The sequence below is a fragment of the Juglans regia genome, chromosome 8 (genome assembly GCF_001411555.2).
Source record: "Juglans regia cultivar Chandler chromosome 8, Walnut 2.0, whole genome shotgun sequence".
NCBI lineage: Eukaryota > Viridiplantae > Streptophyta > Magnoliopsida > Fagales > Juglandaceae > Juglans > Juglans regia.
In genome coordinates, this window is record NC_049908.1 from 15,133,534 (window position 1) to 15,205,622 (window position 72,089).

Below are 72,089 nucleotides of genomic sequence, written 5' to 3' on the forward strand. Positions count from 1 at the left end.
ATATGTCTCATGCTTACTAAATTGTTGATAACTCACCCCTTATCTCCAATTATTTTTCAAATAATTTTGATGGTTCAGCTGGAGATCAAGAGTAGGAAGTTTTAGAAAGGTGTGACGTCCGTAGTAGAATAAGTGTCCAAGGGTACAAGTGCTTATTTGAGAGTCGTAGTTAGTAAACTGATTTATTTTTGGTTATTTTGATTTGATGAGTTAAGGATAATTTCGAGTTTTGGAGAGTTTTTAATTTATGTTATTGAGAATTTCTTTGTTGTCCTCATGAAAGAACATAGATATTTGGGTTGATTAAATGGATTCACACTGTATGGAGTTTTCTGAATTTTATAGTTATGTTATTGAAGTTGATATTAAGTATTAAGAGCTAACTCTCCGGAACTTCGGGATTGGAGCGTTACAATGTGATATTTGAAAAGAATGAATATAATAAAACAAAATAGTTAGTAGTTAAGATTGTAAATGGAAGTAAGAAAAAATAATAATAAAGAAAGAATAGATAAATATTATTTAATAGAATAGAGATAGGGATGGGGAATGGAATGTAAAAGGTTTTTGAAAGATGAGTAAAATTTAGGAAAAAATTTTAAGGAATGTACTTTTTAGTTAAATTATAGGGAATTTTATGGGGAATCGAATGAGGATGCTCTCATATCTTACTTATATGTTGCAAGGCATTATGGGAAAAGATATTAAAGCATAGGGGTATTCTTGGAGATACCCAACTATCATGGCAACACCCAAAAGAGTGCCCTGGGTAGCAGACTCACGCACGCTAAGGGGCTATGGATCTTAAACAAAAAAAAAAAAAAAAGAAAAAAAGAAAGGAAAAGAGAGGAGGAAGTTGCGGATGAGTGGGACGTGGGACGTGGGAGTGCACTTGCAGCCGTTGGCCTCAAGCTAGGCAGTAGACTCACGCATGCGGGAGTGGAAAGGCAGAGCAGATCGTGGTCTAAGGGAGCGCAGAAACCAGCCAACTAGAAAAGAGAAGAAAAAGCCGCATGGAGTATAAAAAGGAAGGGTGATTTTCGGTTTGGGGGCTGTTTTAATGTTTTTACATTTTTCAGACTTTTGTTTGGCCAAGTTTTATTCTTCAATGGTTGTTTGGGAAAACTCTGAGAGGTGGATAGAATATTTGGATTCAAAGAAGTTAGGCTAAATTTCTAAGCCTAGGTTTTGGGGAGTAACCTAGAAACAGATTGGTTTGATTTGCCCTTTTTTCCATTGATTTTCATTTCATAACTTATTGAGTTGCAATGTTATTATCTTTAGAGAACCTTGAAATTCTTTCTCATGAATCTTGATTTGTTGTAGACGCTAGGCATAACTGATACTTGAGCTGATGCAAGATTTTGGACTTCTTTCATTGTACATCTAGCTTTGCAACTCGGTACGTATGGAATTTGGCTAAGACATAACTTGCGCATGATTTATTTCATCTTCCAACCATGATCCTTGCGAATGGGTTGGTGGTTGAGTAAAGAGGGATTAGAGCATTTTTATTAACAATCTGCAAAATGGTGAAACCTACAGCTTAGGTGTTTGATACTTTGTTTGTTAGGTGAGGATTCTTATGCAATTTTGAATCTCTTTACATCCATTTTTCTAGCATTCATTTTTCTCATTTCTTTTAATTTACAATCAACCAGAAAATCATTTTTTTTTCTTAAAAAGAGAGAAAAGATCTTAACTATTCTTCATTAATACACTCCATATCAGTACATTAACATACTTTTCTTGTTTCCCTTATTAGTTGTGTAAATAGCCATTTCTCAAACAAGTTCCTCACAAAAAAATTCAACTCATTATATGTTTGCTCATCATGAACATTGTTGTCTTTGTGGAAATGGCCATGGAACTCGTCCATGTACTATTTTGACAACTTCTACACTTGGAAGATAGATTTAGAAGACCATAAATAAGTCCAGCCCATTGTTCATGCAAAGCGTATCAAAAAGCAAAGAAAGAAGAAAGACAGAGAATTAGCCTCAAGAAATATGATAAGACAAAAATGAGAAGGAAGCAGATGAGGTAAGTGATGAAGGTTGTGACATCACAATTCTATACTGCTTGGTGTAATAGACTGTTGAGTGAAAGAAAAACAAAGGGTTTGAACCATTGCATGTATAAAATAGAGAGAAGTTACACAAAAAGATTTTGTAAAAATAAACTTATAAATTAATGTGGATTCATGTGATACATTAAATTTACTTTATAATAAAAATAATTTTACAATCTAACGTATCACATCAAACCACGTCAATTTGTGTATTTACTTTTATAAAATTCATTTATGGCTGAAGCATTTCTTTAAAACAAATCACCTAGTAGATTGAAAGAAAAGTACAGGCCAAATTGAATAAAAAAACCTCAGGCAGAGACGTTCTATTATGCAAATGTCAAAATATATCATATGTTAATTTAAAGCCCCCAAAAATTTTAAAAATTAGTCTTATATATTAGATAATTATAATTTTAAGTGTAAATATTCTTAAAATATTTAAGATTACCCCCCAACACTCAAACACATAGTATATCACTCAAATATCTTTAAGTCCATTAACATAATAGTCTTAATTTGACATCTCTATCTTTCTTTATTTACCTTTGGTGTGCATTGTGTGGTTTGTTTAGTTTCATATCAATGATATCATATAAGTTTTTCTTGTCTTTCTGAGCTTACATACATAGTTACACGTTTTTTTTATTTTTTTATTTTTCATTTGGGCCATTCTCGACTTCATTAAATTTTTTACGTATCATCTGTGTAACACCCCGTTCCTGCAATGATTGAAGAGTTACTCCCTATAACTTAAAACTCACAATTCATCAATATATTTATAGACTCCAAAATATAACGTCATCAGAATACTACAAAATCTCTTAATAAAATCCGCCACTTCTCAGAAATCTTCTATGAGTAATCCACTATGCTTAAATAATCATCTCACCGATGCTCCATAATCCTAATCCTTAGCTGGACTATTCAAAAATCATCTGAAAAATAATTGGAGATAAGGGGTGAGTAATCAACAACTCAGTAAGCAGAGGATATATACTAGTATGTAAACATTAGCATTTTTACAAAGTTCAGAATGTAGAAAACAAACATTTCAGTATCAATATGCAAATCTCAACAGTACATATTATCAGAAAATCAGAGCAACTTTTTAAACTTTTCATATTCAGAAAACCAACTTTTCATATTCAAATACTCATTTGGCACAACATGATTGAACATTTTTGTCTTATCATATCATATCAGAGCATCATATAAGAACAGAGACCATGTTTAACCCCCGTGTTAGGGTTGTGCATCCTGCGGAAAGCCAAGCAGAACATAAATTACCATGTTACCAAATCAATTGCACTCAGAACAGAAAACCACTATTATATCCCGTGGCAGGCCAGAGGTCACTATTGTATCCCGTGATAGGGCCAGAGGTCACTATTGTATTCCGTGACAGGGCCAGAGGTCACTATTGTATCCCATGACCGGGCCACATATCAGAGTAAAACAGAATCAGAATCACCATATCAGAATCAGAATCAGAATTAGAGTTAGAACAGAATCAGAAAGTCATGCCAAAGGTTTTTTAGATGCCACATCATAACAGAGTACAAAACATCTTTAGAACAGAACAGAATCAGATCACAAAACATATTTTATGCACAAAATTTCATATTCGCTCTCTTTTTTAAAGTTCAGAAACAGAATGTCAAAAATAAGTTCATGTCTACACCAGTCATGACAGAAAATACTTTCTTCTTAAATAGAATCTCATGAATAATGTAGAACAAATAACTGAGGTTGTTTTCAGATTTCTTTTCATATCAAAACAAGCATATTTTCCAAAAAGGACCTCAGTTCATTTTATTTAATGCAAAGTCTAGCATAGAAACCCCGCTTTCCTGGACTTCTTAGCTTTTTCGAAATTTTCCTCAAAATGTCGAATAATAATTAATCGTCACCTATAAAATATTCACGTAATTCTCGTAGATTTCCAACTAATCACGTATTTCAATATTTAATCCTAAACTTCTAAAATAACCTATTTAATTCCTCAAAATCTAAAATTCTCAAAATTCCCAAAATACCATCATTTTCTAAGACCATCAATATCCACTTAATCGAATTCGTACTGAAGAAGAAAATTTATCGAATAAGTATTATGATAATTATTGAACTCAATAAAAAATTAATATTCAAAACATCTAAAATACCAACAATATTTTATAAATAAAAAGAATACATTGATTACTAAAATTTTCCTAAAATAAGTCATGAAAAACTCATCTCTTAAGAAAAATAGATTTACTTCCTTTAACTAACAATATTATCAAAATACAATATAATATTTATTGAAACTTAAAACAAAATCCTATTTAAATATAAACTCAACAAAAAAACTTCTCACCTGAAAACTAAAACCGGCAACTTTCCATATATATATATATATATATATATATATATATATATTAGGTTAAAACTCGTAAGTGCCCAAGTTAAAACTTTACTTATAAATATACATACATATATATATAAATACACCTTATACATAACACAAACGATAAACATACACAAGAATAATAGAAAAAAATGCAGCGGCGGCGGGGACTCACCTAGATGGTAAAGTGCGACGGCGCAGTGTGCGATGGGAGGTGGTGCACTCGGTGGCTATGCACTGGACGAGAAAGAGAGAGACAGATGCACGGTGAGAGAGATAACGGGGAGAGAGAGCTTACGGGATGAGCAAGCCGAAAGGGAGAGAGAAAACAGAGAGGGAGATTATCGTGCGGAGGAGGTGGCATGAGGCGAACCTGGGGTGACGAAAAACTTCGCCCGCGGTTTCTAGAGCCGCAACGTGAAGGAGCTCTCGGTGGTTAGTGGTTGTAATGGCTCAAGGTAGGAGGAAGAATAAAGGCTTGCGGGATGGCTATCGAAGGCTACACTGGTGGGTTCATGGCTGGGTCACGGTGGTTGTGTATGGAAGCATTGAGGAGGAGCATGTGGCGACTTGACCTCCTTGGGAGGTTGCGTTTTCCATGAGATGGTTGGGTAAAACTGTGAAGATGCAAGTTGGCTTTTGGCCGTGCGCGGGCGAGACTCTTGCCATGCGATTTGCATGCTCAGTGTCTCAAGTGGTGCTACCCGTGGTGATGATCCTCCTTTATTGGCCGTGGGTGGTGCACTGCAGAAGTGCACTGTGCGGGGTGGAGGTCGGTGTAGTTGATGACGGCAGTGTGGAGTGCAGCTATGCATGGGTTGCTACGGCCACTTCTTTAGAGAGAAAAACATGCATTTAGAGTTTATTAAAACCCTAGAAGATCACATACGTGCATGAGATAGTGCCGTGAGTGGGAAAATAAAATAAATAAAATAAAATAATAATTAAAGTCCAACAATAAAATTATTCATTAAAGCAAAGTGTAATTTAAATGAAAACACTAATTAATATTAACAAATCACCTCAAAGTAAATTTCACCACTAAAAAAAAATTATTAAATAAATCTAATGAGAAATCCGATAAATTTTAAAACAAGACAAACAATATTTAAATTAATTAAAATAATCCTTCACTAAAAAAAATACACTAAAAAAAATAAGGGGTATTACAACCTGTATATAATCTTCCTTTACAACCTTTGAGATGTTTTTAACCACATATTAATCAGTTAATGATATGAACCCGCAGGAACGAAATTCCCTTAAACCCACAATCAATTTGAAAACTCTCCAAGAAAGCCAAAATCAAGTCAAGGATGGAGAATCTAGACCCGATGAGAACTCGTTTTAAGAACCTAGATTATATTAAAATCTAGACCCGTTGAAGAACCCGTCTCAAGAACCCAGATTACAAAGGAGGAACGCCACAAAGGTTGTGATTTACGTTTGATAAGTTCAAAAGTTCAATTAAGAACAAGAGGAGATAAACTCAACTCATAATGAATAAATTCATCAAATTTCATAAACTTCATAAACTTCTGAAAATGAGGCTACAAAGAGTATTTAAACCAAAACCTAATTAAAACCCTAGATAAAATAAAACCCCATCTTCCAAAAATACCCCTGAGTGAACAGTGCCGCGGCTACAGTATGGCGCTACAGTAACTCGGCTACAGTAACCCTAACCCTAGTTCAATAAAATAATAATTTTCTCAACATGCCCTTACATAGGCATAAACCCAATTATTCTAAGCAAATAAAATAGGTCCTTGAAATTAATTAAATAAGTTGAAAGCCTTCAAGTGTCCAAAGCCTATAAGTCATGTTGTTGCCCTTCCCATAGCTTATGAAATGAATCAAGGCATAATCTTCATCGTTTAAGCCCTTGAACTTATATTTGGCCCATCTGGAACTTACAACATATATTTAAGACTAGGTCCACCTTGGTTCCCATCAGTTAACTAGCTAGAAGTTTCAACAGAGTTTATATAATAGTTAAAACAAATCTGGAAGATTCTTGCATATGAGAGGTAGCAAATTTATCTAGCTAGATGATTGATGAGACGTTACTAGAGAGATAGAGAGTATGTGATGAATTTATTTTCTTTTGTAAAGAATTTATTAGTTATTCACATGCTTTTTTTTGTTCACTTATTAATAGTAATACAATTATACAATAAAAAATCTAATGACTTTCATATTATTGGATACTTTTTTATGTTTATTCTTAATCTATAAATATTTCTTAAAGCTTAGAAAAATATGAGTAAATCGAGAAAAATTGTATAATTTTATGACATATAATTATTTTTTTATATAGTCACGTGCAAAGGTACATATTACTTATGCTGACACATACCGCACACTTTGCCGATCGCCCCCCAGACACCAAATCCTAGTTCCGCCCCTGGGCTTAGATATAGCAACAATAAAAGCTCGCCCTTTAATTATATATGTTGGGGTACTTTGGAATTATTTTTATCTCTCTGGGGAATTTTTTTTCTGAAGATTTTGTTGTGTGATTCGACTGTCAAGCATTTTATGAATGCTTGGGTTTTAATTAGTCTTCAAGCTTTGAAATATCGCGAATTTTTACCGGCAACAAAGAAAAAAGAAGTGAAGTAATCATGTTTAGATATTGAGGAATAGTTTCGGCTTAAGGGTCTTTGGAAATTACATTTTTCTGCCATTTTTGTTTTGTGGTTAGGCTGTCAAGCATTGTAGAAATATTTGAGCTTTGAATTATTGTCAGTTTCCATGGCCAAAAGATCACTGGAATAATTAAAGCAATATTTTGGTATTAGAATATAATTATATATGCTTTAGTTTTTTAGAAAGTTGGAAAATATGGAATTCTTGGAATCTCAGATTTTAGATCCATGCTTGTGACCCGAGAAAGAAGAAAAATTTTAGACTTGTGCTGTGTTTGTGCTACAAAATGCTGAAGGTCTAAAAATATGATTGCTTTAATTCCCCATGTATGCTTTTTTGTTCTGCTAATGTTAGATGTTTGCAAAGATGCTTTTTTTCTCTCAAGATTTTGACAGTATGGTATTAACATAATGTATATGGTTGGGTACGAGTAAACTTTTGACATGGGCGACTTTTACTAGTAGCTAGGCCTGTGTAGAAAAGTAGCTAACCTAGTCCATCCACGAGACCCAACCCGACCGTTTGAACAAACTTGCGGGTCAAACCCCAAAATGCCAATTTTGATCCAACTAACATGCTAAATGCCATCCCATTTCTCTCTCTCATCATCGGCCTCACACTAACATGCTAACATAAAATTTGTTTCCAACAGCTCTCTATCTCCTCTCTCTCTCAACGTTTTCATTCTCTCGAAAACCATTTCAAATTCAAAGGTTCTTGCACAGTCAACGAATTCTCTTTGTGGGCTTTGTTGTCTAGGTGTTGAAATTCAACATATATACTTATACCTTTGTGTGAAGTAGGAAGATCGGCCATTTTCTCTCATTGGAACATCGTTTGGTGTTACGGTGGCTATAAAGAGTGGTTATTCTCTCTCTCTCTCTCTCTCTCTCTCTCTCTCTCTCTCTCTCTCTCTCTCTCTCTCTCTCTCCTCATTTATGTTTGGTTATCAATCACTTTTAGTTTTGGGTAAGATACTTGCTGTCGTTTGGTTTTCGAGAAAATGTTGGGGAAAATCTCTCTCTTTTTTTTGGGCTCATTGTCGTTTGGTTTTCGAGAAAGCTCTCTCTCTCTCTTTTTTAGGCTCATTTTTGCTTGGTTGACGAAAAGAAAAAGGTGTTGTTGTTTAGTCGGTCGGGTCGGGTCGGGTCGGGTCGGGTCGGGTCGGGTCGATTTATGTTCCTTGGAAGTCTGGTAGGATCGGGTTGGACCCAAACACAGACTGGATTGGTCAGGTTGCAGGCCTACCAGTAGCTTATAGTATTGGGTTAAACCCAACTTTAACAGTGTGGTGGTTGGGCCTAGTTCATTACGAGTAAGCCTCTCTCTCTCAGCAAAGTCTTCAAAGTCCAAAATTGGTTTTTTCGACGGAGGAAGCCAGCTTCCTCCTCCTCCTCCTCCTCTTTCCCCATCAACCTATTTTGTCCATGAAGTTATCTCCCATTTATTTGTTCTTTTGTTTGCAAAAAGGATAGATATGCGATTTTCCAGCAACATCCGAGACATACGTTCCGGAAGAGAAGACTCCTAGGCCACCGATACTTTTGAGAGAAGTGGTGGTTTCCTGATAAAATCCGTTCGTGACTCTCACGCACCGCCTCTTCTGAAAGTTTTTCTTGCCACACGCACTGGACTTACAGATTTGCCACCATCAGATCCTCTAGATTTGACTGTTGTGGTTGCCTGGAAACAAGTGCGTGTTGTGAAAATACACACACCAATGATAGCAAACAAATTAAACTAATGATCAAAATCACGTGACATACAATTTACGTGGTTTGGCAACATGCTTAAGTCCACACAGCTGTAGAAGTTTTATTAATTCAGAGGAGATTACAATTATTCAATCTCAACTCACACTCTCTAGGGTTTTTTCTCTCTCACAATATACATTCACACTTTGCCTCTTTTGTTCTCACTCAAAGCTGCTGAAAATCGTACATTACAAAGTAAAAATATGACATATAAATACAAACAACGATGTAAACCCTAATCTAGCAAAAATTGGGTCATTTGCTCAAATGGCATCTCGAGCGAACAATCAATCAACATTGGCTCGAGAAACGTGTCGAGCACACAACTCTAGCGAATATTAGGATTTGTGTCTCGCTCGAGTCCACTATCGCACGAGACTCGAGTAAACTCACGGGTCGAGCAAAGTCTCTATTTCTCAATTTTCTGCTCACAGACCAGACTCCACATACAACCCAACAATCTTCCACTTGGAGATTGGTTCTCCACATGCCGTCCACTATTTCTAGCCAAGCCCAACCACCTCTGCAGCTCACAAATCCCATCTTCAAGCCAGAAGACACACTCAGTCTCCCACGTAGATAGCCCTTAGTCATCACATTCACTAGGTAACTCACAACTCCCACTGCACTAAGAGCATCCGATTTCGAACCGATCCTGGCAACATTTGCCAACTTCCCTAGGTTTACATAAGGAACGACAAAACTGACTCCATTTTGCTACCTCATCTGTTTCACGCTATCAAACTTGCCTTTTTGCACTCCTATATTTCCCTACACATCACTAGACCTTGATGTTAAATACAAAGAGTTAGATCTCTTACCATGCGCCAAGACCAACGCACCCTTAGCGATCTTCCATGCTCCTCCAAAGAACGCTACTGCATAACCACTGTCATCAAGCTATCCTATGCTCCTCCAAATTTGGAACGTGTGACGCGCACATCACCCACTCTCATTACATCCAGTGTCTCTCCATCAGATGGATACATCTTTCCAAAATCACCAGTAACATAGTTCTGCATTATCTCTCGATGTGAGGTGCTATGAAACGAAACCCCTAAATCCAACACCCAATCATTAATTGGATCGTGCACTGCAAAAATTAGGGCATCATGTATTTCTTCAACGATTGCATTCACAAAGTCATTCTCAATACTTTCCTAATTCTTACAATCTCTCTTGATGTGGCCTGGGTTGTCACAACTTCAGTATGTGATCTGCTGCCCAAATCTCATCTTGCTCTTGCCCTATTTTTGAAGCTTGACCTGTCATATCTTATGCCCCGATTGTCAATGTTTAGGGCTGATCCCAAATCCGAGAACTCACCAGAGTCTCTTCTATGTACCTTTTCAGCAAGGATCATGTCACGTACGTCATCGTAGTTCAGTTTCATTTTGCCAGTTTAACTACTCACCACCATCCTCATGGCCTTCCAACTATTTGGCGGCGATGCCAATAGAATTAACATTCTGATCTCATCATCAAATTTAATATCTACAAAAGAAAATTGATTTGTGATTATATTGAATTCATTTAAGCGTTGGGCCATAGACATACATTCTCACATCCTCAAATTGAACAATTTCTTCATCAAATGTACCTTGTTATTTGTCGACCGTTTTTCATACATACTTAACATTGTGTGCGTGACTCTCTCCTTAATAACAAAGTACATTTGATGAAGAAATTGTACCTTCTGAGGACATTGTGTGCGTTTTTCATACAGACCCTTTTTCTTCATCAAATGTACCTTGTTATTTGTCGCCATAAGATCTGTCGTGACTCTCTCCTTAATAACATTGTGCACCACTATTCTAGACAGGGTCAGCCAAACAACCCCCAAAACATGTCGATCTAACATATTCCACTCAGCATCATCCACGCTCTCCGGCTTCTTTCCCAATAATGAAAGATGAAGCCTCTTCTCATAGAGATAATCCTCGATCTACATCCTCCAATACCCAAAGTCAGTGTGGTTGAACTTCTTGATCCTGAGTGCTTTCAACTTGTCTCCAGCCATCATTCTCCTTCAGATCCAACATTGACTCTTAATACCAGTTGTTATAAAAAACACACACACCAACGATGACAAACAAATTAAAGCAACAATTAAAATCACACGACACATAATTTACGTGGTTTGACAACGTGCCTACATCCACAAACCTACAAAAGTTTTATTAATTCAAGCGATAGTCGAGCGAACTTTCTATTTCTGGATTTTCTGCTCACAAACTAGTCTCTACATACAATCCAACAGAGCATGGGTCCCACCATCACAAATTTTGGTGTCTACCAGAGTTGGTCCAAACTATAATCTATCCATTTTTACTTCTTTCTTACTATTTTTTCTAAATTTTGTTAAGATACTCTTAGATCTAAAGAGTTTAGTAAAAAATTCAAATCATCGGCGACTCTTTAAGACTTGCACGCCCATTATATCTGTGTTTGGGTTTGAAATAACCGACTATCACTTTCTATTCAACTGAAATGATTCATCTACGTACCCACTAAAGAATTATCGGTGAATATTGTTAGCATATACAATATGTACACCTACCCACTGGTGACGTTTATAATATAAATATATATATTATACATAAATAAAAGTCAAATGACAAGAATGCATAAAAATAAAATGTCAAGATTCACAAAAACACACAGCGGAGGATACATTTTTAAAGAATATGTGAAAAATGAGATTGGGTATTGATTTTGCCACTCGGAAAAGGTATTAAGTGAAAGCGAAAGTTGAACACATCTCAATTTTTTTATATTCTAATACATTCAATGGGATACATAAAATATTACTATTTATATATCAATTCAGATCATTTGAAATCATATCAACATACAAACACAGCTTAATGAACCATATTAGATAAGCTCATGAACTATAAATTCATTGAGGTTGACTAAAAATTCTTAATGGATCAATAAGCCCAAGAGCTTATTTTAAGGTTGGTTAGGGTTTAGTGAATAGTTTTTTACAGTATTAACAGACTAATATTTTTGGAAAGCGAAGCTGTGATTTATTAGAGAATTTTGAATCAGCCACGGGGTTAAAAATTTATTATGGTTCGTTAATGATTTTTATTTGACTCATAAACCTCATTTAATATTTTTATGAAACAAGTGAGCTCATGTTTAGCGAATAAATAAGCTCAAAAATTGTTTTAAAAGCCTATAGATATTTATTGGATTAGTTGGGTGTTTTTGGACTCAAGAACCGGCCCATTAGATTTTATTATTAATTGGCCCAACCCAGTTGCTAAGCCTGAAGTGACCCTTAAAAGCCCACAACTAGGCCCATGGTTAGACTAGATCCAAAAAAACCCTAGGACCCATGGGCCAAGCCAATAAAATGGACCCAGACCATGAAACCCATGGGCCCAACCCGTATACTTATAAATAACAAAGACCCACACGTATAAGCTCCTCCTCAATGCAAATATATTCATCACCCACCATAAACTAGGGTTGCCGGAAGTCCCTTCTTCCCCAACCAACCCAGCACGGCAGCCCCCTTCTCATGGCCAACAGCTCTCTCCCTCGTTCAACAACTTATAATAAAGCTAGAAGAGAAGCAACACAGCAATCCTCGTAACCAAAACCAGCTCTTCACGTTGCTGACCACAAAACCAGAGCACGGGCCGGTCACCTGACGAACGCAGGTCCGCAACAGAATCTTGCTTTTAACCCTCTCGGAATAGAGGCGGGCATGCAAAAAATGAGTCATTTTCGGTGATCACTTTGAATTTGTTTTCTTTAATGATATGTTCCACTAGGATATGTTCCATCACTTGTCTATTCCACTAGGATATGTTCCATCACCATGAGGCGTACGACGTGGCACGCACAAGATAATCATGATCATGAAAGTAATATTTCAGCCCCCGCATCTTTTGTCAAATCTCTTCTAGGGATATAATTAATTAATGAAGGAAATATAACAACGTAACCATCTGCATCTAATCCATTGACCATCTATCTTTCATGTAAAGATGTCAAGCATGCATGAATTGTGCAAGACTACAAACAAGCTAGCGCAGAAGCAGCACTTGGGTCTTCGCTTAAGTTAATAAGCTGGTTGGTACGTAATACTTTATAGAGTTTTAGAGTGATTTTGATAGGTTTTACAGTTTGAAAGTCTCACGGCTTGTGCATAAAATGAAAAGGATTGATGCAGATCAGTCGTACTTGGATAAGGTTGGAATAAAGGTTTATACTTTTTACTGATTGATGTAATTAGAAAATAATAATTAGTTTTTAGGTCTAAAGAAAACTTTAATCTGCTGTCACTGTTTCACTTTTTATTTCGGCCGCCGAGATTTTTGACATGTATATATTCGTTTTTCTCAGTTTTTCCATATATACTTATCTTCGTGTAATTTCATGCATGGCTGGCCGGCCAATCCGCATTACTGGTCATGTGTTTTGAGTGATTTTGAACTGATTTCTCATTTCGACTTACTTTTTGGCAATAAGTTTTCGTTGCAAGCTTATATACAATAAAGATATGCCTTTACAATATTCATGAGGATCAAGTTCGTAATAAGTTCCAAGCAAATAACAGAAACTTGTAAATTTTCCTTTCGGAAAGGTATTTTATTATTTAGAAATCAAGTAGATCCCTTGTAGTACTATAAATCTAAAGGAAAATATTACCATGCCCCCTATTTTATACCCATTCATTTTATTCTCTTGATGTTGTCCACATGACTTATTAAAACAATTTAAAATATTTTAAAAATTCTTTTTATCAGTCGTTATTTACTATCTCATACTTCATATTCTATAAAAAACACCTCACATATTATGAAAGAGAAAAAAAATTATAAATATAGAGTTTGAGAGTGAATATAGGCTAATATATAGCATTCCTCAAAATACAAATATAAAAGGTTTAAGAAATCTAAAATTTAATTTTCATCTTTTGTATTTTTGGAAGTTTTGTTAATAAAACAAATTGAATGATATAAATTAAACCAAATTGCAGCATTACCCAAAACCTAAAAAGAAACTAAAAGCAAACCAATTCATCACACTTATATAATATATATTATATATATATATAGCTGAGAAAAAAAAAAGTACAGGATTTTTACTGAATTCAACGACACATCTTGAGAAGAAAAAGGTTACTGTACAAGAAGCAGCCTCCCAAACCCTCTTCTTATTAATTATTACTTTTCATCCAAGCCTTTTGGCACTGTCACGACCAGTTTTCCACCGCTGCTACACCTAGCGCTCGCCATGTCTAGCCTCGTCGAAGCCGGGAGCCGGAATCGCCAAAGATCGAACTTTAGTTCATCCAATAACGGGCTACCCACTCCTCTGATCACGATCTTCGTCACGCCCGGGAAGATTTTGATCGTGTGCACCCTTACATCGCCGGCTATATTTGTGTGATCTGTGTTGGCTGGGGTGGCAGCGGTGAAGCGGAAAGAGTCAGAGGTTTCCTCCACCGAAACGTCGGCGCTCGAGTGGATCGGGAGCTCGAGGACTCTGGCAAACACGTGGGGGAGTCTCCTGAGCTTTTTCGAAGCGTCTTCGTATTGGGAGGCCATGTTTCGTTTGCTTGGGATCGGGGGGACCTTCATGGCAGACGTTGGGTTTCAATAAAATTTCCAAGTTTTCTTGGTGGGTGTGAAGCAATTAATGCCTGAATTTTTCAGGAAGAAGAACAGGGGATAGCGCCTAGCGGTTGGAGTTTCGTAAGAGAAAGCACGATGGGATATAGTGGATGGAGAGAGAGAGAGAGAGAGAGAGAGAGATTCTTAGCGTTGTGGTGGGGAAGGGGAGTACGAAGAATAAGAGGACAAGGAAGGCAGTGATTGCAGTGATTCGTTTTGATTGGGTTTTGGTCTCTTGGACAGTGGATCCAAGACCCAACAAAAATGATACTTGTAATTTTGAGTTAGTAAATATTACGTAATTATTTTTAAAAAAATAAATAAATATAAGATTTATATAAAAAAAAATTAATTTTTTAATAATAAATCTTATATTTTTTCAAAAGAATTGTACAGTACTTACTCATTTCATGACTGTATGTAACATTACTCATGAAGGAATCCTTGCGCGTAAGTGTTGTGTAATTATTTTTAAAAAAATAAATAAATACGAGACCTACATGAAAAAAAATTAATTTTTTAATAATAGATCCAACATTTTTTTAAAATGACTGCACGACACTTGCGCATTTTACGACTATATGTAGCATTACTCATGAATGAATCCTTGCAATGCTTAAATAGCAATACCATTTTTCTATCTTTGCTATAAAGTTTGTTTTTCCATTATGGTAATTCACATGATATAGCTCTTTTTGGATATTAAGAGTATTTCAGATCATCTGTAAATAGTAGTGAAATAATTTGTGAATAGTAATGATCTGTTTATGAATAGTAGGGGTGAAAAAAAATGATGAACTAGTGAACCAGACTAGACCGAACTAAACTGGTGGGTTTGGTTCGGTTTGGTACTGGTTTTATTTTTCTCAAAACTAGTCAAAATCGATCTGATTCTTATTTTCCTTTTCCTAACACCGGACCAGACTGGTTCATATATATATATATATATATTAATCTTTTATATTAAATAAAAATTTTTTATATTATATATAATTTTTTATAGATAATTATATATAAAATAATTTTGTATTATATGATACATTACTAATTAATATAATATTAAATTTTAAAATCCTACATAAATAACTATATATTATCACTATAGTCTATTGCATTAGTAGTTATACTAATATTATATCACTATATATTATAATATACTTTAATATATCACTATATTATATATTATAATATATCACTATAGTCTATAGTATAATTATAATATATATTATAATATACTACAATATATTATTACTATATTATTATATACTATAATATATATACTATCTAATATATAGAAAAAATTGGATCGAACCGGTAAACTGAAAGTACCAGTTTTAGGGATATAATCGGTGCGGTATCAGTTCTTCAAATCTCAAAATATGTATATACTGGATCGGTTCTAAAATTTATCCTAAACCAGACTAAACTGGACCCGTTACACCCCTAATAGCAATTACCTATTTGTAAATAGTAATGAACTAGCTAGTCTGAGAACAATTGTGTTTTCAAATAGAAAACTGCTGCTTAAACAGAAAATTATTTAACACAATATTGGGTATATCTAGAATGATATAATTAAAGATGAAAAATTATATTTCCCATGCTAAAAATACTCTATCCCTCATTTAATTTAATTTATGAAAAATTGTTAGATATTTTTAGAGTGCAAATATAAATTGTAATTATTCTGGATTACAAATAGATACTTTTCATTTAATTTTTTTAAAAAAAATAATAGACTCATTTTTTGTTAGTCATAAATGTTCAACCACACCAGAACATATCGTAGATTTTGTGACGGACGAAATCGTCATAAAAAAATAGCAAAAAGTCTTTTGTGTAATGGGAAAAAACCGCCAAACTACTGACACAACAACCATGTCACCAGTGGCAGAATCAGAAATTCTATTTGGGGGGCATATTGATCTATGCAATGACAACGATGTTTCATGCATGCCTATGTGTATGTATGTGTACATATTATATACTTTGTTGTTTATAATTATTAGAAAATATATTATTAAAATAATTTAATTTCATGTTCCTTCAATTTATAAAAATATTTTTTGGATTGTGGAGGGGAAAATATGAAGTGGGTTGAACCCATACCATAAAGGCCCATGAACCCATAATCACAGGCCTACCCAGTAAGAAACCAAGGTCATGATTGTCAAATTTAGAATATAGGTCTGGCCATAATTAATAATGATTTAATGATATAGCAGAAAGGAATAATCCGAACAACACTAAGTGCAATAATTGTCCGGAATACTCGCCCAAGATATCAATCTCGCCCGCCACAGTACCGGATTCAAAGTACTGACAACTTGCAGTCCAACCATGATTGGAGAAGATTGAGCTGTAAGGAAAGAATTAAACACTCAATCTATATAAATAGGGGTCAAAGCACACGTTAGAAGTTACAAGTAACTTCTGAATGATCTGAGAACTGAAATATCTAATATATTTTATTCTAACTTGGGCATCGGAGGTGTCTCATTCACACCAAGTCCCTTTTATTTCCTTTATGCAGGTTGCCGGAGGCCATTAGCAAGAATACAAAACACGTCCACAACAGTTGGCTCCATCTATGGGAACTTCAGAAAATTCAACATGTTTTCCGTATGCCTACAACAAAGCGCTCTCAAGCAACTTATGATCAAGAAGCCGCTTCGGCAAACATGGAGGGAAAAGTTTTAGAAATGGAAGAATGATTGAGGAATATGGCTTTGGAGAAAGAGAATCTCCAACACGAGAATGAAGTCCTAAATTGAACAAGTGTCGGTTCTAGAGGAGACACCACATCAAGCCATAACGAGCAAACTAAAGTAGAATCACAGAGCGCAGGCAGACCAACCTCTGAAGTTGAAGAAAAGAGCAAAATGCACCATGATTTACGCAACCTCATAGACAAATACGAGGAGATGGCTAGGAGAATAGGTGTATCCTCATCCAACAATCAGCTGCTCAACAACACAGATATGCCTTATAGTGAAAATAATGGCAATGCCACTCCCGCCAAAGTTCAAAGTTCTGCAAGTCAAAATGTACGATAGATCTAAGGATGTAGTCTAACATTTGGAAACTTTTAAGGCTCATATGACGCTTCATGATTTTCATGGGGAGATTGCTTGTCAAGCTTTCCCTTAATCCTCAGAGGAGCAGTGAGTGGTGGTTTGGAGCTCTGCAATAGGGTTCCATAGATACTTTCAAGGAATTTGATAGAAAATTTCTAACCCAATTCATGGCCAGCAGAAAGAGGAGGCAACCCATTACATACCTCCTCACAGTCAAACAAAGAGAAGATGAGAGCCTGAAAGCATAACTCTCCAAGTTCAATAAGGAGCGCATGGCAACAAATGATCAGGACAAAAAGATCATGCTAGCAACACTTATGGGAGGCGTCTGGCCATAAATCCTTTCATGGCAGAATTGGTGAGAAAAATCCTGACCACACTACGGGAATTCAACAACAATGCGAACGATTTCGTCAATGCTGAAGACACTCTTCAAGCTTTAACTGCCCTAAAAAAATCAGAATTGGAGCGAACAGAAAGTCAGTCAAAGGGAAGCACCAAAAAAAGCCATGAAAAAGAACAGAAGGCAAGGAAAGGCCAATACGACAAAATGAGGGATGGGAGCACGCCCTCTAGAAATCAAAGCACAAGAGCAACGTATTCAAGCATGAACGTGTACACAAGGAGCGAGGAATGAACGAACTCAAAATGATGGTAGTCATGGCCAAAAGAACCCATCGATATTGCACATTTCATAATATGGGAGGGATACTGAACGGAAGACTTTCACTTCCTAAAATGAAGAATTGAGGTCATGTGGCAAGACGGGGAACCGGAGCGTTAGTCACCCAACATCTTTCAACCCTTAGGTAGATAGAAGAAACAGGGCAAGAACGGGGACAGGGATCTCGTAAAAGCAAAAGTCCAAAGAAAAGGAGGACAATGCAAGGGAATCCAATGAGAATCCCTCGCCAAAGCCCAAACATGAACAACACACCCCTTGCCGAAATCTGAATGATCGCAGTGGATTCACTTGAGGCGGTTCGACATCTTTTCGTAGAAATGCTGTAACGAACACGATTTACCTATTTATTTTTTTAGTTAAAGATTTTAAATTATTTTATTTTTATGTTTATATTATTAATACCAGTATTATTACTAATTTTAGTCCTTAATTATTTCCTTAAAAACTTTCAGATTTTTTCAATCATTGTTTCCATTTCCATTCCTCGGATGATCTCTTCGATTTTTAGACGTTACATAGTAAATAACTGAATTCTTCAGTTTATATTCCATAATCTCCATCATTTCAGTAGTGCAGCAAATACCCTACCTTCTTTATTCTCCATTTCCGTCCTTCTACATCAAGCAAAAGTTTCTCTTGATCTCATCCATTGTTCTGCAGATTAAAAAAGAAAATATTCTGTCCATGCTCGGCTTTTTTGTTTTCCTCTGGTGTTTTTGTTCCACTGTGCCTGTTGGAAGAGGTAGATCTCTATCCAGCCGTTGTTTCATCGCCTACCTTCCTCTCACACGAAGTCGCTTTGTACACTATAAAGAACTACAAAGTGAGGTTGTGAAAGTATCGCTAAGAGGTAAGCAATTTGATCACAAATTAGGATTAACATATAGTTAGACTATTACTATTAAAGCCAGTTCTTTGATAGCTGTTCTTTTTATGTACCAAACATGTTACGATCTATATAAGCATGTCAGTCATCATAATATATGGTCATGTTAATTTTCTGCATCATGTTCAGGTTCAGCATTTTATATTATTTATATTAGTATGAATGTCATGCATGTCACGTTGCATAAGACACGTAAGTTATCTTAATTTCAAATGTAAGATAAGATCAGATCAAATCCGTTAATCGGATGGCCTTTTAGTTCAGTATTCAGGGTGGATGTGCAAGCCACAGACTTAGGCGTGGTCTACCGTAGTATGTGAAAATACTACTCAGCGGCTCACCTTGCTGCAGCGGGATGTGGAGCCGGTGCACAACCTTGCACATAGGGTTAAGTGTGTGGGCCAATCAGATTAGTCAGTTAATTTAGATCAGTCAGATTAGTCAGTTAATTCAGATCAGTCAGATTAGTCAGTTAATTCAAATCAATCAAATTAGTCAATTAATTCAGATCAGTCAAGACAGTCATGCATAGCATGAGAATGAGCATGAGCATGAGCATGATATGACATGAATTTATTCAGCATGATATGACAAGAATTTTATTCAGTATGAAAATTTTATTAAAACTTTTTAATTATTATGTTTACGTTGTGATGAGTTCTTACTGAGTCTTCGACTCATTTTAATTTTATCTCATTTTTTTACCACCAGGTGAGGAGATTGAGCACTACAGGCGGGCCAAGTTTAGAAGGAGCGGACTAAAGAACCTTAGACTATATTTATGATTTCTTTTAATTTAGTTGGTTTGAAAACTTGGATATGACTATGTTTTTTTTTTTAAATGGTTTAACTTAAATTTTCTTTTGGAATGAACAATGTTTTTTTTTTAAATTATACAAGTCTCTTACCAAGCTTTAGTTACGTATGTAAGTGACATTTCTAACCCTAGGGAAGGGAATGTTACAAATGCATACATTTGAAAAGCGAGGCATGAAGAAATCTTCAACGTCGGGAGACCAATGAAGCAAGCAAGAATCAGAAAACCGCCACCATCTCCCTCAATGATGACCACTAGGAATGGGTGGTCTACCTGCATGACGATGCGCTGATGGTAACAATGTTGATCACCAATTTCACCACTTGATGAATTTTGATAGACAATAGAAGTTAGACTGTCATCCTCTTTTGGGATGCATTTGTGAAGATGGGCATCAACCAAATACAGTTGCGCCAGTCACCACACAATGGAAGGGGTTCTTAGGAGAATGGGTATAGTTGGTGGGCTCTATCACAATTCTTGCATCCGCAAGAACAAGCCCATACACAACCACCACCATGAAAACTTCTTGGTAGTCAAGACCCAGTCCTCATACAACGTCATAATCGGGCAACCAACCTTGAATAGCTTAAAGGTCATCACCTCCACATACCATTTGAAGATGAAATTTCCAATGGAGACAAGTGTTAAGAAGTATGAGGCGAACATATGTTGGCACGGGAATATTACGTGCAAGAGCTTAAAAATGGGGAGAAAGACGTGTAGGTAGCAGAGTCTTCCAAGCTTGATGAATGGTCACCACCCCCACTTCCTTAGCTCGTTGAGCATGAGATTGAAACTCGGGATGAGTGAAACCTAAACTAGGGTGAAGTTGACGAGCCTATTGAACTTGTCGCCTTAACTCGCCCAGAAGCAATGGTGAGGGTTGGGATCAGGATGAAATATGAGATGAGACAACAGTTGAAGCAGCTACTTACTGAGCACAAAGATGTATTCGCATGGAGCCACGAGGATATGCCTAGAATCAATATGAAAGTGATTGAACATCATATATGCCTAGACCAGAAGCAAAGAAAGTCTAAAAATATGGAGGAGTTTTAGCACCAAAAAATACATAGTGATAGCAAAGGAAGTCGAACGCCTCTTGGCTACGAGGTTTGTCAAGGAAGCCCATTACCCGAAGTGACTCTCCAATGTGGTCCTAGTCAAGGTCAAATGACAAGTGAAGAATGTATGTCAATTTCAAAGACTTAAACAAAGCGTGCCCAAAAGATAGTTTTCCCTACCTCGTATCAATCTAGTTGTATATTACAGTAGGTCACTTGATGCTAAGCTTCATGTACACCTACTCCTGATATAACCAAATCTGGATGAGCCAAGGCGACCAAGAAAATACTGCCTTCATAACATATCGAGGGTTATATTGCTACCAATTATGCCCTTCAGACTAAAGAATGCCGGTGCAACATATCAAAGGTTAGTAAACCCAATGTTCAAAGTACAAATTGGCTGAAATATGGAAATCTACGTACATGACTTGCTTGTTAAGAGCAAGGAACTTTAGCAATGTATAGTAGATTTATGGGAAGCATTCGACATCCTGTAACAATATAAGATGAAGCTCAACCCAACAAAGTGTGCCTTTGGCACAGGATCAGGCAAACGCCTTGGTTTCATGGTCTCAAAAAGAGGGGTTGAAGCTAGTCTAGAGAAAATATAGGCAATCATTGACATGAAACCTCCCAAGAACTTAAACCAAGTACAAAAATTAACGGGGAGAGTGGCGGCACTCAATAGGTTTGTGTCAAAATCTATAGATAAGTGTTCTTCATTCTTCTGGGTGTTGCGAAAGATCCATGACTGGGAGATTGAATGTGAAAAGGCATTTGTTCAACTTAAGTAGTATCTATCAAATCCTCCTCTGTTGAGCCGAACCAAACAAGGAGAAACCATGTACTTATACTTGTCGGTCATACCAGAGGTTATGTCGTCTGCTCTACTATGAGAAGAGGAAAAAGTACAGAGGTCAGTCTACTATACAAGTTGAGCCTTGAGGGGAGCTGAAACCAGATATCCATGGATGGAGTTGTTAGCATTCGCACTGGTGGTTGCTGCTCGCCAACTAAGGCTGGGATACTAACGTGATCTCAGATGATTTGAGTTGATATGTGAATAGTAATATTTTGTGAGTTCCATTGAGATGTATTTGAATGTAAACAGGTTGAGATACGTGTTTGGATGTATGAAGTATATTGAGATGAGTTTAACTTTTTTATGAAAAGTTGAAAAGGTAGTGGTGGGTCCCATCAATGATTTGTTTGGGATGCATTGAACTCACTCCAACAACCAAATACAACTAAGACATTATTTCCAAGCACATCCAATAAAAGGTCTTAGCATAAGCATCCTTCAAGAAGATGCTGCAATGGCCGGATATGTCTGATTGCCTAGTAAATTAATCGATTGAGTTAAGTGAGTTTGATATTGATTACCTTCACCGGACCATTGTAAAGGGATAGATGTTGGCTGATTTTGTTGAAGAACTCGCTACCTTCCAAAAGAAATACAAACAACACCTGTCGGGAATCCTAGCTTGTCTACATCGATGACTTGTCCTACCACACTAGCGATGGGGTTGGTGTATATACAATATCAAACTCCGACGAAGAAATTTACTAATTAGTGAGACTCAAGTTCAAGAATACCAAAAATGAAGCTGAATATGAGGCTTTACTGACAGCACTCACCATGGTAGAAGCGTTGGGAGCAAAATAAGTTGATGTAAAGGTAGACTCCAATTAGTGTTCAACCAAATGCCTGGAGAATACCTTGCAAGGGGTGAAAAACTTAAGATGTATATGCAACGAGTATTGGAGAAGCGTGATAGCTTCCAATACTTTCGCATTAGACAAATACCTTGAGAAGACAATTGGAAGGCGGACAAGTTGGCACAAACTATGTCGAGCATGGATGAATCAGCTCTACCCTCGATAGTGACAACTAGAATGTTAGATACCCTGGTCATCGGGCTTGAAGTCTCCAAGCTAAGGTCAGGAACCTCGAAGTAGGTGCTCGATGTGACCAAGTTTTTATCTATCGAGAAACCTTTTGAAGAGAAGTGGGAGGCAAAAAAAGTGAAAAATAGAACAGATCGGTTCACCCTATTAAATGGGGTATTATATAGAAAAGGCTTCTCCACACCCCTCCTGAGATGCATCTCACTAGAAGAAGCTCAATATATAATGGCAAAAATACACGAATGGGTGTGCAGAAGAGCTTTGGTGGGAAAGGTCACAAGAGCAGGCTATTACTGGTCCCATGTCCTTGATTTTTCAAAAAGTGTGTAAAGTGTTAGCTACATGCACCAACGCCACATTACTCACCTAAAGAACTAATGTCAATTATGTCGCCATGACCCTTTGCGCAATGGGGGTTCGACATCGTTGGGCCTATGCCCTCTAAAAAAGGAGTAAAGTTTATCATCATCACCAAGGATTTTTTCACAAAATGGGTGAAAGTAGAGCCCTAGTGACAATCACGACCAATAGCATCAACAGATTCCTATGGAAAGTTTTTTTATGCCAATTCGATATACCACAAATCATCATCTCAGATAATGAGTGGCAATTAGATTTTAACCACAACCATGATTGGTATGCCGAACTAGGAATCAAATTCAATTACTCCTTCTTAGGGCACCCCCAATCCAATAGACCAGTCGAGGTGACCAACTAAATGTTACTAAGTATCCTAAAGAAGAAACTAAAGAAAAAAAGGGGAGCTTGGTCTGAGGAACTTCTAGGGGTGTTATGCGCGTATAGAACAACCACCAAAATCCCAATAGGAGAAACACCTCTCGCTCTTACTTAAGGAAGAGAAGTAGTGACACCAATAGAAATGAGAATGTCAAGCTATAGAATCCAACACTTCAATGAAAAGCCAAACAACCAAGGGTGAAAGAAAATCTCAACCTATTAGAAGAAATGAGAGAAGATACGGAAGTCAAAATGGTTGCTAACAAGAGAAAGACAGTGCATTACTTCAATAGAAGGGTAAAGACTAGGATATTGAAAGTAGGGGACTATCCTAAAGGAGACATGAACAACTATGCGGGGAGAAGGAAAACTCAGCCCTCAGTGGGAAGGATCATATGTAGTCATAGGCTGTCCCAAATCATGATCATACTAACTTAAGGAAGCAAAATGGAAGAAGCTACCTCATCCGTGGAATGCTAAACATCTTAGAAAGAATTTCATTTGAAATCATTCATGTAATCTCACCAGTACAATACAAATATCTCCTTCCCAAATATTGTCTCTCATACCACTAATTAAGGAAGAAACAACTTTCTTAAGTGTTTAATTCCTCACCAACAAGCGTGGTGCACACATCTCCTGCCTAGCACCAAAGACGAGCATCCTAACACTCGCATCCAGTGATTAAAGGAGTATGCCACTTCCTTAAGTGCTTCATTCCTCGCCAACTAGTGTGGTCGAGTCCATCTCCTGCCTAGCCTAAAATCCAACTGTCCTAACACTCACATATGACGATTAAAGGAGGATGCCACTTCTTTAAGTGCAGCAGTCATCACCAACTAGCTCGGTTGACCACATCTTTCGCCTAGCACTAAAGCCGAGTGTCCTAACAGTCGCATTTGACAATGCCAGTTCCTTAAGTGCATCACTCTTGACACTCGCAATCATTGGTCAAATGACAAATCCATCATCTAGGTATGCTGGTTCTTTTCTGATTAATAGCAACTAACGATACAAGCAAGATCCAACGAAAATAGACAAGGTCCAGTTTACATTCAAAAGTAATAGAGTTTTCCAAAGAACGATACAAGTACAAAAAAAAAAGAACAAAAACCAAGAGTTGAGACGAGCTGGTGGAGGAAAGGTGTTAGACATCACATCCCTGCCCAAGGAATCGAAGACTTGGTAAGTAGTGTGGCCTACCTTGATGGATTTAAATCCAAGGACCTTAGGTTTGTGGGAGGCTTCTCTAGCAAATGGTCTCTCAACTTCTGAAGACTAAGCTTGTAACCCAATCCCCACACTCTATCATGAACACCCCTAGTTGTCGCAAGCTGCGAAGAGATGTGAATAACCTCCTCTCTGGAAGCACCCTACTTAGCCTCTAACTTGACCAATTTATGCTCGAACTCGGCTAATTTCAGCATGTAAGTCTCAATGACGTGACTAAGCTATAAAGGTTTTGGGCCATGAGCTCTTTATTTACTTCCTCATACAAGCTTCTACATGGGCCTTCTCGTCACAAGCACCTGACGGGCATCCTCTGCTTGTAACCCAATCCCAGGCACTGAAGCCAAGCCCAAGCTGCATTCTTTGGATGGAGACTTCACCACTAAATCTGCCTGGAATATCTCTAGGCAACGTGGACAAGTTTGTGAATGGAAAAAGTGGCTTTGGCAAGCTGAAATACCCAAGAAAATGTCGTTTTTCATTTGAAGGGTGAAGCGTGGAGCTGTGCCGACTGATGATTCTATTCAATGCCTGGGCATCCCGTTGGCCTCTAAATGCCACTATTGTACCATGCCAACAATGAATCATATTTTATGTGAGGGGACAAATGCTCAAAAGGTATAGAAGTCTTTTGCAAACCTTTGTCAAATAAAATTGCCACTGATCCGAAATTTGGAGGGTATGATGTTTTTTTTGTGGCAGCGAGCGACGACACACTCTCAAGTTGGGTGGATCCGTGGATTTCTTCCCATTTTTATTTCTTGGGCTTTATGGAAGTCTAGGTGTGCAGCTAGAATGGAAAGTGAGGTGTTTAAGATAGAAGATGTTATTAGAAATGTGAACATTTTACTTACTGATGCTTCTTGCAATCTGGAAAAATTTCAGTATATGAGAAAGAATGAGAGGTCGGTGATGGAGAGTTTAAAGATCCCGATTGTTCCAATTCATAAGAAAAGAGCTACGGCTATTAAATGGAACTTGCCGCCGACAAGGAGGATGAAGCTTAATGTAGATGGTGGTGCGTGCAATAATCTGGGAGATGCAGGGGGTGGAGGGATCATCCAAGATTCGACTGGTAGAGTAATAGCAGGTTTTGTGCACTCCTACGGCGTTGCATCAAATACTGTTGCAGAATGTCAAGAATTACTTGATAGCCTTCGCTTATGCAAAATTTTAAGGCTGCGGGATGTCATAGTAGAATTGGATTCGATGGTGATCATGAATTGGCTCACATCTGGATTTTGTTGACTTTGGCTCTTGTGGGATTTTTGGGAGGAGATCAAGGAGCTTGCGCTAGAGCTCAATGCACGGTTTAGGCATATCTTCCGAGAAGCAAATATGGCAGTGGATTTTTTTAGGAAAGAAGGTTCGCATGGAGTCATCAAAAATGTTATTGGTGCATAAATATTACAACCTCATTTGCGAGGATTGTTGTGTATGGATCACTTGGGAATTCCTTTTATTAGAGAGAAATGAGCCTTGTAGTAAAAAAGATAGAGGTCGAAAGGGGTTAGCTGGGTCGATCGAGGCAGAATTTCCATCTAGAGTTTATCATTTGGAGTTAATGCTCAAGTTTGACGTTGGCATTGGCGTTGGCGTTGTGCATTTGCGTACGTTTGGCGTTGGTTTCACGTTGGTGCTGGAAATGGTTCACGGTGGTCTATCTTTCATGAGTCATTATACAGATTCTTTTGCTTTAGTTTGGGTATTGGTTATTTTTCTGTGTTTTTGAGTTTTTGACTCATGGGATGGGTTGCTTTTGAATATTTGTAAATCCTGTGAAGTCTAGATGTTGCCATGATATTCCTCCGCCATAAGTGAGGTTATGTTTTTCAAATAAATGTGAGCCGGGATCACTCTTGGACATGTGACCTCATCTCTTTAAAAAAAAACAAAAAAGTTGTATCACGTTCCTCCTCCAAGACTTTAGCCTTGAAGTAGCACCGTGAAACCTCCTCTCAAGACTTCTCCAAGACGCAACGAAGATTGACTGCGTCATCTCTAAGGACGTCGACGTCATTTTCCAATGTGTGGGAGTAAGACTCCAAGTGAGAAAGAGCCTTCTCCATCTCATCTCTCTCTGCCCTAGCCTCAAAAATAGCTCGATAGGCTTTGTCAACAAAGGTGCTCAGAGACTGAATCTTTTCCTCCAGATAAGCCTAGCGATCAACGATCCAACCAATGAATAGATCAACTCCCTAAGGCATAGAACCAATCAAGGTTATGTAATGGGAAGGAAGATAATATGGTGACTAATATAAAGGAGCTTACCGAGGATAGGAAACTTCTAAGTCTGCTCGCGGTATCGCAAATAGACTCATCGATATGACTGTCGGCTCGCGGGGTAAGCCCCAAGAAATGACCTCCCTCGGAGCCTAGCAATCCAAAAAGTTAAGCTTCCCCCAGTGAAAGAAGGTCTTGAGCTGCCTGCCTAAAAAAACAAGGCGACGAAGCCTCATGGAAGCACGACAGGGTAATGGTACCAGTCTACAAAACTGCCATCCCCAAATTATTCGACATTAACCGTAGGGCGAGCCTAGGTTGAAGTCTCATCTAGATGGAGGGACAAAGGAACTCCTGCTCTAGAAAGCCAAATACTAGAAGGAATAGAAACTCAACCTCTGTTAAGATCAATGCTCAAAGGATCATCACGAGATAATCCCCAAGGATGAAATGGGAGGTTAGGAGTCTCCCCGCCAAAAGTTGTGGAAGGCAAAGATGATGAAGGGGGTTCATGATTCAATTGAGGTAACACATCCTTGCTAGTCCCATGCACCTCGACGTGATCTCCTTGCACCAAGGGTATTTCCCCAATGTCTTCGAAAGGCACCTTGGGGCCCTTAGGGCCCTCAGAAGTAGACTCCAAGAATGATGAATTTAGTACCATGTCAATGTCTACCTCTTCTTCGTTGACGGTCTCATCTAGGTGACCACGAGTTGGCGATAGCTGATGAACCTATCCATGGTAAGCTGGCCTAGGGGACTCAACATCCATGACTAATGCCAGGTCAGCCTTCGCCTGGTTCATAATCTCCTCCAAGATATCAAGAGTGGCTGAGGTTGGTCAAGCTGATCCATTGCCTTCCATGGGTGGCAAAACCGGCTGCTATTATTCAGCACCGCCCAAAGGAATGGGAGCCTCACCATCTGAGCTAGACTCTCTGGTGCCTTCACCTTCACTGTGAACTAAGTCACCATCCTAGTGGGGCCTCTTCTCTTTCTTCTTTAGAGGAATGGAATGAGCTCTCTTCTGCCCACAAGGATTAGATGGCCTGTTCAAAAATTGGTGCCAACAATATGGGCATGATTTGGTGACACCAAAAACTGGCCAATGTTAGCTCGAGTAAGAAGAACATTAGACCAAGTGGCATCCTTATTTTGTTCAACCCAAGAATAAATTAGATGCAGGCGAGTTTGCTCTAGGTCAGAAAGTGTGATGGCGAGGTTGCGATCCTCAAGGATAACACCCCACAGAGGACGAATGGGAAACTTTGGATGGTTGGCTTCACTCATAGAGAAGTCCCAACCAGTTCCTAAATCAAAGAAAAATTTCTTGTACCACACCTTGGCACGAGAGTAAAGAGGTTCCAAACATGCCATCCTATAGTTAGTTTGAGACTGGAAGCTACATTGATTTCCGTCAAGATGTCGAACACCGTGAGTGACAAAAAACTCCATGGCAGTGAGGTAAGGGTACTCCTCGCAGGAAGGCACCGAAAGTTGATGGCACACCACAAAGCACAACAACAAAATCCTTTAGGTGTTAGGATGAAGTTGGGAAGGGGTTGAACTGAGAAACTCCAAGACATCACGGACATAGATACGAAAAGGGGGTGGAGTCCCATCAGAAACATGCTTGTATAGAGAGCAACCCATTCAGCAAACCCTTTCGAGTCAACAATTCCACCTAATCTGGGACCCCATAACGATTCCTCACTAAGTCCAGGTCGGCCTGAGAAGTAGTCACACACCAAGAATGGTCCTTGAAATTGTTCAAGCGGTGGGAGCTAGCGCCCCCAGGCTTATCAAGGGAACCATGTGGATGAGAGAAACAGGAACCATGGGTGTCAAAAAGAGAAGCATTGCGGGGAGGCATCAATGGTGAAAGGAGCAGAGGTTGAGATTAAGAACCAAATGGTAAAGACTTAGGGTTTCAAGGAAGGCACGACAACAAAAAGCAATTAGAGTTTGGAAGGGATTTAAATGGCAAGAAACCAAAATGCAAAAGAGGGAAGAAGTTTAAAAGGATACAACGATGATTGAATGACTTCTAACAAGGGAACGATAGGTGTCACTGGCAGGAGGGAAATACAAGCATATCTTGTGATCCGCACTACACAAAAGATGTGGAAGGTAAGAGGACAGATGCTACCCCAGATGTGGGAATATGTGTCGTCAAGAAAATGACTGCGAATGAAGCAAAGCAGACAAAAGGTGATTGAAACGATGCAGAATGGAGTGGAAATTCCCATCAAACCCCAGTTATAGGAATTCACAAGGTAACTGGAGGGGCAAATATGATCTCTAGTGGATTGGGTTGAACCCCATAAGACAAAGACCCATGAACCTAGAATCACAAACCTGCCCAACAAGAACCAAGGTCGAGGCTGCCAAACGTACATATATATAATTTGTGTCTAGCTATAATTAGTATCAATATAATGATATAATGGCAAGGGATAATTCGAACAGCCCCAAGCACGTCACCTGAACTACTCGCCGATGATACTAATCTCACCTTGCACTATAATAGATTGAAAGTGTTGACAACCCGTAGTTTAACCATGATTAGAGAGGATTGAGCCGTAAGGAAAATCGTGCCAATTAAATACTCAATCTATATAAATAGGGGTCAAAGCACATGCAAGAGGTAATTTCTAAACAATCTGATAACTGAAATATCCTATATACTTTATTCTGACATAGGCACCGAATGTGTCACATGCACACTGAGCCCCTCTTATTTCCTTGACCAAGGTTGCTAGAGGCCATTAACAGGAGTAAGAAACATGTCCTAACAGATTGTATATTTTTTAACTCATATTTTCAATTTTTTAAATTTTTGGTGGTATATTTTGGGTATGTGTATGTTTTTTTTTTTTTTTTTAATGTATGTGTACTCTTTCTTATATTTTGGATGCAAAAATTATCAACTTTAAGAAACTATTTTTTCATACGTTGAAGACTCAAGAATTTTAAATGGAATTAGAAGAACATTTTCATATTTTTAAAAGGTTTAAAGAAGTTTTTAAATTTTTTGGGATCAATATTATTTTTTTCAAATAATAAAGATTGGATTTTTTTGGGAGGCTTGACGTCAGGGCACCGTCCTCGCCACCCTACCCCACCCCACCCCGTCCAGCATCCCTGCCTATATATATAATATATACATTAAAAAAAACAATTTTCTTTAATAAAACGAAATGAGAAGTTCTCGTTCTATAAGTGGGGGTGACTTGGATAACTTATTTCAGAAGAATTTCCTCATCTGATTGGGACAAATATTTTAACTTCCAGTTAGTAATTCATCTTCATATTCTATCCAATATTCCTTTTAAAACCTTGATCCAAGACCTCCCCATTAAAGCTAGTATCACCAAGTATTTTTCGCATGACTTAAGTAGATCTCATCCGTACTTCAACTCAATTACTTTCCTTTTATAGTCTGTTTAATTATTTTATTTTTCATTAATCTTTTAATTTTTTGGCAAGCATGATATTTTAATGGCCATCTTATCACTTTTAATAAATAAATAATAAAAAAGATTTAGGTTGAGGAGGTGATAAACTTCAAACATATATAGCAAATTATTGGTTACAAAACTAAAAACTCTAGTATTAGGGGACGTTTGAACACAGAGACGAGATGCATAATTCTCAGAATTTTCAAAGTATTTCACAATTTCATTCCCTGACATTATTTAAATACAAAATACTTTTCAGTTTTAAATTTTTAATTTTTTCATCTAATCATTATCTAAGCATAAAAACCAATACAATTATTACAAACCTCAAACAAAATACAAAAATCAATAAAAATTTATTGGCTTCAATACAAAAAATATATTCAAACATTCTTTTAATATTATAATATTTTTACTCAAATTTTTATTTCTCATTTCGTAAAACTCAATCAATAAAAATCTACTAGCTTCAATACAAAAAATATATTCAAACATTCTTTTAATATTATAATATTTTTACCCAAATTTTTATTTCACATTTCGTAAAACTTAATAAAACATCTTAACTCAAACTATTTCACTACTATATAGAAAATTCTGAGATACTCCAAGTCTATAAATGAACCTTTAATGTCAAAATCTGAAAACAAAATCGGATGGAAGGAGAGGGCGAAAATGAAACAACTTGTTTTGTGTGAGGTTTTACCCAAAGAAAACAGAAAACAAATCCATAGTAAAGTAGTTTGATAAAACTTTAGGATAATATACCAATAACAATTTGTAAGAAATTAAAAACAAAAACAAAGAGGCTGGTCCTCTCCTTGCTTTTTAGGGTGAGGTTCTTCTTTTCTTTTGAAGAGTGGAGTATGGGGGATGAACTATCAAGACTATGGGAAGGCTTTAGCCTTATTGATCGGAATCAGTGGAATTCCAGTGAGAAACCAAGCAGAAAAGATGACAATGAAAGTCCTATTTTTCAGCTTGAATCAAAGGAAAAGTTAAAAAAAAAAAAAAAATTCCCTGTGTTCTAGGAGAACAAGAAGCTGTTGGGAGGGGCTGAAATTCCTATATATGATTCCAATTTAAAAAGGGATGGAGATAAGGAAGGGATAACAATGCAAGTCAATATGGAAGACTCATGTCACGAAACTAAAATGGATAAGAACAAAATTGTTCCCCTAAGGGATAATAACTAGCAGAACGCGAAAATTAAGGAGAACCTGAGTGATGAAGATTTGAAGAGAGCTAGATCCACAACTAGTAGTAACAACTCAGGTTTATTACTCGCTACCCAAGTAAGTTCCCTGGATCAATTCTTTACAGATCAGATACAAGTTCTTACTAATAATAAAAACAGGCTACTTGGAAAAGGAGGGCGAGGGATAAATATTTTCTTGATCATGCTATGAACAATTATCCTAATAAGATAGCAGACCAAATTGGAAACAAGAGAAGGAAAGAGAATCAAGATGAGATCAGTGATTGTGACGTCCTCAAACTCCGCTTGGTATATGATGAAGGTTTAAGCGTCAGGACATGCAACACAATGTTACATACCCCCATTCATGAAAGTTAAAGATGCAGTGCACCTAACATGTATCTAACAATATACAATATTCACAACGGATAATTTTTTTTCTTTGAGCACTACTATGTACCAGGAGTAATATATCCCAAAATATAAACATCATTCATCAAATTTATAATTGATACCCAAAAGGTTACAATACTTGTCCAATAGGTCTGTAACATAAAAAATACTAAAGATAGTGCTCCACAAATACAATTTGTAAGTGAAATCTACTATACTAAATCACTGAGCCACTCACACAGCTCAACTATGATATCCAAACTGATGTCCAGAAAGTGGAGAATAGACTCCATCAACTCGTTGTTTGTTCTCTACATTCCATTCGATCTCGTCCAATCTTCCATATGTGGGTTTTCCAGATATTGACACATCGTCTATCATTTTGGGAGGAATGGTAGTTGAAACTACCAAATGAGATTTATTTACAAATCTCAGCAAGTGAACTACCAAATTACTAATTGCATATGTATACATGCATGACAATAAAATGGCATGAATGTGCCGTGATATGAACATGAATGTGCTTGACATGACTTGACCGAACTGAACTTAACATGAACTAAAACTGATATGAACTGAACTTGACATGAACGTGACATGAACTGACTTGAAAGGTAACATAAATCATACTGAAGTAATATGAAAATGTATTCTTATCTTGTAGGGTTATCACGATGTCCTTGTCTCACAGAGTTGCCACAATGGCTTAGGGTGAGTTGGCTTTTTGTCTTCCATCAAAGGACCATTGGGGGCTGAAATGAGTGGTGGTGTCAGCCTTGTCTAGGCCTTTGGAGGGGGAAGAAAATTCCTCAAGAAGCCTTCCATGGTGGTTGCTTTCGGTGGGCCAAAATGGGCCTTACCGATGGGATGAAATTTTGGGGTTTCATGGGCATCACTTTGGGGTTTCGATTGGGTTCAAGCTCAAATCTAAATTTTCTTGGCCCAATGTGATTAGCAAGATGTAATAGAGTGGTTAAGGATACACGAGTGAAAATTTGAGTGATTAATAGCATGTGAAAGTAATTAATTTTAGTGATTAAACACTTGATAAAAACCGAGCCAAAGGGTTAAAATCATGGTAGGGTTTCGACCATCATGAGAGTTTTAGGGTTTCAATTGGAATCCAATATTTTGGGATTTCACTAGGGTTGAAACCCTCTTTTTGGTTGGCTACAAAATGTTTGGTTGGATGAAATAGTATTTGGTTTAGGTGGCATGATTACAATGTTTGATTTGTATCCAATTCATAACATTTAACTTACTAAGTGACAACTGTCCTAGTACTATTCCAATGAATTGCTATGAATGTGCCAAGTCTCCATCCAAGAAGCAACTCTAATAATTCTAAGTGGATCTGGACCTTCCACATAGAGATTTGAAAATCGCTTGAACTGGGTGCCATGTGGCACTATCCCGGGTGTTACTATTCACCCAAAAAATTGTAAAAATTATTATTACGTCATAAAATTCTAAATATTCATTCGAGTCTAGTAGTGCAACTAATTTTGCAAAATTTGACTCCTAAGTGCTTCGAATAAATCAAAAGGCATTTCCGAGCACTTTTCATTCAAAAAATGAAAACATATTATTGTACCGTAAAGTCCTAAATATTCATCTGGAACTAATGATGCAATTTGCTTCTATCGCATACTCCTAAGAGCATTATCATTGGCTTGGCCAAATTCATCTTCAAAATTTAGCCAATATCACACTTTTTTATATTTGCCTATTCTATTTAAATTCAATCTCTATATAATTAAATTAGTATTTATTACATTTATTAAATATTAAATTAACATTAAATATTAATAATAATGATTATATTCTAATTAAATTAATATTAATATTTATCAAATTTATTAAATATTAAATTAATATTAATATTAATAATTATTATATTATAATTAATTTATCATTATAATTAACTTAATAATTAATATTCTCATTAATATTAACTAATTAATTTATTTTTATCATATTTTATATTTAATAATAATAAATCGAACCAAATTTCTTAATTACAAAAAATACCTACATATTTTGTGAGAGAAGTGAGAATTGAATATTTTAATATTTGGCTAACCTACTGTTCTCCTACAAATTTGGAGAATCATTGTAGTAGAAGTCTAAAATTTTATAGAGATGCCCAATCCAATATAGTCATTTTTTGGCACATATTGGCTAAAGTTTAGCTATCATTAGAATTTGGCCAAGCCAATGAGGATGCTCTAAGTACATCAAAGAATTAAAACGACACTTACGTCACCATACCGGGTAGAAAACCGATTTTGCTGACAAACTAAAATCTAAGCGATCACTCAATTTGTGAAATCTTTATGGAATCCACGACACTTCTAAGGTCTATTGAATTTCTAGCGGGTTGTTACAGTGATACTATTGTAATGGTTGCTAAAAAACTAAAAAACTAGGCTCATACCTAGAAAGAGCTCAAACCAGGAGGAATTGGTGGAGGTTGATCTGTAGCCCCACCAACATCAATGAATTGTTAGGGCAGGTTTGGTAATCAAAACAAAATACAAAATTCTCATATCATCTCATCTCATTATACACATTTTTCAAATCTCTATACAAAATATAATAAACAATTCAACTTTTTCAAATCCCAATATACCTTTTTCAAATCTCAAAATAATAATAATATTAAAACATAATATTTTAAACTTCAAAACAAAATACAAAATTCTCATCTCACCCCCCAAACCTGCCTTAAGTTGGATTAGCTAAGGGTCTCGAAACCCTTGGACAATTCGAGAGATTCATCTGTTGGACAAGAATAATAGCCCTAGTTTCATATTTCTTATTGAAACTAAATGTAACAGAACCAAAGTTGAGAAGGTGAAGAAAGTGCTTGGGTATGATCATAGTTTTGTGGAGGATAATAGAGGATTTAGTGAAGGACTTGTTTTTTTGTGGAAAGATAATATGCAAGTCAATTTAAACTCATATACTCAGTACCACATCTCCTTAAAAGTTATTCACTATAACAATGGGAAGGAATTTTTGCTCACTGGTTTTATGGAAATCCTATGACATCGCAAAGGATGAATAACTGGAGACTTCTCTTAGCTTTAAAACCAATAACTGGAATGGTGTGGCTATTAGTAGATTTCAATGAATATTGCATCAACATGAAAAGTGGGGGACTGTTATGAGGCCATACAATCAAATGGAAGATTTTAGACAAGCTACTGAAGATTGTGATTTATGTGATTTGAGATATTTAGGTGATAAATACACATGGAGTAATAATTGAGAAAGGAGCCCTATTCACTAAAGAGACACTAGATAGAGGTTTAAGCAACTCAAAATGGCTTTGGCACCTTTGCATCTACTACTATTAGAACCATTGCAGTTCAAAATTTGGATCATAGTCCTATTTTTATCACAATAGAACCCAATATGAGGAATGGTAGTATGAGGGGAAGGATGTTTAGATATGAAGCCAAATGGACCATAAGAGAGGAATGGCACATGATAATAAAGGAAGAATGAGAAAAGCTAATAACAACTAATAAAATCATGACAACAACAAGGGGACTTCTGAGAGGAAAAGACAAAACATTATCATGGAGCAAAGACACCTATGCTAATAATAAGAGAACTATCAAGTCTAAACAGAGCCAGATTCTAATGCTCCAAAAGGCTAATAAAGGTGATTTGAATGGTAGAATTAAAACTTTATAAAAGGAAGTGAATTTTCTGCTTGAAGAGGATAATGTTAAATGGAAGCAAAGGGAAAAACATAAATGGTTGAAGAAGGGTGATAGAAATATCATATTTTATCATCTATGTGAAAGTCAAAGAAGGAAAATAAATGCCATTCAATTGGTGAAGATGACAGTGGAAAGGTGGCAGTAACTCTAGAGGAAATTAGCACAATGTTACAAAAGATTGTTTAAGCTGGGTTTACCTCATCTAAACCAAATGGAATAGTTGAGTGTTTAAGCTTCTGAAACTAAAATTACAAAAGAGATTTATAGCAATCTTATTAAGGAATTTACTACACTGGAGGTTGCATTTCAAATGGATCATTTCAGCTCCCCAGGACCTGATGGCTATCTAGTTATGTTTTATCAAAACCACTGGAATATTATTGGTGAAGAGGTTAGTGAGGCTGTATTGTTTGTGCTTAACTCAGGTGGCCATGATAATGACATCAATGAAACTCATATTGCTCTCATTCCCAAGATAAAAGTCCTCTACTAAAATTTCAAAATTTAGGCCAATAAGTTGGTATGATGTTCTTTATAAAATCATCTAAAAAATATTGGTTAATAGATTGAAAAAGATATTACTTGTGATTATCTCGCCTAATCAGTTAACTTTTATTCCTAGGAAGCTTATTTCAGACAATATAATTTTAGCCTATAAAGCTATGCATTCCATGAATAGCAGATTTTTTGGGAAGTATGGATATATGACATTAAAGCTAGACAAAAGTAAGGCATATGACCGAGTAGAATTGGTGTTTCTAAGAGATATAATGTTAAAGATGGGGTTGATCAAAGGTGGGTGAGTTAGTAATGAAATGTGTTGAATCTGTTACCTATTCTATACTTATCAATGGTGTCCCTTAGTGTGCATTCAAGCCGAAGAGAGAAATTAAGCAACGTGATCCTTTATCATCTTGTCTATTCATCATATGTGCTGAATCCTTGAGTCCCTCCTTAGAAGTGCTAAAGAAATAGGTTCTATTTCTAGTGTTCCTATTGCTAGAGGTAAACTTCAAATTAATCATCTCTTTTTTTTTTTTTTTTTTTTTTGCAGATGATAGTTTACTATTTTGCAAAGCCAATTCATCATAGTAGAATAATCAGATTTCTATACATATATATATGAAGGCTTCTAGTCAGAGAATGAACAAGGAAAGACTTCTATTAAATTTTAGTAAAAACACACCTCAAGAGCATCAAGAAATAATTTTGAGTATTTAAGGGCTAAGATCTACAAAATCTATGGAAAAGTACTTTGGTATGCCATCTCTCATTGGAAGATCTCGTGTCAGTTCCTTTAGAAGCATATTGGACAAAGTGAGGCAAATAATTAGTAACTTTAAAGTGAAGTTCCTCTCTCAAGCTTGTAAAGAAGGTTTGTTAAAAGCAGCAGTGCAAGCATTGCCTACCTGTAGTATGGGGGTCTTACTTCCATGTAACCTTCTTAGAGCGATTAATAGAGTAACACAACTTTTGGTGGGTATAGCAAGAAAATGATATAAAGATACATTAGATTTCTTGGAACACAATGGGCAAAGCCAAATCTGATGGTAGTTTGGGATTTAGAGATTTGGGAAGTTTTAATTTGGCAATGCTTGCCAAGCAAGAGTGGAGATTAATTCAGAATCCTAATTCCCAAGCCTCTCAAATCTGAAAGTTGAAATATTTCGCATGAAAATTCCTTTTTAGGCAAAACTTGGAAGTAGACCCTCTTTTATCTGGAGAAGCATACTTGCAGCTCGATCTTTGCTTGATGAAGGTGTTTTTTGGAGAATAGGAAATGGATAGCAGGTGCAAATTCGGAAAGATAAATGATTTCCAAAACCCAATTCCTTTAAAATACAAAGCGTTGTGAAGATTCTTGATGAAAATGCAAAGGTTCAAGAGCTGATTGATCCTAATACTAATTACTTACTGGAGGGAGTAATGAGTTGATTGATGAAATTTTTTCTCCAGATGAAACTGCAACAATTAAAAGGACTCCAATTAGCCAATGCAACAATCTAGATAAGAGAATTTTGAAAGGAACTTCATATGGCAAATTCACTGTGAGAAGTGCATACCATATACATAAAGAGTTACAGGTAAAAGCTCAAGGAAATGCTTCTTGTACCTGAAATCAGAAACACACTTGGTCTATAATTTGGAACCTAAAAATCCCCAGCTGAAAAGATTTCTTATGGAAAGCTTGTCTAGAAGCAATACCAACAAATGTAAATTTGTTCAAGAAAAAAGTCCTAGAAACCCAAAATGTCCAAAATGTCTTAATGAAGAAGAATCAATGATCCATGGCTTGTGGAAATGCACTATTGTATAGGATATTTGGGGCCAGTGCTTTAAAAGAATCCATAAAAGAAATTTCTGCTTGTATTATTTTTTGGATCTATTTGCAGCTATAAATACTATCTATGATAAGGAAGAGATGGAAGAAATTGCAGTTGTAGTAAGAAGGGTCTAGCAGAGAATGTTTGTTTTCCAGTCTGTTTTCATTCATCCAAATGCTATGGTGCAGCAGTCGAAAAACATATTGCAGGAACAAAGTAAGATAGGTATCAAGATCATTGCTGGAGATTGAGAAGCCAGAGTTTTAACAACCATGAGGAGGAATAGGCCATTGTTTCCATATGCTTTACTTGTAGAAGCTGTTGGTGCTTCTCAAGCTATCTTATTTGGCCTTGATTTGGGGTTGAGTCAGATCATTATTCTAGAGGGTGATTCATTACAAGTTATCCAACATATGACTAAAGCAAATGAATCCTAGACCAGCTTGTGAATGATAATTGGTGATATAAATGAGAAGATTCTTCTTCACTATAGTAACTAGACAGCTCAACATGTGAGAAGAGAGGTTAATGTAGTAGCTCATATTCTGGCAAAAAATGCCCTTTCTGTTCGTGACACTTTTGTCAACATATGAGTTGATCAATAATATTGGTTTCCTTTAAAAAACAAAAAAACTAAAACAGAGAGAAAGAGAGAGGGTTGTAATGGTAAATTTCTTTGTTTTATATTATATTCTCAAGCCGGCATATAGAACACATTCAGTAAAGTACTTACATGATATAATTTGACTTGAATGATAAATTTTAAAATTTAAATTATATAAATTAAATCTTACGTGCATATAATATATTCTACTTACCATCTTAAGAATAGAATAACTCCATATAAATTAGAAAACAACTCCAAAAATAATTAGGTAAAAATTTGGGATAATAGACCACAAAAATTTGTAAGAATTAGACAAATAATTTATAAAATGTAAACCACCACGACATCACCATCTAACATTTGATGTGGTAGGTCTAATGGCGTCAATCCTTACTAAAAAAGGACAAGAGTTCAAGTTATCCAACACCACCACATATGAATAATAAAATAAAATAAATTGACTTGCAAGCTTATATACAAACACACAGCCAGTGACGGATCTAAAAATTTATTTTCTTAGGGGCGAGAAAATAATATAATAAATGATTATATTTTTATATTTTTTTCATAATGTATATATATATATATATATATATTCTATATGATAACGAAATGTTATAAAAATAATTCAAGATACAAAAATATATTATCAATATACAATTTAGAGATATATTATTATGCATATGTTTTTAGTAGTAATTAAAAGATAAAAAATTAAAGACAAGACTTTTCCATCCTTAAGAAAATATCTTAATATGTTGAGTTAACAAGGAAATATGTTAAAGGTCACTCAAATAAAAATGGAGAAAGATTATACGTATAAATAATAAAAGGAAAGTAGAAGAGGAGCACAAATTAAGAAAATTAAGTTTGAATATGACTCAAAAAATAGAAAGAGAAGTTTGAATTTAATTAATAGAAAATAATAAAAATATATTAAAAATTGCATATATGTATGTATAAACTTTTTAGAAATATTTTAGGGTAAAATTTTTAGTTTTGTGAGAAAATCAATTTCTTATAAGATAATGGTGGGATAATAATGTCCTTATTAACATTAGTTAATGCAAAAATATATGCTATAAAAATTTAGTAAATGTAAGAAAATTATATATATATATATAATTATACATCGTCATTTTACTCTTATTTCATTACCATGAGATGATACTAACCATTTATTTATCTATATCTAAAAAAAATAAAATATAATCTTAGCAGAATGAAAAATGTCACATATATAAAGCAGGATCAAAGTAAGATAATAGTAGAGTATAGAGTAATTATTAAGTAATCCTTAAATATGAACAAACAATACTTCATCTTTATTTTTTCCTTAAAATTAAAAAAAAAAATACATCATCTTTTGTAGAATATCGTGTCAATTGAAATTAATGGTTATATAAAATAATTTTAATTATATAACATGTTGTGATAGGATAACATTTGATTCTAATTAATAGTTTCTTGTAGGGGTGTATAACTAGGGGTGTAAGTTGAAACCGGAAAACCGGTCCGGACTGGACCGGACCTGATCGGTTTTGAACCGGTTCGGTCTGAGACCGGTTCTTAGAATGTGAAAATCGGCCAGTTTCGGTTTTAGGATTTTTCAGACCGGACCGGACCAGACCGAACCGGTTGATAAAAAAAATATTTATATTATTGTATATATAAGTTTTATACAAAATATTATATATATATATATATGTTAATATATATAAGTTTTATATATTATGTATAATTATAATTTTTTATGTGAAAGTTTTATATATAATTATATATATTTATATATGAAATAATTTCTTATTATAATTTATAAATTATTACATAAAATGTTAATACTAAATAATTAAAAGTTTATAACTAATATTAATATTAAATATATAGTTTATAACTAATACTAATATATAACTTATAATAAAAGTATAAAACAATATTTTTTAAATTATTATTATTTTTTTTATAAACAAATTTATAATGACAAATTGTGAAACTTACATTTTAAAAAAATCAGAAAACCGGACCGGACCGGACCGGAAACTGATAAAACCAGAAGTACCGATTTAGGAGGATAACCGGTGCGTAATCGGTTTTGAAAAATACAAAACCGGTACATACCGGTTCGGTCCTAGATTTTGTCCAAAACCAGACCGGACCGGACCGGTTACACCCCTATGTATAACAACCGTCTAAACCGGTCGGGAACCGATCAGACCGGCCGTTGGAGTAAGGAATCGATCGGTGGACAGCAGGAATTGATGAAAATTGATATTGGCTAGTTTGGCGCCAGTTCAAACTTTTGAAAAACTGCTAAATCGGCCGACCCTTTATATATATAAATATATATATATATATTAAATATATGTATATAAAACGGCGTCGTTTCACTTAAATAAGTGAAACGACGCCGTTTTATATACATATATTTAATATATATATAAGTGAAACGACGTTGTTTTTATCTTGAAACTTAAAAAAAGAACATATAGAACGGTAATGCCGTTTCAAAATGGATTTAATAATTTACTGACCCCTCTTCTTCTTCTTCCTCGCATCTTCTTTCTTCTTCCATTTCACATGTAACTTTCTTCTGTTCTCTCATGGTAAAGGTCGACGCATTCCTCCTCGATCATAGAGATGCCAACGGCAGACTGAGAAATCAAACCATACCGCATCGAGACCTATAATATCAATTTTCTCTCTCCCAATCGATCGGTTTTGGCTGGTACTTTCCTCTCATTGGTTTGGCATCGAAACCATGCCGAACCCATCGATTTTCAACCCTAATTTCTTGATTCTTTTAGAAATAATTTTCTGTTAGAGTAAATATAATTGCTCGCAAATTTATACTTATTAAGGTGAAATCAACATCACTAAAAAAAAAAAAATTAATAATAAGGAGGAAATCAACATCATGCCATTCTTTTACAAACAAAGAGAAATAAATCAATCGTGCAATTGTGAATGTGAATACAGTAAGATGTAAGAGCATTTGGCTTAGGTAAAATTTATGTTTTTATAAAATTTGAAGGGAATGGTTGAATATAATCTATTTAATGGATTATATATTTTATAATTAATATTCAATTTGTTACAGTACTACCTTTATATATATAAAATATTATTTATATTTTTATAAATATTTAATTTATTTCTCTCTCGATTTTTTATTTTTTATTTATTTATTTATTTATTTTTTTACTTTATTTGAAATAAATAAAATATATTAGAAAATATAATATTTAAATTATATAAAGAAATAACAGATAAGTTGATGTATGATATATAATAAAAATTAATATGTAAAATAAAAAAAATGAGTTTTACTGATATATTTTAAAGAATAAGGTTACGTTTGGATGTTGAACTGAGTTGAATTGAGATGATAAAATATTGTTAGAATATTATTTTTTAATATTATTATTATTTTGAAATATGAAAAAGTTGAATTATTTATTATATTTTTTTGTTGAAATTTATAAAAATTATAGTAATTAATTGAGATGAATTTTTTATTAAGATGAATAATATTTGGAGTGCTCTGATAGGTTTAGATAGTGAGATAAAAAATTTTTTATTTTATATAAAAAATTTTTTATTTTAGATAAAAATTTAAAATATTATATTTTAATTTTATTATAATTTTAAAAATTAAAAAAGTTGTAATGATAAAAAGAATCATGTGTCTTATCCAATGCCAAAGTTGTAAGCGATCACACTGGAATACTCCGCCGGATTAAATTTGACAGTGAAATTGGTTTCAGATCCGTGGATTCTGGTTTTGTCTAACCATTTCCATTTCCCATGGCATTCTCATCCTGAAAGCCCTGACAGTAACAGGAGCATTTTCTCCACTAGCTTACTCTCGTTGATCCTACAATCGTGCGGACATGGAGTCTTAGATCCCACCGCCTTCGCTACACGGACGAACTCTCTCGCACTTTCTGGTAATTCTCCACTCGAGTTTTACATAGAAAATCATTATGATAATGGAAATCGAAGGTTTCAGCTTTTTTACTTCCTTTTGCCTCATGGAGATTTTATTCAATGTCTGATGCTATGTTCTTTCTCTGTTTTTATTCTTATGCGTTTTTAAACAGTGATTGTAATTGTTTTCTGGGGAGATCTGGCTGGTTTACGAACCGATTGTGGTTTTGGAGCGACTGAACAGTTTGATAAAGTTGAATTTGTGGCGTTAGATGCTCAATTTCCGTCGACTTAATGTAGAAGATCTAGAACTGACAGTGGTTTCCGTACAGCTCGAATCCCTAAAGTTGTGATTTTTAGCGCTGATTAGAGACCTTTGGCTTCCTCGCGGCTCTGGATTACTTAATCACTGAGTTCCGCTATGGAGACAATTCTTGTGGTGGCTCAGCATAGGAACCAATACTACAGCAGAAGCAAACCCGATGGGCCGGTCCGATTGGGTTCATCCCCGGCCAGAGACTTCAGAGGGATCAATTGCCGGAGTTTTCAATCCGGTGAAGGTATACTCCCGACCCCATTGAGGACTTGCTCTTCTCCTGTAGCCGCACGGGCATGTTCTTCTTCTTTTTCTTTATCTTTAGCGGAAACCCCATCTGGCCCACAAAACGATATCAGCGTGCAGTTCAAAACAACTGCGACAAGCTCCCCAATTAATATCGATGCGAAGGTTTGTAAGAAGAATAGGGCTTTTAGCGAGGAAGTCGCTAATGAGAGCTTCTCATTTTCTGAGCGTTGGGCTGGCCCCACGTACTCGAACTCGCCGCCGCCAAGTTCTTTACCAATACCCAAATTTTCGATCCTGCCAAAGAGGAGCGTGTCGCTTGATTTGGCCCGTTCCGCTCCTGAGATCGAAATGCATTACCCGATGGCCAAGTCTGCGCCCCCATCTCCTTCCAGGTATTATACCAATTCTACGAGGGATATCACGAGGGATATCTTTCGTAGTGCTGACTCTGCGACTAAGACTTTACGTCGCATTCTCAATCTCGATCTTGATGATGAGTGAAGTGGTAGGTGTGTTGGGCTTCTGTAAATATGTCTACTTTGAAAACCTGGGTTAGTGTTAGATTGTATATAGAGTGAATAAAATCGGTTGGTAGTGTGATTCTGTACGAGTTTGTTTAGCTCAGTAGCTGTTGGTACAAGCGATGGTTAGGGCTCTGGCCTGTCAACGATCTCCGGATTTCACATTAAGGATTGATTTATGGACTTTTATTTTGGTCTTGGACGGCATGTCATGATCGGAGGGAGTTACCTGTACTGTGTGGCTTTTGCGGCACAGTTGGAAGCTACATTGGGACGTTTTGGAGGGAGAAGAGAAGCAGTGCATCAGAATTTGCTAGTTTAGTTGCTGGAGCTATATCTTTATTTACTGATGTTTAATCTATCAGGCCTGAAGGAAATCATATTTCTAGGTGAAAAAGTTATGATATTAAGTTCTTGGTAGAAGTTCTTAACAGAATTCTTAATTTTCACTATTCTGTTCTTAGGTTTAGGTCTCTGGCTTCAGAAGCTGTTATACTGTAGAATCTTGAACTGACTCCTTACACCAACTCCTATGCTTCTGTTTCATTCCCCTTTTTGTCAGCGTCTTTTCTTGTTCTTAAACTTCAGCATCCTTTCTAACTTTCTTTCTCAGTCTATCATTGATTACTGTCTTAAATGAATAGATGCAAGGTTGCCTAAATTGGCTGGCTCAGATGAGCAGCCTTCCTCGAACCCTTTACCCCCCTCTCAGCTTCTCCACCCTCTTCTTACTCACTGTTTCTATCCTTTTACTAGGATCTGACTCCTCTCTGTACAATCTGGGAGGTATGGTTCCCTTTGCCATTTTCCTGGTTTTTAAGAGCGAAAAGTGGGAAGGGAGCTTCTGCTTCTTCATTTTGTTGGCTTATTCCATGTTGCGTTGTCCTCTTGTAAGCTCCTTCTAGTTTCTTGTTCTTGTGAGTTGTGAGTGCATATTGTCCCATTCATCTTGATCTCGGCAAGGGTTATTATCTTCCTTGGAGGTTATTGATAGTACCAAGTGATGCTCAAGGTAAAAAGTAATACCTTTTTGGATTTTTGTTTGCATGCTTTAATACATATTTTATATACCGCTAACTTCTATTTCTTCTTTTTTTCAACTTGTGAAGCGGGAGCCTGTCAGAGAAGAATGTGGCAGGTGGCTTGACTAGGGAATGTAATTCATGCTGGATCTAGTTTTGAGAATGCATGCTGTTATTGATCTCTGCATGCTCCTATAACAGGGAGCCCATCAGAGGAGCTGCTTGCTGTTCTTGGTCTTATCGGTTGTATTGAAAAAAGCATACTATCCATATTTGCTTGGTTGATCTTTTGTTGCATGAGTACCCTAATGTAGTGGAGTCTCTATGTAGTGTTAGATTTTCTGCCTTCTTGGCCCTTTTCACGTTGTATCAGATTCCGATGTTAGTATCTTGTTTTGCATTTATGTCAATGTTTATGCCATCATCCTGGGTTGTGATTGATATCGTTGTGTTGTTTCTCGAATTATTGACATTAGTTGCTTATGAATGGTTATGATGGCCATTTGCATTGAAGATATTGAATTTCTATCAGCTATCTTGATCGACAAATGGTTGCTATAGCCGTTGTGCTGATTTAAGGATTTGAGTCGATAGTTGGTATGATACTTTGCAATTAGTGGTTTGGCCACTTCCAAGCAACCATTTGTGTTTTAAATCATTATTCCAATTTGATTCGGAGTTTTAGGGAGATAACAGAACTCAGTTGCTCGGTGCCTCTTCCCCTTGTTGCTTCTTTGTCCACTTGCTGGCTATATCTGTATATGTAGGGGCCTTTTTGCTCTTAGCAGATGTGGATGAAAATATAGAACGGAGCAGTGGGCAGTGGTATGTATATGAAAAGGTACATGACCATCGACTTAGGTGTAATGTGACACTTTCGAATTTGGAAGGTGTGGACCATAAATATCACAAGTTCTAAATATTCTTCCATATATTGGTGTAGTCACAATCTTCCAAATTGTTAGCATCTCATACTCTCAAGACTTTCTTTCGTCTTTAGCAAGTGGGCTTTGCATGGTTACATATCTTTGTTTTCGGATCTGTTTTTGGTTAAAAGGAAAAGCATAACCGGAAAGAGAAATGATATTTATAGATATAGAATGTGTAAATGTTGTGTAATTTTTTTTAAAAAAGTGAGTAAATACATGATTTATGTGAAAAAAATTAATTATTTAATAATGAATTTTATTTTTTTTCAAAATGATTATACGGTGTTTATATACTTCATGATTGTATGTAGCATTATTCGAGATTTTATAATCTATGATGCTCCTTTTTGCTCTAAGAAAATATGTAAATGAGTTTGATGATCGAGAGAATGCGAACTTTCCAACATGAATCGTGGAACAAATAGGGGGTTTGGAGGGTGAAGAAAATTTGTTTGAACGACCAACTTTTTCTCTTTTGTTCGAATTTATTTCAGGGTGTTACGTTTTTCGAACATGTCAATTTAAATGTTTGGCAGTGTGCTTGTATTGTCTAAGATCCTAGTTTGTTTTTGCAGATAAGATAAGATGAGTTAAAATTAAAATTAAAAAGTTGAATAAAATATTGTTAGAATATATTTTTTAATATTATTTTTATTTTAAAATTTGAAAAAATTGAATTATTTATTTTATATTATATTAAAAGTTGAAAAAATTGTATTAATTAAATGAAATATTTTTTTAAAAACAAATGAGGACTAGTTACCACTTTTTAGCTCGCCAAGCTGTTCCTCACCTCCCTACCTTTGCTTGCTCACTACACATCTTTGCTCTACTTGTCCATTGCCCGCCCAAGGCTTTGCTCGTACGCTATTCGCCTGCCTTATATTTGCCTGTCCAGGTTTAGCTCACGTGATATTTGCCTGCTCAATGTTATGCGCCTCACTCTTTGTCTGCTATTCACTTGCTCGCTCACGTCTTGCTAACCTTGCCTGTCTGTATTTATTGCTTGCCTTGCTTAGAGCATTCACATTTGATTCTCTAAATTTTTTTCTAAATTTTAGTTAAAAAGGACATTCCTTATAATTTTATTCTAAATTTTACTCATTTTCAAAAAATATTCTACATCTCATTCCCTATCCTTTCTCTATTCTATTAAAATAATATTCTTCTATTATTTCTTTATTATTTTTTTCTCTCACTTCTATTTTCAAAGTTAACTACTTAATATTTTTTCTTATGTTTTGAACTATTATTATAGTGAATATTTTAAACAAAAATTTAAATTATTTTTTTAACGTTTTAATAATATTTTTAAAATTATTATTTTTATATTTTAGTAATTATTTAAATTATTTTTAAAATTATTATTTAAAAGTATAATAAATATGAGTATAAGAGAAAATGTAGTTGATTGAAAAAATAATTTATTTTATTTATTTGAATAAAATATTAATAAAAAATTATTTAGAGGATGAATAGTGGTTCCCTATATTTAGGAAACTACTGTTCATTTCCTAAATCAAAATCCTAAAATAGGGAATGGGATGAGAGGAGATTTTTGAGCTTTTCCCTAAATTTTTTCCTATAATTTAGAGATAATAGTGATATGGGGAATGAGATGGAGATGCTCTTACCCAACCCGTAAATCCTACTTTTATTCTTAGATTTCTCTTATGTAAAAGCTGGTTAAGGCCGTGGCTCTCACATCTTGTAGGAAAATAAATAAATAAATAGGAATGTCACATTATCAATATACTTATAAGTTACACCTTATCCATTTATATAATAATAAACACGTACATTAAATATGAGTTCAACAAATTATCAACGTCAACTGTATACATTTTATTTTAACTTAAGAATATCGATAAAATCAAACATCCAATCATATATAATAGTACGAAAACTTGGGATTCATATTCAGTATGTAAATGCATTTAACAATAAAAACTCAATAAATGCATACTCATATTTATAATTAAGATCAATCCATCTGTCTAAATATTCAAATAAATAAAAAAAATGGACCAGATTAAATTTGAGACGTGTCCCCAAAAATATTTTTATTATCATTCTCTAGAGGATTTTACTCAAAAGTAATTTCTCAAAAAATATTTTCGTGACTCGGATTCAATAAAAATTACATGTATAGACTCCGTAGGCCAACCATAGATCACATTTGCCACGCGTGCTAAAAAATGGCCACCAAAAGTCACTGTACATGCCTCCATGCACGGCCTCCGCATGTGGGCATTGTTCTGGATCAAGAGGTTTTGTTGCCTCTCTTTCCAGAACAGTACTGCGTTATCAACACTGCATCCTTGCGCAGTCTTTCTAGCTTACCGTTTTGTTGTTTTTCAGTCTATAATTTTTTTTTTAAGTCCATACCATGGTTAAAAAATGACTAACATTGTAGGGTGAATTACACTTGCTGAGGCCAAGAGTGGAACTGGTCAAAAGTCACTATTCATCTTCTTTTTCTTGAGCCCATTTTTTTCTGGTTTTTTCTGATTTAGATTACTCATTTTCAAATGCCCATAACTTACTCATTCTAAGTTCCAATCAAGCATATGATATCTCAACTTAAAGCTTATGAACCAGTTTTCTAACCATATAAAATTTGTCTTAAAAAGAACACATTGTCAATTAAAAGTAGGTTCAAAATGTTAGTCCTAATATAAACGTTAAAATTAGGATTTCGAATTTCTCTCTCTATATGCAACAAAACTTCAACAAATCTAGGTATATGCTTATGACATTATAAAGTTAATGACTTCATGTAGAATAATTGGTTCTAAACATGTAATAGCATAGCCTCTAATGAAAAATATGAAACTCAAACAATTATGACAGATTATCAATTTTGTTTTTAAACTCATTCCAAAGTATCAAACAACATGTAATCACATTCATAAGAGCAAAAAGAAGCAATATATGATCTGATACCAATGTTATATGAGACTAATTTCAATTACTCCAAGCGGGGTGAAATTTCCACAAGTCTAGATATTTGTTCGTCTTATGGCCCACATTAAATTGTTGTGGTTGCACATCTATGTCGCTTAAAAAGCTACTAGAATCTTCCAAATATATAATTCCACACTTAAAGATCAAGAGTCTAAAGAGTGATTTAGATTCAGAAATAAATTGAGATAGTTTGTGAGTAGTAGAATAAAAGTTAAATTGTTTATTATATTTTGTGTGAGAATTTGAGAAAGTTGTAATGATGAGATGAGATGAGTTAATGTAAGTTTTGAATTCAATCAAGGCCTGATGGTTGCTCTAAGAAATTGTAGAGATAATAGAAGTTTTTTTTTTGTATGTTCACTGCCATTTTTTTAATCAACGTATGTAACTATTTTAAGACTCACTTGGTTAATTAGCTTCCCTATAAGTTAATTAACTACTTATGGTGGGGAGTTAATTAACTGGTACAGTTAAATAAGCAGTGGAGAGTTATTTACTACTTATTTAACTGATGGTAATGTCCGCACCCATGAGGACATTACATGGATCATGGGATTACCCATTTACTAATATTTCTGATAAAGAACATTCCAATGTAAAATTTGACACACATGGATGGATCACCAGCATTTTTCTATTCGGATCCAAATCTTCAGTTGTCACAAGCCCAAGTCTTTGTTTATCTTACAACCCATATTAAGTGTCAAAATATTTATTCTTTCATTCATAATCAATTACAAATGGTTGTTACAAATATATACGACCAAAATAAATCTTCTATTTTTGGCTATACAAATCATGTTCCTATAATCATGCTCTCGTGTGATGGAAAGAATTTCTTTCCATCCCTCTTTCTATAATTCCTCCCATTTACCCATATATTACAATTCACGCCAACACTCCCCCTTAAGTGGATGCATACAGATCCCTTATGCACAACTTGACTAGTGAGTTGTAGAATTCTTTGCTGGACACGGCTTTGGTAAGTATATCTGCTAGCTAGTCTTCAGATTTGACAAATGGGAATCAAATTGTCTGTCTCGAGATTATGTTTGATGAAGTACCAATCCACCTCCATATGTTTAGTTCTATCGTGCTGAACCGGATTATGAGAAATATCTATTGCAGCTTATTATCACAAAAAAGACTCATTTCTAATGTGGGAGCAAAGCCAACCTCGGTTAGCAACCTTCTCAGCCAAAGAAGTTCACACAAACCCTTGGCCATCCCTCGGAACTCTGCTTCTGCACTAGAGAGTGCCACTACTTTTTGTTTCTTACTTCTCCATGTCAAAAGGTTCCCACCAACAAATGTGAAATACCCTGAGGTTAACTTCCTATTTGAGATGTTCTCGGCCCAATCTGCGTCTGTATAACCCTCGACTTCCAAGTGATTATTCTTAGAAAACATTAGCCCTTTCCCTGGAGACGACTTCAAGTATTTTCGTACTTGAGTTACAGCCTCCATATGTTCCTCACTTGGAAAATGCATAAATTGACTCACCACACTCACGGCATATGCAATATCTGGACGAGTATGAGATAAATAAATTAGTTTGCCAACTACTAATTTGATATCTCCCTTTATTAGCTTGTTTCTGGTCCGGATAATTCCCAAACTTGTGATTATGGACAATCGGGATATCTACCGGTTTGCATTCCAACAATCCAACCTCAGATAATAAATCTAGGATATATTTTCTTTGGGATAGAAAGATGCCATGGTTTGACCTAGGAACTTCGATCCCCAGAAAATACTTGAGCCCACCTAGACTTTGCATTTCGAATTCACTAGCCAATTGCCCTTGGAGCCGTGATATTTCTTCTCTATCATCTCCTGTTATAATCATATCATCGACATAGACAATTAAAGCAGTTACCTTGCCCTGTTGTCTTTTGAGAAACAAAGTATGATCAGAGTTGCTTTGTTTGAAACCATATTTCTTCATTGCCAAGCTAAATCTCCCAAACCACACCTGAGGCAATTGCTTTAATCCATACAAAGTTCGCTGCAATTTGCACACCTCATTGGTTCCCGTGGTCACTGAGTAGCCTGGAGAAATGTTCATATACACCTCTTCTTCAAGATCACCATGAAGAAAGGCATTCTTAACATCAAACTGATGTAGTGGCCAACCTAAGTTCGCTGCAAGAAATAACAACACTCTAACATTATTTAGTTTAGCTATTGGTGAGAAAGTTTCTTGATAGTCTACACCATATGTTTGTGCATACCCTTTTGCCTTGAGTCTCACCTTGTACCTCTCTATAGAACCACCAGCTTTGTGTTTGATAGAGAACACCCACTTGCACCCAACTGTTTTCTTTCTTCTCGGTAATGGTACTAGGTTCCATGTCTTATTTTTCATTAAGGTTTCCATTTCTTCTTTGATGGCTTGAGTCCACTTCGGGTCTTCCATGGCTTCCTCAACCCTTGTCGGAACATGATGGGTAGAAATGTCATGCATGAAGGTCTTGAGGGGTTCAGTCAGCCCCTTTGTGGACACATAGTTAGCAATGGGATATAGTGATCTTCTTTCTTCAATATCTGGTGAGTAGCAGCTTGGTGGTTTGCCACGATTGTGCCTGTGAGGTAATACATAACCAGCAGGAGGTTCTATAATACTGTCGTTGAAAGAGCTTACCTCAGGGTCATTCTCAGGAGTTGGGTCTTCGGGTACTACAGAGGAGGAAGAAACTGCAGCTTCGTGATTGACAACTTGATGTTCAGGAGCTTGAGAAACACCTACTGATTGCATCGGCTCCATATGTGCTTCGGACAAGCCCGGCCAGTCTAGTTCCACCCATTTTTGTTCTTCCTTGCCAGTCTCCCCCTGAAGAGGAGAAGTGGGTGGGAAGATAGTTTCGATTTCCATGAAGGTGACATCCATGGACATATAGGTGCGATGAGAGGTGGGGTCATAGCATCTATAGCCTTTTTGGTGAAATGCATACCCCAAAAATAAGCACCGACGAGCACACGGGTCTAGCTTTGTTCGTTGGTTTTTATGGAGATGGACGTAAGCAACGCACCCAAACACATGGGGTGGAAGCATCAAGACTGTGGGCAGGGGAGTATGTGACACAAGAGCTTGTAATGGTGTTTGGAACCCCAACACTTTAGAGGGCATTCAGTTCAGAAGATGCATGGAAGTAGTAATGGCATCCGCCCAATACCGAGAAGGAGCATGGGCACCTAAGAGATCTCTTGCAGTCTCAAGAACGTGCTGATTTTTTCGCTCGGCAATACCGTTTTGTTGAGGGATTTAGGGGCATGAAGTTTCATGAAGAATGCCATGATGTTCAAAATAATCCCGAAATTGGTGATTAAAATATTCACCACCATTGTCCGATCGAAACACTTGAACCTTAGCAGAAAATTGTGTGTTTATCATAACATGAAATGACTTAAACACACGGAAAACTTCATCTTTGTGTTTTAGCAAATAAAGCCAAGTCATGAGGGTACAATTATCAACAAACAACACAAACCATCTGAACCCAGACACAGTAGTAATTGGGGAAGGACCCCACACATAAGAATGTATCAAGGCCAAAGGGGTATCTTTTTTATTCAGACGTAAAGGATAAGAAACTCCATGACTTTTTGCTAAAATGCAAGTTTCACATTGAAAATCAAAATGCTTCAATTTAGAAAACAAATCCGGAAACAAGTGTTTCATGTAGGTGAAGGACGGGTGTCCTAAACGATGATGCCAAAGCCAAATCTCCTTCTCTTCGACACCAACAGAATGCTGCATGTGATGAGCTCTACCCACACTAAAGTCTTCCATATAATAGAGCCCCCCTCTCTTAGTACCACGCCCAATGATCTCCTTGGTGAGAATGTCCTGGAGAAGACAAAAAGCAAGGTACATAAGCACAATACAATTAAGATCAGACGTCACTTGGCTTACATAGAAAAGCTTATGAGATAGCGATGGAACAAGTAATGTATTAAAACAAACACAGCCAAGATTACCTGAGTCAGGAGAAGAAGGAATGAGATAGTGATGGAACGTTTCTCTCAGAAGAATGGCCAACGAATTTTCTATTTACAGAAGTCTATCTCTACTCTTTCTCAAGGTCAGGTTTCTGTGAGTGCCTATTTCACTCACCTGAAAGCACTTTGGGATGAGTTGATTAATTACAAGGCAGTTCCAACTTATTCTTGTGGAGCTGTCCATACTTTAATTTCCAACGAGATCATATTCTTCAATTCCTTATGGGATTGAATGAGTCTTTTTCCTCTACAATGGCTCAGATCTTGTTAGTGGAGCATTTACCTGCTCTTAACAAAAGTTTTTCACTTGTACTACAAGAAGAGCAACAGAGAGAAATCTCAGTTGGCTCTCTTTCTTCCATTAAAGCACATGCTTTTGCTACCAAGTCTGATAATCCACCTTCCATCAAGCCTCTGTCTAAGAAGGAACAACTAGTTTGTAAGCATTGTGGAATCATTGTAAGATCACAATTTTCCACCCTAAGCCCAAACTATGACAACAATCCATGACTAATCAAGTTGTTCTAAGTGACAACTCTTGTAACGCCCCGGTCCCGCACGAGTCGGAGAGTTACTTCCTAGCATTTAAACTCACATTCCAATAATATAAAAATAGACTCCAAATTCCCAATATCATTTAGAAAATTCGATTCAATCTAATTTCCTCAATATAACCAATTTTTCAAAATGCCAAGTCATTACAACACAATAAAATTTCTTAATAAAATACGACAATATTCATAAAAAAAACTTCCTATGCTTGAACCACTACACTTAAAACATCTCACACAATGCCTCATAATGTTGATCCTCAGCTGACCCATCATAATATCTGAAAAATATTGTGGAGATAAAGGGGTGAGTTATAAACAACTCAGTAAGCAAAGAGCATATACTGGCATGTAAACATGAGCATTTATAAAGTTCGGTATGCAGAACAAGACATTTACTTTCAGAATGCAGAAACAACAAATTTTCTTTCAGAATGTATAAACAAAACTTGTTACAAAATATCAGAGCGAAATTTTCAGAAAAACAAACTTGTTCCCAAAAAGAAAATCCTTTGGCATATCCAAACTGAAACATTATATTCATATCGTCTCATAGCATCACATCGGGATAAATACCATGTTTAACCCCCGTGATAGGGTTATAAACCACCATTATACCCGTGGCTGGGCCGTATTCCATGTTTCACCCCCGTGGTAGGGTTATAAACCACCATTATACCCGTGGCTGGGCTATATACCATGTTTCACCCTCGTGGTAGGGTTATAAATCTCCATTATACCCGTGGCTGGGCCGTATTCCATGTTTCACCCCCGTGGTAGGGTTATAAACCACCATTATACTCGTGGTTGGGCCGTATACCACGTCTCACCACATCATCCTTAAATTTGGTATGGATCAAATCCCAAAACTTGTCACTAAAACCTCGAACTAATAACAATTATTATCCAAACTGGACCAATACCTTCAATCCTCAAAGAAATAATCCCCTTGAAAATTCTTATATCAATAACTCAACTTCGATCAACCCCATAATAATGGTCACATACTAACCAGTCTCCAAAATAAATCAAGCTAACACACCAAGCCTGTGAAATTAAAAACTTAAATCTTATTACAAATCATTCCTTCAAATTTGTAATTCTAAAACCTTAAATCATATAAGAATCATTTTCTGAAATCCGTAAGATCGATGAACTTATATCCAATAATAAAACAATGGACTCCCGAAGCTTTCAAAATCTAAAATATTAAATGATAACAAATCATTTCCTAAAGCCTGCAAAACCTTAAACTTTTGGTGAAATTCCCGTAAATCTATCCTTAAAATTTGTTGAACTTACAACCTCCTATTCTAAAGCCTTGTGTCATACATCCACGAAATCGAAAATCTCAAATATCTTACTCTTCAAATAGATCAACCAGACCATGCCGTTCCTTTCAAGCCTCGATATTGTAAAAGCACACCAAGTTGATAAAAGTTCAAGCCTACTCTGCTAAATATTTATACCTAACAATAGCATTCTCAGTCGTACCATCTTCCGGCCATAACTTAATCCTTAACCCACTTTTCAGCTTCGAATGAAACGAACAAAATAAAGTAAACTTAATAAATAAAATAACATAATTCCAATTCAAATAAAATAAAATCAAACAAAACCAAATAAATTCAATTTAAATAAAAATAATAATTTCCAATTAAAGCTTTAAACTTTTCTGGTACTACACACATGGTTTTACCCATTCTTAGCCATATCTTTAACCAGCACATATAGTCATTCCTACCATCTATAATTGTAAACCTGACATCGCTCTAAACTCTCTTCGGTCTTTAGAAATCTAACCTCAAAAATCTAAACCTTAAATTAATCTTATAAAGATTATCTCCTATAGTCTACCAAGTAAGCTTGTCGGATCTAAAATCCCTAAACCTCAAAATCTCAAAACTCAATCATAAAGTCTGTAAAATCTAAACCTTAAATATCCACATAATCATCTCTTATTATTTAAAATTCTACACCTCAAATCTGAAGTTTCCTCTTAAACCCACATATATCTAAACCTCCAAAGTTTATAGTCTGCAAAATCTTTAACCTGGCTCTGATACCAACTGTAACATCCTGGTCCCGCACGGGTTGGAGAGTTACTTCCTAGTACTTAAACTCACATTCCAACAATATAAAAATAGACTCCAAATTCCCAATATCATTTACGAAATTCGATTCAATCTAATTTTCTCAATATAACCAATTTTTCAAAATTGCAAGTCATTACAACACAATAAAATTTCTTAATAAAATACGACAATACTCATAAAAAAACTTCCTATGCTTGAACCACTACACTTAAAACATCTCACCCAACGCCTCATAATGTTGATCCTCAACTGAACTATCATAATATCTGAAAAATATTGTGGAGATAAGGGGGTGAGTTATCAACAACTCAGAAGTAGAGAGCATATACTAACATGTAAACATGAGCATTTATAAAGTTCGGTATGCAGAACAAGACATTTACTTTCAGAATGCAGAAACAACAAATTTTCATTCAGAATGCATAAACAAAACTTGTTACAAAATATCAGAGCAAAATTTTCAGAAAAACAAACTTGTTCCCAAAAAGAAAATCCTTTGGCATATCCAAACTGAAACATTATATTCATATCGTCTCATAGCATCACATCGGGATAAATACCATGTTTAACCCCCGTGATAGGGTTATAAACCACTATTATACCCGTGGCTGAGCCGTATTCCATGTTTCACCCCCGTGGTAGGGTTATAAACCACCATTATACCCGTGGCTGGGCCGTATACCATGTTTCACCCCCGTGGTAGGTTATAAACCACCATTATACCCGTGGCTGGGTCTTACAGAAACAGAACGGGACATCATCGAAATCAGATCACATTCATATACAAAATCAGAACTTCATGCCAAGGTTTTCAGATGACACATCACATCAAACAAAATACTAAATAGCTTCAGATCATTTCACATGTTCGAAATAACCAGAATCCAAAACATCTTCATTTATTCATGGCAAAACTTTTAGATTTTCATATTCGCTCTTTTTATATAGTTCAGAAACATAATGCATAAAATTAGCTCATGTCTACACCAGTCATGACAGAAAAATAGTTTCTCTTATATAGAATTTATGCATATGCAGAACAAACATCTGAGGTCGTTTTCTGATTTCTTTTCAAAAATAAACATGCATATTTTCAAAGTCAACCTCATTTCATTTTTTTTTATGCAAAACTAGTATATAAACCCCGCTTACCTGGACAACTTAGCTTTTCAAAATTTTCCTTAAAAATGTTGAGTCGAATATAAATCGTCATCTATAAAAAATAATCACATAATTTCCGTAAGTTTTCAATCAATCACGGATTTCGATACTTAAGCCTAAACTTCTAAAATAACCTATTTTAATATCTCAAAACTTAAAACCCTCATAATCCCAAAATATATCATCACTTCCTAAAAATCACCAATATACACCATGACCAACGTCAAACTCAAAACACCAATATCTAAACTCGAAACAGCCAACAAATTTCAAAGCATAAACCAATCTCACACAAACAATTCCATCATCCAATCCAACCGACCCCCTTACTCCTCAGACTCAGTCCAGCGCAACTAACAAATTCACAGTAAAAATGAATTAGCGCAAAAATACATTTAAATCTCAAAAGTTCTTTGGGAAAAATACCTACAATGCTATAATATAATTTTTGAAATATCACGGAGGTGCTAGAATTGGCAACGCAGCAACAAAACAGTGCGAAATACACTGTGGCCGTGGGTCTCAAAAATCCACTTTTGAACGGGTGTAAACGAAGACCCGAGATTGATAGGGTAGGGCCTAGAGATGTTGGTGAAACTAGTGGTGGTGGTGGTTGGCCGTGGGTGGCGGCGCAAAGGGTGGTTGAAGTGCAAAATATCCAAAACGGAAATATTGATGGTGGGGCTTCACCAGTGACAGATCGGAGGTGGGGTTGGGTCCATTGGGTTGCTAGGAGGTCGAGAATGATGTGGTGAGAAGATGGTGGCCGGAGGTGGCGCGACGACGGTGCAGCGGCTCAAGGAGTGCCGCGGCTTGGTGATGCGCGTGGGAGCTAACGACGGCGCGATTGGGGCTGAGATTACAGGGGGGTGGTCGCCGGTGGCTGGGGAGGACAGTGGGCGGGGCAGTGTCGCGCACAGCGGTGCGAGGCGGTGGGGCTGGGTGGATGAAGGAATGGATGGAGAGAGGGAGGGGGAGAGTCGTGTGAGCGCGAGAAGAGGCCAGGGAAGAAAAGAAAAAAAAAAGAAAGAAAGGAAAAGAAGAAAAAGAAATGAGGAAAGAGAAAGTGTAGGGAAAGAAATGAGGTCCAATCCTCACATCTTGGGTCACAAAAATGATCCAACAGAAACAATTTTAAAATAGTAAGTGAAATAAAATAATTCAAACGTAGTGATTAAAAATAAAATAAATAATTAAATCCAACAAGAAGTTAATTTAATATGAAAAGAAAATTAAATACATAACAATAATTAATATTAAGGAAACATGTCAAACTTAATTTTCACAAATTAAAAATCATAAAAAATAAACCCACCAAAATCTGAAAATTTAAAACAAGATAATCAAATTTTAAATTAATAACAAATAATCCTTCAATTAAAAAAAAATACACTAAAAAAAATACGGGATGTTACAACTCTTCCTCATTTGCATCTCCATTTTCTTTAATTGAGACTCAATATTAAAAACTTTTGGCTATGCTTCATCTACACATACTTCTGATCAATCCACACATGTTGTTAATGCTGTAGTGTCCACCTCTTCTTTACTCTCTCTAGTATATTTCTTTTTCTCATTATTAGTCAATCATGCTCATTTTGTTTTCTCTTCTATTAAACATGAATTTTCTAATCCTGATTTTTCTTCCTAGATCCTTGATACGGAAGCAACAAATCATATGGTTCCTTCCATTAATTTTTATTCTTCTATCACTTCTATTGTTAGTACCACTGTCAAACTTCCCTATGGTCATTCTGAATCTTTAACACGTGTTGGTACTGTTCAAATTTCTGAACATCTTATTCTTTGTGATGTTATTTGTCTCCTTATCTTACCTTCAAGTTTATTACTATCAGCAGTCTAACCAAATCATTCACTTCTTTTTTTTCCTCAAACATGTGTTTTATCTAGGACCTAATCCATTGAAAATTGATTGGAGTAGGTAGACAAAGAGAAGGTCTCTACATACTACAAAAATCAAGCTCTTCTCCTTCCCATTCTTTAAAACCTTTTTGCATTTCTTCTACTACATGTTCTAGTTCTTATAATACTTTGCATTCACATGTTTTTGCATCTTCCAAGTGCTCATTGTTTGAGCTTTGGCGCAATAAGTTTGGTCATCCTTCTATTTCAAGGATGCATTTTTTGAATAAATCTGTCCTTGATTTATATACAACTTTTCCCTTGGTCAAACAGAGAAAACTGTCATTTTCTAGGAATTCTCATTTTTATAAATCTCTCTTTGATCTTGCTCAGTAATGTGATGTTTGGGGACCTTTCTCCATCCCCATTATTGAAGGTTATAGATTTTTCTTAACTGTTGTTGATGATTGTACACGTGTAACTTGAATTTACCTCTTTAAGTGTAGATAAGAAGTTTCAACTCTCAAACAAATTATTTTTCAGAATGATTAAGAGACATTCGTAAATTTCCATATCAAAATAAAGAAGAATCCTAAATAACCAAATAAAATTTCCATACCAAAATAAAGAAGATTCGTACTAATCATTGTATTGAATTTTCTCTCTCCACATTTCTAAATTCTAAAGGAGTCATTCATCAATATAGCTATGTTGAGACTCCTCAACAAAATCCTGTGGTGGAGAGAAAACTTCAACATATTCTCAATATAGCCGGAGTACTAATGTTTCAGTCTCACATGCCTCTTAAATTTTGAGGTGATGCTATTTTAATGGCTACTCACATTATTAATAGGCTACCAACTCCAATCTTGAAATACAAATCTCCTATTGAGTTGTTGTTTCAATCTTTCCCCATCTTATGCCCATTTAAGAACTTTTGGTTGCTCATGCTTTGCCTCACCATTACATAGATCTCGGACCAAGTTTGATCCTAGAGCTCATAAATGTATATTCCTTGGATATCCTTTTGGTATCAAAGACTACAAGCTCCTAGATATTGCTACTAATCACTTCTTTATCTCTTGACATGTTGTGTTTCATGAACATTTTTTCCCTTTTAAATCTTACTTACCTCCAAAGTCTGTGTTGTCTTCTCCAACATCAAACATTTCTCTACCATTACCTATTGACTCTTCAACAGTAGATTCTTTTATTGTGCCTTCAACATCATTCTGATAAATTGATGTTTCTCTTAGAGACTGTTCCCTCAACAATGATAGTTCTCCACCACATTCTTCTCATACTAGTGATCCTTAAAACACTATTTCTTTATTAATACATCCTCGGAGATCAACTAGAAATAGAAGGGCTCCTGGTTACTTGCAGAATTTTTATTGCAACTCTTCTATTACACACTCTACATCAAATTTTAAAGCAGATCTTTCTTTAGGCACTCAGTATGATATTTCTAACATTCTCTCTTATGCTCGTCTGTGTTCTAGTGATAGATAAATCATTTGCATTAGCCATTACTGCTTACATGGAACCTGAGTTTTATCATCAAGCAGTCCCGCATTCTCATTGGAGAGATGCTATATCTGCTGAGATTGCAGCCTTGGAAAAAGCAAATAGCACCTAGACTAGTACTACTTTACCCCTGGTTAAATATGGTGTTGATGGTTTCATAGAGAGATAAAACAAGCTTTGTTGCCTAGGGTTATACCCAAAAGTAAGGTTTAGACTATTATGAAACGTTTTCACCAGTGGCTAAAATGATCACTGTTAGAACCTTACTTGCTATCCTTGTTGTCCATAATTGGCATTTAACTCAATTTGATGTGAATAATATTTTTTTGCATGCAGATTTATTGGGAGATGTATATATGAAGTTACCTCCAATTTTTACACTAAGGGGGAGTGTAAAGCATGCAAATTGAAAAAGTCTCTTTATGGTTTGAAGCAGGCTTCACACCAATGATTTTCACAATTTTCCAATACTTTTATTGACATGGGTTTTGTACAACCCAAAGCTGATTAGTCACTTTTGACTAAGTCACAAGGCCTTCTTTCATTGCTCTTCTTGTTTATGTTGATGACATCTTGATAGCTACCAATGATTTACAATCTGTGGAACATTTGAAATCTTTACTTGATGATAACTTCATACTCAGTGACCTAGGACAACTTAAATACTTGATTGGTTTGGAAGTGGCTAGATCCCCCCAAAGCATCTCCTTGTGTCAAAGGAAATATGCTCTTGAAATCCTCCAAGATGCTGGTTTCCTTGATGCTAAACCAATTTCCTTTCCTATGAAACAAAATTTGAAACTTACCAAAGATGATGGAGAACTACTAGAAGATCCAACAGTTTTTCGTTAGCTCATTGGTAGGCTCTTGTATCTCACCATAACAAGAACTAACCATTCTTACTTAGTTCATCGAGTTAGCCAATACGTGGATAAGCCTTGACATTCTCACTTGACAGCAGCTTACCCCACCTCCCACCTCATGGCCTTTTGTTTCTAGCTAATAATTACTTAACTATTAAATTTTTGCACATTTAGATTGAGCTTCCTGCCTTGATAGTCATTGGTCTACAAGCAGCTACTTTGTTTTTCTTGCTGACTCTTTAGTTTTTTGGAAATCCAAGAAGCGGCCAATTGTTTCTCGTTCTGTAACTGAAGTTGAATATCGTTCAATGACATCTACTACTTGTGAAATTATTTGGCTCCTTACTCTTATATATCTCATGCTCAAAGTGCTCAATTGTTTTATGATAGTTAAGCTGCATTGCAAATCGTTGTTAATCCAATTTTTCATGAATGTACAAAACACATTCATTTCAGACAATACAAGATCCAAGTGGAACTAAATCAAGACATTTCATCTTGCCTATCAACATCAACTTGTTGACGTTCTCACCGAAGCTCTTGGACATCAACAATTTCAACACGTAATCGTCAAGATGAGGGTTCCATTTACTGTCTATCTTGAGGAGGTTATCGAATGAATTCATATACGTACGCCGTATCACCTGTACACATTACCGTGTGTTCATTTAAAACCAAAGACTTGGTCTGTTATTAAGTTATGTGCTGGACTTCAAAGAAATATCATGTACATTTTACATTTCTTGATAATAAGAGAACTTTCTAGTTTTTCCAATCTATTACTTTAAAATTGAACAAAAATCATAAGTAGTACTAATAATTCTGCGTAGAATTATTGCAATAATGAGGTGTACCAATTAATCAATACTGAGTTATAACAATATATAATAATATACTAATTTTCATAAAAAAACCGGCTGTTCATGAATCTATTCTCCAAAAAAATATAATGATAATCGATGTCGAGCCACCTAGTCCAAAGTGATTCAGATCGAGCCACCACGAGGTAGCCTAGGCTCTCCCCCTACCCTCCCTATATGGGTCGGGTTTAAAAAGATACATAGGTGTTGACTACTTCTAACAGTTTGCTAAAGGATTATTGAAGATAAGAGACTTATATGATCTTTATTAAAACCATAAAGACTACAACTTCAATAAAAAGACTCGTGGCAATTTGATTTCGGAACAAAACACAGACTATTTTTGTATTTAACCCATTTTTTTCGATCGGGTACAGGTATATCATTTGACAGAGGATTGCACGCATCCACTCAGCTACGTTTACATATCGGCAAACGATCGAAGTCCATGAATTAGCCAAGGCAAGCTACTTTGATGACAATATCTTGACCAATATTCTCACGCATTTGTCTAAAGAAAGCTTGTGTGAGAAAACTGTCAGCTTGCTAAAGGTACGTGGTCTGATTGACATAAATTTTCAACTTCTAAAATGGATGTCGAAGTCTTAGATTCGACATTTCCCTCCTCCCAAAAAAAAAAAAAAAAGTCAGCTTATGATCATATAAAATACCTCCAAATCTTCGATCCTCTTCCGTCTAGAATCTTATAGGTGTTGAAGAGGGGGAGGTTGATGTGGGTAAGCTGGTAAAGGTCAGCAGGTTGATATACTGTTGAAGAAAAAAACGAAAACTTTCTAGGATGTGATACTTTTGACTCTCTGCAATATGTATCAAAGTTCTTAACTACTACGCAGTTGCTTAATTATATTGAAATGATGGAGCCATGAAGTAATGGTATAGAGAAAAGACAAACAAGTTTCGGACCTATTCCCTTGAAAAAGCCGGTTTTAGATCAGAAACAACATAATAATACTTGGGACTTTGAACAAAACAAATGGGTACGATGGAGCAGAGAGGATAAGTCAGTACTCAATGGGAGAGAATCTTCATGGGCCATGGCTGAAAGAATTGGTCCCCATGTATAATAATGTCGTGATGAATGGGAATAATAATAATACATAGCCCCAAGTTTTCAATGAGATATCATTGTCTACTGCAAGCCAAAAAACCGTGGGAAAAGCCTACAATATCCCATCCTCGGCTCTCTTTATCTCTATATGCACGGGAGAGGGTAAAAAATAAAGAGAAGTGTTATAATCATAAATAGGTTTAATAAAAATAAATTTATTAATTGATATAGTTTTATATAATACGTTAGATTTATTTATTATAAAAGTAATTTTATAATTACACTATATCAAGAAATATCAATTTTTAAATTTATTTTTATTAAATCTCTTTATAATTGAAACATTTATTAAAAGCAAATAACAGTCCAAAAACTAAAGGCCCAAAGAAAGAAAAAGAAATAAAAAAGGAAGGAAAACAAAAACCACCCTGATTTAACAGTTTTTGTCCCTGCAATAAATCATCTTTTAATTGATAATAAGAATATATATAGATACAAGTTATTATTGAGAGCATTCATTTTATATATATGATGTGACATTATGTAGACCACACATCTCTCCAAATGAGTATTAAAAATAATAAATTAGAAGTAATTACGCAGTGAGTATAAATATATACTGCTATAATGACTTCTCTTTAACATTACCGTGATAATAAATAACATTTGGAAAATTGACGATATCCTGCTGAAAACGCAGCCTTTTTGAGCTGTGGAGGAGGAAAGAGTGCTACTTATCAAGAGAATTCTTCATGGGGATGATCAAAGTCACGATTCTCCACTCCGTCTAACAGCATTTCTTGGTGGCGGCATTTATGACTGCAAAAGGCTTTCTCACCCCTGCATATGTCGGAGGCAAAAATACAGGCTTTAAGTCATAGGATATATATAGAAGAACCCATTTCAGCGCAGTATACTGTTGGTGAATTCAAGGAAATCAAAAGGGAGTTCTTTTGTAAAAAATCTATCTCGTCAATTTTCTCGATTAATTATCCTGTCACCAAATTTGGAGTTCAAGCAAAGCCCTCCACACAAATTACCGTAGCATAGCAGAAATGAGGCCATTAACCAAATCCTTGCAAGCAAGGGAGAACCATACCTTGCTGTAAATTTAAAAGAAGGAAATGGATCACACCTGTAGATGTAAATGTCTTCAGTCTGTTCAAGAGTCTTCTTGCAAGTGAAACAGAAACTCAGGAAGTTCTCCAAGGAAGAGCTTGGCTCACCCGGTAAAGAATAGTAGGTCTCCACGATGCAGTCATCAAATATATGAGTGGTTCTTGGAAAAGGCCCACGACATATGACACATGTATAATCCTCAGAAAGCTCCATCTCACTCACAGAGAGACTAACCGTGACAACTCGTGGAGAATCCTTTGTCTGGATGCCAGAACTTGGAGACCCAAATTCTGATAATTTGAAATTCCGGGTTTTGACTCCGAAATCAGCCGGAGATTTTGGAGACTCGGTTGGAGATAGTGTAGAAGGTGGCAGGGGAGGGATTTGAACTCTAAGCTTTGTACCAAATATCACCTTTCCATTGCTGGGTTTAAAAGAATTCTCTTCAATACTTCCATCATGTAGAGTATCTATTAGAGCAAGGCCAATGCCTTTCGAGTCCTTTTTCCCCCATGAGTGTTTACTTTCTGAGGAAGATTTTGCGGATATGGGTTGGCTTCTGTCATATGTGAATGGGTTTCCAAGAGAACAGAATGGTATGGTGTCAAGAATTGAGGTTGGACTCACCGCAGTTTGAGTCTCGGAGGGATCCTTTGCTCTGAAAGCTCTAAATCTGGGACAACCAAAGAAAAATGCTACGGGTTTGGTGCCTTTTTGGGTGGGAGATGGTTGAGAGCTGTGATCTGCAGCCATTAAAGATTGCTTGCTAGCTGGTCATTGTTCTGGATCTATTTCTCAGCATAACTCCCTCTTCTCAGATAGTCCTCAAGAAAATAATGTTGATTTGCAGTGTCTAACAGGAATAAAAATTTATTAGTTTCAGGCGATAGACAATGAATTTACAAAGATATCAAAGACCTGATATACAATTGCCAGCATACCTGAAATTATTAGAGTAAATATTATCCAGAATCAACCATGAGTTGCTACTGGTGACAATCTCAAACCCAACCTTGGAGCTTCGAAGGTGGAAGAACAAGCTCTGTTTTTTCCTAGAAAAACACTACTGAGATGCCCTTAGCTCCATCAATAAAACCCAGAAACAAAATGAAACAAAACAGAAAAAGAAGTTTCTGATAAATTGAAAAGCCTCCTAGATTTCTGTAGCTTCCATTTATGGGCACTAGAAGAAAATGATTAGAAATCAAAACAAGGGTTCCCTATTTTCCGTCCAGAACATACTGCATGGACAAGATTACTGCCATTTATAAACAAAAGAACTGTGTTTTAATTTTTTATCATCTGGTCTTTCTGAAAGGAATGGCATAATTGGTTTTACTACTCCCAACCGAAAAAAAAACACCCATCGATATCAACATGTACCAAACGAAAGATTAGAATATTTTTCTCTCTCAAACTTAGCTTTCCGTTAGTGGGTTTTTCACTCCTGCCATCAATTTCACTCTGTCACATCCTCTTTCTTCAGTCTGATCACTTCTTGCAACACCACAACGGACTTGCAAACAGAGAAAGTGAAAGTGAAAATGGAAAGCCTTCAACTCGAAGGGAATGCTTTGTGTTGTGGTGAGCCCCTTTTAAAGAGAGATCATGAGGAAGTGGAGGCCTGTGCATGACAATCGGAGCACATAATCGGGGATTATGATCATGGGAAATGATAGGAACCGATTAGATATTTTTTTTTTTATATAAAATTTTGCGTTTGTTTAAATTTTAATATTATATTTTTATTTTTCTTATTTAAAAAAATTACACTATCGTACAATTCCTAATTTACTAGGTGACCCTATCATTTTACACATGATAATACACCCCTAACTTGAAAAATAGGCACCCTTGCATAATGATCTTGTCATTTCGCAATGAGTTTCTTTCTTTCTTTCTTACGTAGGTATGTTATTTGTCCCTAGTAAAATCACTGTTCACGTAAGGGTCGTAGACACAGATCCCGTGTGCGGCGTCGCCTAGCAGGGCTAAAGAATGTAGTATGATACTTTGTTCATACTTTTGGTCATTCTGAAAGCATTTATAGGGAATGCTTGTGGGTTTAGGAAGAGTTTTCTTTTCTTTACCTTTCATTTTTTCTTATGCTTTGTTACGAGCATAAAGGAAATAAAAAGTGAAGAAGGGTCGTTATTCTATCAGTATAATATTAGTCTGTTAGTTGATATGTGGGTGAAACGCTGTCGTTAAGAGTAGTGTGGGTTAGTGAGGAAATGAATAAAGCAATACGGTGTGGTCTGAGTTAGTAAGTGATTTACTGAAACATTGTTGTTATAAGCTAGGAATGTTAGTATTCAAAGACAATACACTGTGTTTAATACATTGCTATAAGAAGGAAAATATGAGCTAGGTAGAACCAACTCTGAAATTTAGTTACATTTCCTTCCAATTCACTCCCTTTCTCTTCTCGAATTCTCATCTCTTTCCCTTAACTAGGTCTTCATTCTTGGAGGTTAACTACCTTGAAATATTCAGATTACAAGGACTCATTACAATTGGTATCAGTTGTCAGTGTGCCATGGCAGAAGGTACGCGATCCTATGCTCAAGTGGTGGATGTCGTTACACATTTGAGGAAAAAATAGGAAAGGCAGCAGAAGCAGTTAGAAGATACAATCGCAATCTTGATTCAGCAATAGGAAGCAGCTCGGAATGACAAGCAAACTCAGGACAAAAGGTTTTCTGAATTATTGCAACAGATCTCAAGACTTTATGCTAGTAGTTCTGATGGCCATGTTCAATTACCTCGAAACTTTCAGGAGGAGTGTCCTAATGGTGAGGTTAATGAAGTCGTGACTGAAGTGCAGCATCGAGAGTTTGGTGATCAAGGTTTTCATAAAGGCATTAAATTGGATTTTCCAAGGTTTGGAGGAAAAAATCCTTCTGCATGGATTTATAGGGCAAATCATTATTTTCTTTATCATCAAGTCCTTTCTGGTTAGAGAATTTTCTTCGCCTCTTTTCACATGGACGAGGAGGCTTTGATCTTGTTTCAGGATGCGAGTGATGCTGAAGTTTTCCATTCGTTGGAAGAGTTTGCTAGAGCAGCGCAGATACGATTTGGATCATCTGTTTATGATGATCCAATGGAGGCTTTAACATGATTAAGTCAGGTCAGTTCTATACCAGCTTATAAATCAGAGTTTGAATTGTTGTCAATAGAATTAAAGGTGTGTCAGAGAGAAACAAATTAAGTTGTTTTTTGAGTGGTTTGCAGGATGACATTAGATTGCCAGTGAGGATGCTGAATCCTCCTTCTCTCAATGATGCTTTTGGTTTGTCAAAAATCCAAGAGCAATATATTTGTTGTACAAAAAAGTCCTGGAAATGTGGTTTTCTCGATTCACACTAGAGTTCTGTTGAGGGATCTAGTTCTAGAAATGGTCCTATGGGATCCATTTTGGGCACACCCAAGTCCTTACCGACATCAAAACTTCCCTATCAAAAACTTTATGAGGTTCAGATGCAGGAAATGAGGAAGAAATGACTTTTTTTTTTATTTTTGTGATGATAAGTGGCAACCAGGTCATAAATGTGCCAAACCTAGGCTCTACTTAATGGAAGGCATGGAGCTTTTTAGTAGCCTAGAATGAAGAAGTGGAGGGTGAGGTTATTTTTTATGATGCTATGGAGGAGATGGTGGCTGATATTGCCTCTATTTCTTTACAAGTCATGATTGGTGCACCAAATCCTAAGACCATGTGAGTAGTGGGGCATATTAATATGAGAAAAGTGGTCATTTTGATTGACACTGGCAGTACCCACAATTTTGTGGATACTGCACTTGTATCTCATTGCAATTTGTCTATAGTAATAGAAAAACCTATTCATGTGAGGGTGGCCAATGGTGAATTGTTGACTAGTACAGGCACAATTTCAAGGGTTGGGGTTACAATACAAGGCACTATATTTTCAGTTGATTTTTTTGCCTTAGAATTGGGAGTATGTGATGTAGTATTGGGCATTCAATGGCTACTGTCCTTGGGCCCTGTGCTTTGGGATTTTGTGTCCTTAAAAATGAGTTTTTCTTATGGTGGAAGGCATATGTGTCTTCATGGTCTTATGTGTTCCATTGATTTGGTGGATAACAAGGAGCTTTCATCCATTCCTAAAGTGGGCAATAAAGGAGTGTGGTTGCAATTGTTATCTTTTGAAAATAGTTTACCTCAGCCTATTCTGGCAGAGGAAGTTTTTGAACTTTTAAAGAAATATAACAAAGTTTTTGAGGAACCTAAAGGGTTGCCTCCACAGGATCTAAGGATCATCAAATTCTGGTTAAAGAAGAGTCAATGCCAGTCAGTGTTCGACCTTATAGGTAAACATACTTTCAAAAGAAAGAAATTGAAAGGATAGTTGCTGAGTTGCTACAGTTTGGAGTGATTAGACAAAGTTAGTCCCCATTTTTATCTCCAGTTTTGTTGGTTAGAAAGTCAGATGTGTCATGGAGAATGTGCATTGATTACAGGATTCTGAATTAGATCACCATAAAGATAAGTACCCTATTCCAGTTGTGGATGAACTTTTAGATGAGCTATTTGGTTCTACTGTATTTTCCAAATTAGACCTCAGATCAGGCTACCATCAAATTAGAATGAAAGTTGTAGATGTTCATAAAACAACTTTTAGAAGACATGAAGGACATTATGAGTTCCTTGTTATGCCATTTAGACTCACTAATGCTCCATCCACATTTCAGTTACTCACGAATGATCAGTTCAGGCATTTTTTAGACACTTCGTTATTGTTTTCTTTGATGATATTCTGGTGTATAGTAAGGACTAGCAGTCTCGTTTGTCTCTTTTAGCAACTATGTTGGAAACTTTGGAGAAGAACCACTTGTTTGCAAAGTAGTCAAAATGTCATTTTGCTTGCACTGAAATTGAATACTTGGGCCAATTGATTTCTAAGGATGGTGTTAGGTGTAACGCCCCGTTCCCGGAGGTCCGGAGAGTTAGCTCCTAATACTTAAAATTAACTTAAATAACACAACTATAAAATCTAGAAAATCCCATCAAATATCAATCCACTTAATCAAACAAAAGATCTAAGTTCCTCCATGGTGACAATAAAGAAATCCCCAATAACATAAATTAGAAATTCTCCAAAAACTCGAAAATATCCTCAACTCATCAAATCAAATACCCGAAAAATAAATCAGTTTACTAACTACGACTCTCAAATAAACATTTGTACCCTAAGACACTTATTCCACTACGATCATCACACCTTGCTAAACTTTCTACTCTTGTTCTTCAGCTGAACCATCAAAATTATCTGAAAATATATATGGAGATAAGGGGTGAGTTATTAACAACTCAGTAAGCAGAAGACATATACTAGTGTGTAAACATGAGCATTTACAGAAATCAGAATGCAGAACAAAATATTTTCATTTTCAGAGTGCGGAAGCAAAACGAGTTATCAAAATATCAGATCGAAGATTTAGAAATAATTTCATTCAAAAGTATTCTTTGGCATAGCATAAATGATGATCATCATCATCAGAACATCATATCAGAACATAGGTCATGTATAACCCCTGTGGTAGGGTTGTGCATCTACGGATAGTCAAGCAGAACATAAATCACTCTGTCACCAAGGTGTGCACTCAAAACAGAGACTCCTACTATAACCCATGGCAGGGCCGTATCCACTATTATTACCCGTGGTTGGGCTGTATCCACTATTATAACCCGTGGTTTGGCCGTATCCACCATTATTATCCGTGGTTGGGCCGTATCCACTATTGTAACCCGTGGTTGGGCCGTATGCCACTATTATCACCCGTGGAAGGGCCATAACTGAACAGAGCGGAAACAGAATCAAATTCAGAATCAGAGAGTCATGCCAAAGGTTTTCAGAAATCACGTCTTATCCAAACAGGGTACTGAACAAAATCTTCAGAACAGAAAAAAATCATATCGCAACATAATTTATGCACAAATTTCACATTCACTCGTTGTTTTCAAAGTTCAGAAACAGAATGTCAAAAATAAGCTCATGTATACACCAGTCATGATAGAAAATACCTTCTTCTTAAACAGAATCTCATGAGTAATGCAGAACAAATGACTGAGGTAGTTCAAATTTATTTTCAAAATCAAATATGTATATTTTTCAAAAATAACCTCAGCTCATTTTATTTTAATGCAAAGTCTAGTATAGGAACCCCGCTTACCTGAACTTCTTAGCTTTTTCAAAATTCCTAAAAAATGTCGAACAATAATTAATCATCACCTATAAAATAATCACATAATTCTCATAAATTTCCAATTAATCTCTTAGTTCTATATTCAATCCTACGCTTCTAAAATATCCTATTAAAATCCTCAAAACCTAAAATTTCAAATCATTACCTTATAAAATCATCACTATTGATTTAATAACTATGACTAAAACATATAAAAGTCAAACCTATTTATTATTGAAAACCAACTATAAAGTTTAATACTGGATAATATAATTATCCCAAAATATTTTAAAAATAACCATAACTATATTTTTCAAATAGACTAAATCATATCAAAAGTGTAAAAATAACATTACACCAATATTGTTTACCCTATAAATAAAACTTTACTTAATAACAAGTTAAAATACTTAAGTAATTTTCTGTGATTATAATTAAAATGTTCAAAATAAAATTTCACACTTACTGTAAAAATAATATGCTATCAATAGTACAATTTTTTTTTAAAAAAAAAAACCCTATTTATTTTATGTACAATTTCTTATACTTCCCACAAAAACTATGTAAAAACAGATTTAATATAAACATAATTCCAAATTGAAACCACCCAATAATAAGGGTAATATTGTAATTTCATATCCTAAATAGTATGTAAAACTAAGTTTACGTAAATTCTTGAGAAAAACGTTGATTGAGTTTACGGTGCAGCAGTCAGCGAGGCAAGGCGCGAGAAACTCGCCGAGAAGAGAATGAGAGACGCAACGGCAGTGCTGGTCGGAGGTCAAAGGTGGTCCACGCGGCGGCAGAGCACTGAGATTGAGAGAGAGAGAGGAAGAAAGATGAGCGAGAGAGAGAGAGAGACAGAGGAGAGTTGAGTTCGGGGGTAGCTTATCGAGAGGAGAGTGACGAGCTTGGATGGAGTGTAGCGCCCAACGATACTCACTGTGCGGTGGCGATGTCGTGGAAGAGGATGGCGGCGGCGGCGCTCGGCCGGTTTGCGTCAAACATCAGCAAATAGAAAAGAAATTTGCTATGTTTTTGGGGACAAAAACAGAGGTTTCAACAATGGGTTGAACGATGGCTTAGGGCGGGGCGCGATGGTAGCGTTGAGTCTGATCCGTGGGTTGCTGCTACGGGAAAGACGCTGGTGGCAGCGGCTGGGTTGTGGTTACTTGAAGGTGTGGTGCGGTGGCACTGGTAAACCGAGAGAAAAGAAAAAGAAGAAAAACTGAAGCTGCTAGTGCACACGGCGTTGGTTTCTACAAGGAGCTGCCTCCACGGCTGAGTGTTATGTCGGTTTGGGCTTAGGTTGTGGAGGGCTTCCGCACACAAAAGGGATGGGGAAGGTGACGGCAGTGCTAAGCCGAGTGCTACGGGATGTTGTTTGTGTGGAAAGGGGTTGCAAGCGGCGGCAGTGAACGAAATGAAGGCGTTCTCTACGCATGGCTATTGCGTGCGTATAAATATGATGCGAAAACCCTAGAGATAAGAGAGACGTGTGTGCGGATGAATGGTTGAGTCGTGTGTGTGCGTGCATGCAGTGAACGAGAGGAAAAACTGTAGGGGTGAAAAAATAAATAAAACAAACGGGGAAGTTAACGTGTGGAAAAAAATAAAAAATAAAATAAAGCTTTTTCACACATAGTTTTGAAAACATTTTCGCACTGGGACCGGGTGTTACATTAGGGCTGTTCCAAAGAAGTTATCAGCTATGCTAACTTGGCCTACTCCCAAAAATGTGAAGTCTTTAAGGGATTTTTTGGGGCTAACTGGTTACTACAGAATGTTTATTAGGAGTTATGGTCATATAGCAGCCCCTTTGACTTCTTTATGGAAGAAAGAAGCTTTCCATTGGTTTGCAGTAGCATCAAAAGCATTTGAACAATTGAAGAAGGCTATAACGAGTCCTCCAGTATTAGCCTTACCTGAATTTTCACAGAAATTAATCATTGAGTGTGATGCTTGTGGAGTGGGTGTGGGTGCA

At 36.0% G+C, this 72,089-nt stretch overlaps 2 protein-coding genes and 1 pseudogene across 2 annotated transcripts; 1 reads left to right on the plus strand and 2 right to left on the minus strand.

Annotated features, from left to right (window-relative positions):
* Positions 1 to 13,977: 13,977 nt before the first annotated feature.
* On the minus strand, positions 13,978 to 14,695 carry LOC108990713. The gene has a single exon (XM_018964756.2). The coding sequence runs from the start codon at positions 14,467 to 14,469 to the stop codon at positions 14,053 to 14,055; it is 417 nt and encodes a 138-aa protein (XP_018820301.1). The 5' UTR covers positions 14,470 to 14,695; the 3' UTR covers positions 13,978 to 14,052.
* A 27,876-nt stretch (positions 14,696 to 42,571) lies between these two features.
* On the plus strand, positions 42,572 to 45,401 carry LOC108986515. Its single transcript, XM_018959163.2, has 3 exons — positions 42,572 to 42,800; positions 42,954 to 44,878; positions 44,976 to 45,401. The coding sequence occupies exon 2, from the start codon at positions 43,202 to 43,204 to the stop codon at positions 43,844 to 43,846; it is 645 nt and encodes a 214-aa protein (XP_018814708.2). The 5' UTR covers positions 42,572 to 42,800; positions 42,954 to 43,201; the 3' UTR covers positions 43,847 to 44,878; positions 44,976 to 45,401.
* Positions 45,402 to 63,365: 17,964 nt separating this feature from the next.
* LOC108986517 lies at positions 63,366 to 64,726 on the minus strand (annotated as a pseudogene).
* Positions 64,727 to 72,089: the final 7,363 nt, after the last annotated feature.

What these genes read in the sequence shown, in the direction of transcription:
- LOC108990713 (XM_018964756.2), bottom strand. Translation starts at nt 14,469, where the DNA reads ATGAAGGTCCCCCCGATCCCAAGCAAACGAAACATGGCCTCCCAATAC.
- LOC108986515 (XM_018959163.2), top strand. Translation starts at nt 43,202, where the DNA reads ATGGAGACAATTCTTGTGGTGGCTCAGCATAGGAACCAATACTACAGC.